The sequence below is a fragment of the Podarcis raffonei genome, chromosome Z (assembly GCF_027172205.1).
Source record: "Podarcis raffonei isolate rPodRaf1 chromosome Z, rPodRaf1.pri, whole genome shotgun sequence".
Classification (NCBI taxonomy): Eukaryota; Metazoa; Chordata; class Lepidosauria; order Squamata; family Lacertidae; genus Podarcis; species Podarcis raffonei.
The window spans coordinates 45,645,833-45,717,921 of NC_070621.1; the positions used below are offsets into that span (position 1 = coordinate 45,645,833).

The 72,089-nt window shown below is 43.5% G+C and overlaps 1 protein-coding gene across 1 annotated transcript; it reads left to right on the forward strand.

The window, feature by feature from the left end:
* Window positions 1-16,625: 16,625 nt before the first annotated feature.
* Window positions 16,626-28,353, forward strand: LOC128406985 (axoneme-associated protein mst101(2)-like). Its single transcript, XM_053374890.1, has 6 exons — window positions 16,626-16,853; window positions 20,739-20,840; window positions 22,017-22,091; window positions 23,586-23,685; window positions 24,393-24,591; window positions 27,907-28,353. The coding sequence occupies exons 1-6, from the start codon at window positions 16,778-16,780 to the stop codon at window positions 28,351-28,353; spliced, it is 999 nt and encodes a 332-aa protein (XP_053230865.1). The 5' UTR covers window positions 16,626-16,777.
* The last annotated feature ends 43,736 nt before the right edge of the window (window positions 28,354-72,089 follow it).

A 72,089-nucleotide genomic window follows, 5' to 3' on the forward strand; every position in this document is an offset into this window, starting at 1 on the left:
GCTAATACCTTTTTTAATCTTTTAGCCAAAATATCTGCAAAAATTTTATAATTCACATTAAGCAAAGATATGGGGCGGTAATTCTTAAGCTGTGTCTTCCCAGACTCTATTTTCGGTATAAGTGTAACATAAGCTTCCTTCCACGACTCTGGTGCTTTTTTCCCTTCCAAAATTTCATTGCAGACTTGCTTTAATGGTTGTATTATCCATTCTTTCAGGGATCTATAGTATCTTGAAGTCAAACCATCGAGCCCTGGAGATTTGCCCAATTGCATATTCTGAATGGCACCTTCTACCTCCTGCTTGGTTATTTTATAATTCAACATTAGCTTATTTTCTTGAGAGATTTTTTGTAATCCATTTATTTTCAAAAATCGATCAATATCAGTTTCTTTCTGTGACCCTTGTGTGTATAATTGTTTAAAGTACCTCTGGAAGCACTTTCTAATCTCCACTGGGTTCTGTATATTCTTTCCTTCCACTTCCAAATTTATAATAGTATTAAGTTTTTGTCTTTTTTTCAGTTGCCAAGCCAGCAATTTCCCACATTTATTAGCCGATTCGAATGTCTTTTGTCTCATCTGTTTAATTTTCCATTCTATTTCCTGGTTCATCATTTTCATATATTGTACTTGATGTAACTTTATCTCTCTCAAGATCTCCTGCGACTTTGGTTTCACTCTCAATTTCTTCTCTCCTTCCTTTATTTTCTCCAAAATCTTGTCTTTTTTCTCATTTTGAGCTCTCTTCTTTATTGCATTCTGTTGTATCAGAAACCCTCTCATAACTGCTTTGCTTGCGTCCCAGATTACTCTTTTTTCAACAGTGGTATTCATATTTATCTCAAAATAATCTCTCAAGGTTTTTTGGGCCTTCTTAGTCACTTCTTCGCTCCTAAACAAGGTGTCATTCATCCTCCATCTAAAGGAACCAATTGGTGTTAGTTTCATTTCCATCTTCACAGCATTATGGTCGGAGCAAGTTTTAGGACAAATTTCCACTTTTCTTGTCTTTGGAGCCAGCCCTCTAGTTACCCAAATTTGGTCAATTCTTGTCCATGTCATTTTGGCTTCAGAGAAGAAAGTTCCCTCTCTGCCCAAGGGGTTCTTTATTCTCCAAATATCAACTAAGTCCATATTGTCAGTCATATCAAAGAAGGTTTTTGGTAGTCTGCCATCCTTAGTAACTACCTGTCTCTGTGCCTAATGCATCCCATTTCAGAACTTGAGATGAAATGGGAAGAGTCACCGTGCTCTGCCACTACCATGCTATGCCACCCCCACTGAAGAATTCCTATACTCTCATGAGAGGACACTCTCATGATGAAATAATATTCTACTGCCAGTTTAGTCCATTTCAGTGTATGGCTCTGAATGCTTTGCTGCTAGTGGCAAGAAAGAAAATGCCACCCTGTGCGGCACTCCTATCGTGCACCCACCCAGCAGCAGTGGCAGTGGGTGCAGTGGTGGAGCAAGCCAATTGGGCGCCTGGGACGACACCTGAGGGCAGAGCCAGCTACCTGCAGGGGTGGAGCCAGTCACCCATGGGGCATCTGCCTGCTTCCTCCCTCTCAGCTGCCCTACAGAGGCGGACTGTCTGGGGCAGAGCAGAGCCTGAGGGTGCCCAAGCCACTGCGTCACTCCCAGGAGAGATGTGTGGCTCGGATGCACTGCAGGCCCTGCAGTGAGCGCTGCCGACCATTTTGCCACCACCACCCAGTGGTCCACCTCCACCGCAGCCCCTTTGCTATGCCTCTGAGTGCAGGTATGCAGAGGGTGCACAGTGGAGGAGGGCAACAATTGTAGGAGGTGGATCTGCTGCCTCTCCCAACTACCTGGAGCCTGCTGCCCTGAGGCAACTGCCACACCTCACCTCATGGCAGGCCGGCCCTGAAGTGGGGGTTGCCATCTTATCTAATGCATCAGGCAACAGAACTGGTTCAGCCAAATGGGTTGCTTATGGGAAAGGTCATAGCTTAATGTTAAGCCACAAGTTCAATCATTTCCAGGTATGGCTAGGAAAGATGCCCGCAAAGCCCATAGAGTTACTGCCAGTCAGTGAAGGCAAATCAGTACAAAGTTTTTCTTATGTTTAATGGGTGGCCACTGCAAGAACAGGATGCAGGAGCACATGGGCCTGTGACTGATCCAGCAGGGCTTTCCATCTGTTCTTATGCTTTCTGTTGATCTCTGCTGGGAGGGTGATGATGAATTGCCCCTTTATTGCCCTTTGAATAGCTTCTCTTAGGCTATTTTTAATTGCTAATTTGCTGTTTAAGAGTCAAAAAGAAAGAAAGAAATGGGACAGAATCAGAAAATAAGTCTCTACACACACACACACACACACACACACACACACACACACACACACACCAGAAATAGAAATTGACTTTGGGGCAAATGAGAGAGGTTATTTAAAGAACAATTAGCAGGCTATTATTCATCGCTAATTCTCCAGGCGGGATCAACAGGAAGTAATAAAACAGGCTGAACCTGCAAGCGATAAACTTTTAATTGGAGTTGTCAGGGACACTGGCAGAGCAGGACTGGTGCGTAAACATAACAGCGGATCTTGTGCGCCATTAAAATGCTGAGTGGAACCTCTTTTTCAAGGCTGCTTCCACCTAACTGCAAAAAAAGCAGTTCTTGGAGAATACTAATGTTTATTAGTGTATAGCCAGCCAAGGAAAAAAGGTATCCACCCATGACAAAAGCATAGGCATGTGCATGGTATGTGCCAGGTGTGCCCAGGCAAGCCCTGGTTAAAAATAAAAACAAAATTGAGGATCATGGTCAGGTGGAAAGAATACGGAGCAGCAAATGGGCTCCCTCAATTGTCACAACTTGCAGGGAAGCAGAGGTGAGGGAGAGATAAAGGTGGAAGGGATAAGAAGCGAAGCAGACAGACAGGGACAGACACAGGCCGAGGGGTGAAAGCTAGAAACCCTACAGAGACACTCCAGTCCTGCTTGCAGGTTTGCATGTTCAGACCCAGAGACCTCCCCCCTAAATAAATTCACACTTGACTCAAATTTTAGTTTTGGTTTTTGGCAGAATTTAGGCCACAACTTTATTGATTACAGAAGGTGAGTGGTTGCATAGGCTCTGGTTCGACTAGCTCCCTGCACCCTTGCAGGCAGCGCTGGCCCAGGGCACCAGCATAGGCCAGCCAAGGATGAACACCTGGGTAGGCGAAAAGCCAGGAACAGACTATGTTCACCACCCAGATGCCCCCCCTGGACTCAGGCACAGGCACAACCCCCTCTCGGGAGTTGACCAAACCAGCTGAGTCCCTGGATTCCTTTAATGGAATACCCTTCACATAGGGATGGCGAGACCGCTCTCCCATCCCTATCACCTGAACCAGTGCCTATCCGCAACTTTACAAGTTGTGACGATTTGCTACATGGCAGGCAAAACCCAAATGGAACAGCCAATCAGCCAAGTGGGGAAATTCCTGCCGTGCCCCAGTCCCAACAACAGATGATGGCATAACAAGGTCAATCACAAAATGCCCTAAAATTAGGGAGAGGTGGATGGGTGTTCCAATGCACGCACTGAAAGAGGAAGCTCTGAGTCACGTGCATGGGTATATATCGGTCCCTTGATCCATTTAAACTGCGCCCCATTGGCCAGATTGAACCCAATATTGAGGGACCTACCAATCGGGTGTTGTGGCTGACCAATCTTAACCACCCACAACACATGTGGTAGGTCTCCAGGTCTCACCGCAACACGTGCCCTCTTTTAGGGAGGACACAATTTGTCTACAGGTATGTGCAGGGCTTTTTTAAACTGGAACTCAGTTCCAGTACATCTCAGGGAGGTGTCCATGGTGAGTTCCAGCACCTCTTTTTCCAGAAAAATAGTACTGAGCATCAATTTGCAGCCAAATTACCAATTCTGCTCAGGAAAGATCCATTTCCCTGTTCATTCTTCTGTCAAAATTTCATTGTTCCGCATTGATCAGAGCCATAGATTCATTGTGCTGAAGTGGCATCTTGCGGGCATTGCTTCATGCTGACTTTCATTTATACAAACACTTTTAAACTCGCCCTCTGTTACTGTACATATACCGTATTTTTCGCTCTATAGGATGCACTTTCCCCCCTCCAACATTAAGGGGAAATGTGTGTGCGTCCTATGGAGCGAATGCAGGCTCCTTGGCATCAGCGATAGCAACACGAAGCCTCCGAAGCGCAGAGGGAATGCTCCCAGTCCCACCAGGAGATGCTGGGGACTGAACCTGATGCCTTCTGCATGCTAAGCAGTTGTTCTACCACTGAGCTATGGCCCTAGCTCACAATATTGCTGTCAGGATAAAATGGAGAAGGTGGAGGCTGAAGTGTGTATGCTCTGTGGAGGAAAGGTGGGATAGAAGTGTAAGAAGGAATAAAGTATGTAAACTAGCCTCTAAGTGAATAAACTACCGTATATTTTTAACTTACTCTCCTAATAATTTGTATATAAATTATAAAAGTGGTATATAAATTTTGTTAAATAAAAAAAGAGGAAATGTTCAGACTTTCAAACAGTATGTTATGCCTGAGCCTTCACTGCTGAAACTCCCAACAGCATTTTCATGCTCACAAACACCTGATGAAGGAACCATTGTGACATAACCCATTCAAGCAGAGTGAAGGGGCAACAGGCTGTCAGCAGTGGCAGTAGTTGGGGGCTCCCATCTATTCAAAAGCCACAGAAAGTCTTTTCCTACTGCCTGAGGAATTAATCCCTTCTTTAACGTTCATAATTGCTGGATTGATTTAACAGGACTGGAGCTAACATTTGCTTGGATTTGGCACCATTGATAGGGAACTGCCTGCTGCGTCCTCCGCTCTGAAGTCACCCTGGTCTTTGGGCCTCCAGCACCTTCTTCAGCATGTCCAACCCATCTAAGAGGCGTATGATACTGGTGTTCCACTGGGTTAGGAAGAAGCCCCTGAGAGAGAAGCCGTGCTCTACCATCTCGGCCAGACCTTCTGCCTCTGCACCGGCTTGCAACACTCCTCACATTTCACCCTACTTCACGAGGAGCAAGACACAACCTGCTCCGTTCAGGAGGTCCAGCAGGCGCAAGGTGCTGCGATTGCCGAATCTCACCGACCCCAAGTTTTTAAGATCGGTCATTGGCAGCGTTGGCCGGAAGAGAGCCCGCAGGCATGGTGGCAAGCAAAAGACCACTAGACAGTAACAGCGGCTGGAAAAAAGTTGTGGCCTGCAACATGACAACGGAGAAAAGTGTTGAATTTTGCAACTGGCAAGAAGAACTCTAGGTGGCATGATGCAAATGGATGTTGTTTGCCTTAGGGGAAACAGATTTCATTTTAAATAACAGTCTTTTCTGTGGGGCTGATTCCAGAAAAACTAAGTTGGGGTACAAAGAAGTGGCAAAGACTGCTATTAGAGGACTATGGATTTTGCAGCACACATTAAATTCAGCATAAGGTGCAAAGAAATATTTTGCGAGGGGAGTGCTACTACCACTCACTATTTCTTGGGGTCACTCCTTACTGTATATCAGGGTGCTTTCTTATTACTCTATATACATAGTGGGCCAAATTAATATAAATACTGAGAAATAAAATGTTGCATGATTAACTATTCATGTTAGCTTTTTTGTGTCTTTTGATTGTAATGCATTTATATGAAATTGATTTTCATACTATAAACCCTGTGTAATTTTCAATGAATTTCCTTAAAGCCTTTCAAAGGTAAATTAGATATTGATTTGCAACAAAACGGAAGGACTTGTCATTTCCAAGGTGTCCTGTGGCTTTAAGTAATGACTATTTCATATCTAATTTTATAAAGTGATATAATGTATTATAAGAACACTTCCGATGCATTTACAGCCACAATCTGGAATCTTTAGTTCTATTCATAGTCAGGGTCGTTTCCCACTTGGCCATTTAGGATTTTATATACATTTGTCTTCAGCAGGTGAATTTTATTTCTCTGTCTCCAAAGGAGAACATTTTAGTAGAGGTTCTTGTCCATGAAAATTGTGTCATCGGCAAAATGCACTATGAAAAGGAATGTAACTGGATTTTATGCATTTAATGAAATGAATGCCTCGTTGTCGTACAGCCAATGAATGAACTTTAACACATGCATGTCTACTTAGGTTATCTGCATTTCTTCCACCCTGCATGAAGAAAGGTGACTGTGATCTTGGTATATACCCACCCAAAATGCACATACTCGTTGCCTGGACTGTTCACATCTGATTCCATTACGTTTTCAAATGCACACACTGTAGGGTAACATGAATCAGTGTGTTGCTATGATCTTTTATTTTCAGAATGACATCAGGGTCTCAAGAAGTGCTTTCCAGGGGCAAAGAAAACCCAACATGCAATTGATCTAGATGGTGTGTGGACTACATATAAATAGCAAGTACTCTTAGTATCCTTTGATGCTAGAATATAAGGTCATGTGTACTCTGCCTTATTTTTTGCTGGTCAGGGAGAAACTTTGTGTAGGAATCAGGAATACTTATCCCTAAACTCTCTACCTCAGTCTGTCTAATTTTCAACTGGCAGATCATTGTGTGCTCCATCCCTTGCACAGCAATCAATAAAACTGGTTTAACACACCCACAAAGGTGGTATAAACATTGTTTCCCCTGAAACAGCCTTATTCTGTTCCTCTTTTTCAAGGAAAACGTGGTGGTGTTTCCAGGCTACTTGAAAAACCAATTGCCAGGTCTCCACAACTTTATCCCACTGGGACATTTCAAATGACCCTTGTATAGTCTCTATCCCTGCTCCCAAGTCAACACAACTTACCCAGAAAGGTGCCTGTTGGCAGGTACTTGTGCCTTAATGGATCTCTACCACTTCAACTTCTTAAAATGGAGCTCAAAGGAGGGATCAGTTATAGACAGCAGGACTATCATTAAGAGTCTTCTTGACACCCACTGTCAAGTTTATTCAGACTTTGTGTGCATGTTTTCCTGCCATATCACTGAGGTATGGCCCAAAGGTGTAATGTCTCCTTTGGGTGAACCTGAGAACATAAGATGAGCTTGCTGGGTCAGGCCAATGGTCCATCTAGTCCAGCATCCTGTTCTCATAATTGCCAAACAGATGTTTGTGGGAAGCAGGCAAGGAGAAGTGAAGCAGATCACTCTCCCCTCCAGTGATTTCCAGCAATTGGAAGTCAGAGTATAGCCATTTTGGCTAGTGGCCATTGGTAGCCTTATCCTCCATGAATTTATCCAATCCTCTTCTAAAGCCATCCAAGTTGGTGGCCATCATTGTCTCCTGTGGAAGCAAATCCTGTAGTTTAACTTTGTTCTTCATGAATAAGTACTTGTTTTATCAGCCCTGAAACATCCAACATTAAGCTTCACTGAATGTCAACAAGTTCTGTTGTTATGAGAAAAGGAGAAAAGGCTTTCTCTATCCACTTACTCCAGTCATGCATAATTTTATAAACTTCTATCACAAAGCTGCTGGTTTGCATACCTGCAACACACAAGTGAAAAGACCAAGATGGGATCAAGTCTGGTCTGGGAAAAACTAAGAATTTGAATGCACCTAATGCAGGGATGGGAAACCTGTGCTCCTCCAGATTTTGTTGGACCCCAGTTCCCATCAGCCTGTCCCAGCCCCCTCACAACCAGTAGATGATCAAGGATGATGGGACACGTTGTCCAACAAAATCTGGAGGGCCACTGATTGCCATCCCTGTGTGGAAGAATGTGTGAAGAAGATTCCAGAATGGCACTGGGAAAAACTGTGGTTTTTGAAAAATTGCTTTTGTGACACATGCAAAGACAAAGACAAAACAACACAGAATATAATGAGCATATGAATAACATATGGTTAAGAGCAGGGGTTCATCTATGTATTTACAGCAAAGCATTTGTTCTTCTTTACTTATGTCCAGAATTCTCCTTTTTTGTTTACAGTGTTATCTTATGCAGTCTTGCCACAGGATGCATAATTGGTGGTTGCCTGTTCCGTTCCTTTGGTGCCACATAGTCATGCCATGTTGCTTGAAAAATTCAAATTGTTCCTGGCCTTCACCTTTCACGTCAGTTTTCCCATCAATGCTATTCTGCAGATTTGCTGGTACTATTCAGGCAACAAGTTGTCTCCCAAATCTTTCTGTCTTCCAGCTATTGGCAAGCATGCTGTCGACAGTACATATTTTAAAAGTTTTAAAAGAAGCCTTTATTTGTAACGTTTTAACTTTCTTTATCAAATATGAATAATAACACCATCCTGGGATTTAAGACTAGTGTCTGGCCTGTGATAAGGCACAGCCCCATCTCCAGAGTTCTTGTATATTCTCACAAGACTACCTCATGTGAATGTAAGTACAAAGATCTCTGCAGCCTCTCCAACACAGTGGGCTATTAGTGCTTGAGATTCTGCTAAGAGTGCAGGGAATCCGGGACCATCCGTGAATGAGTTTTCGTATCAAAATGACACAGACTGCTCCACTGTGCAGAACTGAACATGTGTAAGGTGTTTGGATGATAGACTTGTTCTCACAGGTCTGTTCTCTCACTGAGTGAACATATGCAATGGGAGAGAGAATTAGAATGGCCCACCCTAGCCTACGTGTGTTCAGCAGAAGATGAGAATAGGCTGTTTGTCTGTAGGGCCTGAATCCTAGCACAAAACAAACACACACTTTCCTCTAGGACTATTAAAATTCAGCACTTTTTAAAATTTGCAAGTCCTGAGTGGAGTTGGCCCCTGCCAAAAGCAGGGTTTGCAGTCACCACCTTACGGAGAATATGACGGTGTACAAATGAAGGTGTCTGGTACATCAAGCTGTATGACCTTGAGCTGTCCTATTTTGCTGCACCTGAACCTAGGGTTCTTTTCTTCCCCAATGGGATTTTCTAAATATCAGCCCTTATCTGTACCAATAAACAGTAACAGAGATGAAGTGGAAGAACATCAGAGCAATACTAGAAAGATGTGTGCATGATACACAAAACTATTAGGAAGTGGTGGGAGACTTCTAATAATTAAATGATGGTCCTGTAATAGAGGACACTCTTTGATTCTCTGCTGGTTGGATTTTGGCAAACTTATCCACTAAGCAATTCTTACTTTTTCTTTTTCTTCTGCAAAACAGCATTTTGCCTGAGGAGATTTGGAAGAACCCACATGAGACAAAAAAGATGTTCTTAATACCACTTGTGAAAGAGATTTTAGCATATGCCCTCTCATGCCACATATGCACATTTCCCACTGGATTTTGCAATTCCCCCCTTTTTTTTAAACCCTTTGTCTCTTGTGACGGCAGTTTGCTGTGCCCCAGAACTACCCAACGGCAAAATTAGTTTATGAAAGGCACACAGATGTTGGGTTGAAACTCAGATTCAGTCACAGATTCTGTTTTATGAAATATGAAACTAATTCGGGCTGACTTGGATGTGATTGCTGTCATGTACATTTTTAAACAAAAACCAAATAGTGACTGAAGGGAGCAAAATGAAGGGGAGGAAAAGGCAAAACACCACAGGGGCCGTCTAACCTTTCTTCTCATTAATGGCGGCATTACACAGGGGGGGGGTGACTAAAGGTTAACGTGGAAATGATGGCAAACACCAACCTTCTCACAGTGATGAGGCTTCCTGACCAGACACATGAGCAGTTACTGCATTGCAGTAAACCAGTCTTAAGGTTATTGCATCCCAAGCCCCCATGATCCTGTCACTCCCTAGGTGTTGAAATAACCAGACAAGACAACAATATATTGGATTCAAAATACACCACAACTTTATTGGTTACAGATGTGAAGGGTTTGGCATAGGCATTGGATAAAGCCATTTAATTACCTCCAGCCTGTCTGCTCAGAATGCATCTAAGAGTAAACCACACTTGGGGAGGAGATATGACCTACATCAAATAGGGGGTACCCCCGAGGGATCCCCACTGGAGGAGTGCTATGGCCGTTGCCCCTGTCTGGCCATTGGACAGCAGCACCTCCTCATGGATCCCTTTAACAGGATACCCTTAACCCTGGAGGAGCAGGCAGGGGCTACAACTTCCCCTCCAACCAAGACTAAGGCTTACCCAATTCCTAGCTAGCCACACAAAGTTGTGACGATTGCTATGAGGTAGGTGTAATCAGGGGTCTGCGTTGAAAGGCAAAGTCATGCAGTCAGGAACCCACAGAATCACACCTCCAAGGAGTGGGGTGGTTGCTAATTGGGGTCCAGAAAGTTAGCAGACCCCATAAGCAAAGCAGTGCCTTCCTTACTGGCCTCCTCCCAGATGCTCCCAGAGCCGTCATACCTCCTTCGCAGAGGCCAGTAAGGAAGGTGCTGTCATGCTTTTCAGGCTTTGGGAAAGCAGTGCAAGGGTTCTGGAATGCTTCCAAAGCCCTTGTGCTTTCCAAAGCTGGCTAGCTGAGGTGCCAGGCTTTGGGAAGAAGGTGTAAGGGCTTCTATAAGTGTTGCAGTTCCTTCGCTTCTCCTTTCCAAAGCCTGGCGCCTTGCTTACTGGGACAAACCCACTGGATGCACTGAGGGAAGGAGGAATACATAAACCCAATGGTGGGTTTTCCTGACTCTCCATTTATTTATTTATTCCCCAACAGCATAAAGTTGCAGTTGCATAAGCAAAGTGAGCACAAGTTGTGAACTTACTGTAACAAAAATATGCGCATTCGTTTCAATCGTGCAGTTAATCGAATTGCCATGGCTCAGTGGCACAGCACCCTCTTTGCAGGCAGAAGGTTCAATCCTTAGCATCTCAAAGAAGGGGTGGCCATGTCCTCTGTCTGAAACCCTGGAGATCTGCTGCCAGTCTATGTAGACAACACTGAGAAGATGGACCAGTAGTCTGCCTCAACAGAAGTCAGCTTCCTCCGTTCCTAACTGATGTCACATCTTAGAATTCTGTACTGGCCATCTCAAACTTTTTTTTACATTCCAAGGTCGTTTTCTACACCAAAAAGTTCAAAATGAACCATTTGCAGAAAGCTGACCTTTTTCATAGTTGAAGAATAAGAAAAGGTTGGGCTCAAAGAAGCACCTTTTTCTTTTTTCCCTATTTCTCCTCTTCTGTTTCACTTGTTTCCTTTTTTCAAAAGGGCGGGGGGTCCTAAAGTTCCAAATCCTGTGTGGGAATATGTGATAAGATTCCGCTGAATGTCATTAGAGACAAAATGACAATATTGAAATTTTCTTTATGTCAAGGAACTGAAAATGAAGTGAGGGGTTCAAAGAGCGGAGGTGGTTTTAATGTAAATTAAAGTAGATTTGTACTGGCCACTAATCAAGTGTTTACCTGTTTTCCATTAAAACAGCGTCGAATTTAATCAGGTTGCTGACTAATGCATGCGTTTCTCCCTAAATCAGAAGCATTCTCATCATGAATATTTAAATTGGATTTTAAAGCCATGAAAATTTCATTTAAATAAAAAAGAGAGAGAGTGAGGTGGTTACACTCAAGAGTATGGAGTTAGAATCTTTAAATTCCGTTTAACAATTGTCAACAAATTTTTTAAAAGTTGACAGGGTCTCCAGGGGATGTTTTGCTCGGCAGTGGGGATTAAGTATCTGCAATTACAAAGCATCAAGTACATAATTAGCTTTTGCATTAATATTGGTTCCTTATGTACTAACAAAAAATGTCTACACTTTAATAACTGGGGAGGGGATCAAACTGCAGGGAAGTCGTGAAGGCTTTTGTTTTCAAGGCATTCTGTCAAAATCAGGCTGCCGAAATGTATAAATAGTGAGTGGCATTAGGAGAACAGGGCTGAATAATTCATACACCGTGAGGATCAAACGCGGTTCTGACATGTGGTGACTTTGCTTTTGAAGTTTGGTTCAGCATCCAGGTTAGAGCCTATATTCAGCAGCTGCCAGAAACATTATCTAGTCAAAGATTCAAAACTCAAACCACTCTGGAGGGTCATGCTTTTGCATTTTTATTGATTCAAGAGGGCCACATCAACACGTTCACTGTGGGGAAGGAAGTTATTTATTAATTTTTGGCAACCATTCTGTTTAACTCGCTGTCTGCTTTGTAGCTCATTCATCAGCAAGTTGTTTTTCAACACCTAACAAGACATGAGGTTAATTCTGTGGCTGCAATTCATGTGCACAGTCATATTTAGAACACTTGGCACTCTTCCTGCTAATGCTAATTCTGCTGCATCAAACCAAACTTTAAAAGAATGAAGGTAAACCAACCTCACTTGTTTTAATTGGTTCAACATGGAATAGCTGGTCATAAGAAGGTAGCAACATGAAAAAGTCAATTCTATTGGGTTTAGTGGCTACCTAAAGCTCTATTTCTTACCATGAACTCAGCTATACAGCTGCAAATATAATGTTTTAAGTGTGTTTTAAGTGCATTATACAAACGTGACACTAAATGACACTGATGAGCTAATGGCAAATTCCATATTTACTTTACAACTTTTTTTAAAAAGCATTTTCACAGCTTTTTTTATATATCTGTGTAGATTCAGCCCATGTCTACTCTGAAATAAGTCATATTGAATTCAATGGAGCTCTCTCCCTGCATTTATATTGTGTCTCCAAACAGGAGTTCTCTGAGTGCAGAACAAAACTGGAAATTAAAATTAAAACATAATATGCAACTGAAAATATTATTAAAAGTATACTCGAGGTTAAGACTTTCCAAGACTACAGTGGGATTGCAACTTACACTGACTTTGCTTACACTTTATGTGGATCACCAAGGAAGGAAGGAAGGAAGGAAGGAAGGAAGGGGGTGGGGGACAAGAGATCCTTGCTTATTGGACTCTGGAGGCTCTCATTAGATCTCCTGGGAGCCCCCAGAGCCCTTCTTTGCAGATCCCAGTAAGCAATGTGGAGGGCCTAAAAGCTCTATCTGCAAAGGGAGAAAATCATTAACCCTTCCACCTCCATTTTGTAGTCTGACCCTGGTTTCCTTCAGCAACTTTCTTTGGAAGAAAGAGAGGGAACCTTTGTTTTAAACACATCCTCTAAAGAACATGCCTAGCATAATGTGTTGTTTACCTAAGTTGGTAGGAAAGTTCAGATCTCCAAAGGGAAGAGACTGGAAGAGGAAAGGTAAGTTCCCAGGTGAGAATAGGATGAGCTGTCCTTTTCTGTGCATGGCCAGAAATGAAGAGCTACCTTTGACAGAAGACTGTATTTTTGTGCCATCTTCACTGCTGATTTTTCTCCTTTTATGCTGTTGCTGTTGTGAGAATCTGTATTTTGTTATTTATTTCTTATTATGATTGAATACATACATTTTGCTGTTGTTGTTGCATAGATAGTACACTGTGTAGTGACATTTGCATTGTATATTGTATGCCCTGTGTTCTTCTGGTGGAGGACAATATATATATATATATATATATATATATATATATATATATATCATCACCGTCACCATCAGTAAGAAAATTTCTGCCACTGTATCTCAGTGGGATGTGTGCCTGTCCTAAAAAGCGTCATCCAAGGAGTCCAGGATGGCTTCAATAGAGTACCATCTTCCCCATCACACACTCCCACTGAATATCTGAAGAAGGCTATTACAACCCTCAAATCTGAAATGTGTTATTTGTTTGTCACCTCACTGGGAAACTTTCAGGTTTCTTCAAATGTGCTGCACCAACCGCAGGCACCTTCCAAAACCTTTAAAAAGTCTTTCCCTGCCATCTAGTGGCCATGCTGAAGAACCTGTCATTTTCAAAGGGAGTTTATAAAACCAGCTAACTATAAGGCTATGCATGACCTATTTACTGAGTTTGGAGAACAGCACCCAAGCTCACACACAGGGCTGCAAGACAGAATTTCAAATGGGCAAGGACAGCCCCACCTCCTAGCGAAACGCTACTGTTCACGGTCCAAACCAATCAGCTACACACAGATCCAGAACACAGGTTGCTATAATTAGTTGTAAGAAGCTCAAGCAAGGTGTTTTCTCCCCACCCAACCCCACCCCAAATCAGCCATATGCACACAGAAACATTTTCCATATGTGAGGCTTCCCTTCAGCTTGATCTGGACGCTGATGCAGGATTCTGCAACACAATTGCTGGCAGGAGTTGAGACCCTGTCAGCATGTAAGAACACACCCTCTGTTCAGAGATCTGCACTGGTTTCCCATTTGCTACCAGGTCAAGTTCAAGTTGTGACTATTAGTATATAAATAAAGCCCTTAAAAACTTGAGACCAGTTTACCTGCAAAATTGCCTTACCCCAAGTACGCTCACTGGACTGCTTTGACCTGCATAACTGGCCCAGTTACCGGTAACAACACATCATAATTGTTCCACATTTGTAAGAAATCGATATTTTGGTAGGCAGCACCCACACTCTGAAACCCTCTGCCTATTGCATACCTTCCAAGATTCATCCGATGAAGATAGGGACATCCTATTCAACAACAACAACAACAACAACAACAACAACAATTTTATTATTTATACCCCGCCTATCTGACTGGGTTGCCCCAGCCACTCTGGGTGGCTTTCAAATAATAACAATAACAATAACAATAATATAATAATAGTTTCAAACATTTAAAAACTTCCCTGTGCAGGGCTGCCTTCAAATGTCTTCTAAAGTTTGTATAGTTAACTCCTTGGCTCAGTGTCACATAACTCCACACCCTCTGAAGAAAACAGGGACGTCCTATCATACCCTCCAACATTTCTCTGATGTAAATAGGGCATCATAAGGAAAAGAGGGACATTCCGGGTTCAAATCAGAAACTGTGACAGCTTCTGTAAATCTAGGAGTGTTCCTGGAAAATATTGTCACTTGGAAGGTCTGTTATTGGCATCAAGCAGGAGTCACTTCCAGCCCAGCTGCAGGTGCCAGGAACTGAACCTGGGACTTTCTGTATGCAAAGGAGATGCTCTATCACTGATCTGTATCCTGGGGACAACTTCTCTAACTTGGCTGCACTGCATTAATCAGAACCACCACTCCTCTGACTTCCCCCAGTTTTAACCAAATCACACCTCTCTGCCTTCTCCACAGTCTTCTAAAACATTGGGTTGGAACTATACTATGGACTCAGCTACATTAGACAAAATACAGCAATTTTAATGTGTTATAGACATGCAACACCAGGTGTCACCAGAGAGCAAGAAATTTTTTAATGGGGCTTTCCATAGAATTTTTTTCCTTTTGTTAGAACATCTAATTTCTGACTTATTTATAGTTTTCCCTGTGTCTGGATCCACCCAAGGTTAGCTCTCCTTTGGGCAAGTAACTGTTTGTATTGATTTCAAGGGAAGGCAAGATGAGACGGTGAAGAAATTGGGATCAGTTTGCATTTCACTGCAAACCTAACAGACCTGCACTTCGCGAAACAATATCTGCACTGAAATGCAGCTAACATTCAAAATTCAAATTCTGCGATACAGTTTTGCAGGCAAACAATGTACTCAAAAATCCATACACTAGGGGAGAGTTGTGCATATAAACAATTACATTAACAAAACCTACATACAATAAATTACAGTGGTACCTCGCAAGATGAATGCCTCGTAAGACGAAAAACTCGCAAGACGAAAGAGTTTTTCGTTTTTTGAGTTGCTTCGCAAGACGAATTTCCCTATGGGCTTGCTTCGCAAGACGAAAACTTCTTGCAAGTTTGTTTCCTTTTTTGAGCCTTTTTTGAGGTTTTTGAAGACTTTGGTATTTTTGAAGCTTTTCCAAAACTTCTTTTGCAGCCATTTGGTAAGTTAAACTTTTAAAACTTTTTTGGGGGGTTTTGGATTTTGGGTTGGAATCCGTGCTTCGCAAGACGAAAAATTCGCAAGACGAAAAACCTCGCAGAACGAATTAATTTCGTCTTGCGAGGTACCACTGTAATTCTATTAGGGGGGATTCATTACAAAAATTGTGTGTATTGAGAGAAATGTACTCCAAAATGCCAGTTTTAAATGAGGACTAATTTTATTAAAAATAGTGAAAATGCAGAAAATTCACTGGAAAAATGAGAAATTCAGAAAAACTGGAAACTAAAACCTATCCCAAGATGCTAGCGAGTTTGTCTGGGTTCAGCCCAGTAGCTAAAAGGGCAAGCTCCTCTCTTGTGCAACAGCCTACTCCTAATTCAAGCATTTGCTAATCCTGAATTTATAGCTGATCTTGCCACAACACTGTTTTATATGCACAAAGACCTGGTATTACATTGGCTTTAAACACTGTTTCTTGTTCCTTGCTGTGGTGGGCAAGATAGAGAGCTCCAGAGCTCTCAGAACTTCACTAAGCTACAATTCCCAGAATTCCTTGTGGGCCATTGTGATAGCTAAAGTCTACATGAGTCTGTAACATAGGTAAGTTATGAATCCCCATAATATAGATAATGCTTGAGAGTTTCCCCTTTTAGGGATGTCAGATTTCAAACTTACCAATATTTTCTGCTGTGGGCAGTTCCTACAATCATAGAATTGTATAGTTGGAAGGGACCTTGAGGGTCATCTGGTCCAACCCCCCTGCAATGCAGGAATCTCAACATGCAGTTCTACCATCCAATTTGAAACCATACCAGTCCCTGCTCAGCTTTGCAAATGTGCGAGCAGTTTCATTGCTACATCACTAGCAGAACTTCCCATAGGTCCAGTTCTAGAATTCTTTTCAAAGGTCCAGTTCATTGTGATGTAACGGAATGAAAATGTGTAAGATCGAAAAGGTAAACCAAAGCAGCAATTGGAAGCATTGCAGCTCCAATGACGGGGTGGAAATAGCTTCACATTTAGATGCTTTTGGTCACCTCTACATTCCTTGGCCTCTTGCCATTATCTTCAGACCAGAAAGAACCTGCGACACTTCGACAATGAACCAGATTGTGCCATCCCTTTTCACAATCCTTTCTGTGGAGTTATCATGCTGTCCTAGAAATGCATTTTCAGGTGAGCTGAAATTGGTCTTTCCCATAACTAGGCAGCAGAACCCACTTAGGTCCTCTGAGCCAAAAGGAGTGGGGCCAAGCAGCTGTCCCCATGCAGGGCTATTCCAGGCAACCTGCTTATTAAGTATTCATTCTGATTTGCTTGAGCAGAGGTCAGATGGCATTGCTTCAAAGCAAGTGTTTTCCCACTCTCCCAAGTATGGTTTCCCATTACTTTCCTTAAGCAAAATATCTGATCTTTGGGGGAAGTGGGTTTGTTGCTCAACACCTCCAAGTCAACTATAATTGTGTGATCTGAATTTACCAGTATGTGAAAGAACCCATCCAAAAATAATAAGAGTCTGGAAGTGCCTTCATCATCTTTCTTTCTTTCTTTCTTTCTTTCTTTCTTTCTTTCTTTCTTTCCCTCACAAACACACAGCCTTCTCCACCCACCCATCAGAGCAAGCTGGGATGGGAAAGTTTAAATTATTCTTCCGCAAACAATAAGATCCCACTATGTGTCCTCACACCCACTGCCCAACTGCACTGGGAACAACTGGGGAGTAGACAGATATTAGCCCTATTTGCACTGTGCATTTAAAGCAGTATCATGCCAACAACTTTAAGCAGCTGTGGCTTCCAGCAGTTTGTAAAGGAAAACTTTCCCCAGCTAATCTCCCTTAGGCAGGGTTAATGATGTTCTGTCCATCTGTGTAACATGGAATCTAGTACTCTGTGTGATCTTCTGACAATGAAATAGCATGCTTCTTTCCATTTTGCAGATTACAGCCACATCTGAACTGTACATTTAAAGCTTACTTACTTATTCAAACCTTTATTAGGCATTATACAAATAAAACGATAAAAGAGAAAGAAACATATAAAAGCCTTGAGATATAAACAGAAAGGCAGCAGTTGGCTACATACATATATATATATATACATATAAAATCAGTGGTTTTCCTTGTTAACCTGCTCCTTGGAGGACTGCTACCAAAAACTCGGCTACCCCCGCCGTTACCCTTTGGTCAACGTCGGATAGGCAGAATCCCACACATTCACCTTGTTGGGGCTCCAGACCACCCAGAAGAGGGGACAGCACGCGTTGACGGAGCGTACTGTACAATGGGCACTGAAAGAGAATGTGCTCTACCGTGTCCGGGACATTCATAGAACATCTGCAGAATCTCTTATTTCTAGGGATGTTTTGATATCTTCCCCTGACAAATGCTGAGGGAAAAACATTCAAACGGGCCAGCATAAAAGCCCTACGTTGGGCTGGAATTATTAATTTGGTGACGTAATTGGCTCTGCTATCTAAGATATTTAAATCATAGAATATGGGCGAACAAATTTTGTTTACAGCTGCCATAATATTTTGCCTCTCGACATCCTTTAGTCTAGTTAGGATATTATGGAAAATGTATTGCTCATTAGAATTGTACAGGGGCTCCAGCTCGATGCCTAAAGATTCAATCTTTTTTTCGAGGTACTGATACCATCTTGATTTGTAGGAGTCTTTGAGCAAATCAGCGAGCAGACTTGATGGAGGGCAGCGAAAATGGCAGCGTAACCAGTACTTTATTGAGGTGGACCAGGCCCAATATTCCATTGTGTGTATGCCTATTTCTGCACACATTGTTTCATATTTGATCACAGCTGGGAGTCCAAGAATACGTCTCAGAAAGCTGGAGTGAATCTTTTTTAAATCACTATTATATGCTTGGACCCATAGCGGGATTCCATAGAGTATCTGGGATTGCACTTTTGTTTGGAATATCTGATTGGCCGCAGGAATAAATTGATTGCCTTTCTGATAATAAAAACGGGCAACAGCTGATGAGGTGCACTTTGCCTGTTTTATGGCATTTGTGCAATGATTTGCCCACCCTAAATTGCTCTGGAATAAGATTCCCAGATACCTATAGATTTTCACTTGTTGAATTTCCTGCCCTCTTATTTTCCATTTCTCTAATTTCCAACCATTCGAGAAGACCAAAATTTTTGTCTTCTCGTAATTTATAGAGAGCTTGTTACATTCGCAGTAAAGGATCAGAGAAGATATAAGGCGTTTCAGACCCAAGCTCGTTAATGATAGTAGAACAGCATCGTCTGCGTATAATAATAGAGAAACTGGTTTCTGATTAAGTTTAGGGGCATGTGATTCTATTTTTTGAAGGTGATCTGGCAAATCTGATAAAAATAAATTAAATAGGAAGGGGGCAAGAATACACCCTTGTTTTACCCCTTTCGAGTTTGGGATGTCTGATGAAAGGTGACCTTTGGTGTTAAGTTTGACTTGACAGATATTGGAAGAGTATAAATTTTTTATTAGGATCAATAAGCGCTGATCAATTTTTAATTCTGCGAGTTTCCTCCACAGCTTTGGGCGGTCAATTGAGTCAAATGCACCACGAAAATCTACAAAAGCAGCATATATCTTAGATTGCCTTTGAGATCTGTATTTTTCAACCAAATGCATAAGTATAAGGCAATGGTCTAATGTAGAGCAACCTTTGGAGAAACCTATTTGTTCTTTCCCTGGTAAATTTAGATTTTTCATCCAGGTAAGGAGTTTAGATAAAAGCAGTATCACAACACTTTAAATGGCCATGGCTTCACCCAAAGTATCCTGGGAACAGTAGTTTAAGGGTGCTGAGGTTGTTAGAGACCACTATCCCCCTCACAGAGCTACAATTCCCAGAGTTCGCTGGGAACAGGTATTGACTGTTAAACCACTCTGAAGATTGTAGCTCTGCAGGGGTAGGGCTCTCCTGGCAACTCTCAGCATCTTTAACAGCTTCCAGGATTCTTTGGGGTAAAGCCATGGGTATTTGAAGTTGGATGCTTTAAAAGTACAGTCATACCTCATGTTACGTTTGCTTCAGGTTGAGCGTTTTCAGGTTGCATCCCGCGGCAATCCAGAAGTACCGAAAAGGGTTACTTTCGGGTTTTGCCGCTTGCGCATGCACAGACGCGCAAAATTATGTCACGCGCATGCGCAGAAGCAACAAATAACGACCTGCGCACGTGCAGACGTGGGTTGTGTTCTGCTCATGTTACGAATGGACTTCCGGAATGGATCCCGTTTGCAACCAGAGGTACCACTGTATATTGCAGATGCAGCCTTGATGTGTTACTGTCTTCATCTGCTGTTCCCAATGCCTATAAGCTGGGCAGCAAGGAGACAGCAGCAGGCACACAAATCTATTATGTCTCTTCTCGGTCATTTCTTTCCTCAGAAGGTTGATAGCACCCTCCTACCAAGAGATTTTCCCTTGCAAGTGTTTCCCTCCTCACATTGGCCTTATAAGGTAAATGCAGAGCTGGGAACTTGTTCTTCTGTCCTAGCTTGCTTCTAAAAAATTAGATTATGCTCCACATCCTAGACCAGAACCTCTAACCTTTGGCCGATTGTGGCTCTCCAAGTCTCTCTTCCTGGCCTTCAGGACTCTTCCCTGCCATGCCCCCTCTCCTGAGGCTACGCCCCACACCAGCCCCGCTACACATGCTCCTCAGTAAGAGCTGTTCAACAGTGGAACTGTCTCCCTTGAGAGCTGGTGGGCTCTCCTCCCTTGAAGGTTTTTAAGCAGAGGTTGGGGGGGGCATCTGTCCTGAATGCTTGAGATTCCTGCATTGCAGGAAGTTTGCCTACATGACCCTTGGGGTCCCTTCCAACTCTACCATTCTAAGGATTTTTGCCTGGCCAAAAATTGAATCATGACTATGCTTACCTGAGTGGACGATGGAGAGGGTGGTTTTTTATGGGGGAGGGGGGATGCCATGTGGCCCCTTAAAGGTTACCAAAGAGGCATTGTGGCCACCATGCAGGAAAAGGTTCCTGACCCCTGTTCTACAGCTTGCTTTCCAGTGAAGTCATCCACTCCCCCTCTAAATGTTTTAGCACCTTTCAAGGCATACGAAGAGCTCGGGAAGAGTCCTCCAGCTCCAGAGGCCAATGCTGGAACAGCTCAGCCAACTTCGGAATCACTTCTGGAGTTTATGGGTGAGATGATTTGTGTTTGTGTGTGTGTGTGTGTGTGTGTGTGTGTGTCCACAATAGACTGGCTAAATAAACTTCCATGTACTACTATGCATTCCAAAAATGTTTAAAACTTCCGGGGGTGGGGTTAAGACAATTATGTGGTTAATGGCTTTGATTAGGAGTAGCAGAGGGGAAGGGGACGACAGAGGACAAGATGGTTGGATAGTGTTCTCAAAGCTACCAGCATGAGTTTGACCAAACTGCGGGAGGCAGTGGAAGACAGGAGTGCCTGGCATGCTCTGGTCCATGGGGTCACGAAGAGTCGGACATGACTAAATGACTAAACAACAACAAAGGAGTAGCAGAACTCTCTGTCACTAATCACACATTCCTCGGGGCAGGGGCAGTCACTGGGATAGCACATGGGTAGGACCACTGGAGGGCAGCATCTGTACTGGTTGCCAATCTGCTACCTGGCCACATTCAAGGTGTTGCTATAGGTATATAAAGCCCTTAACTGCTTGGGACCAGTTTACTTGCAGGATCTCCTTACTCCCACTAGGGAGATTTGTCTGGCGCCTTCCTTGTATATCTTTAGGTGCCAGGCCAAAACATTCCTCTTCAACCAGGCCTTTGGGTGATTATTATTCTATAGCCTTTTAAATGTGTTTGTGAGAGAGGGGTTCTTGTTTCGTTGTTTCTGTTTTAACTATTTATCTGTTCTTTTATCTCGTATTTTAACCTTGTGAACTGTCCCGAGATCTTCTGATGAAGGGCGGCATATAAATCTAATAAACAAATAAATAAAATCTACTTCTCATTGTATACCACTTGGATTTTTAAAAATGAAACCGAGATACAGAGTTTTATAAAATGAATGCTTGGGGCTCACCTGATAATGTCTTGTCAAATGATCAGTAATGCCCTATGCCTTTCTACTGCCCACAATATCATGCGAAATGCACACTGAAAAGTCTTCTGGCATGAAAGGATTGTAAAAATATTAGCCATACCTTAGCAACTGGCCACTTTTAACTGTTGTTGAACTAACAACTTCTCAAAATGCATGTTAATGCACTTTGATGTTGCTTAATTAATATTAACGCACTTCTCAGATTTGGATCTTCCTGTGTCCAATAGTTTTCTTGTCTTCTTGATCATGTCTTGCACTGTTTCAACCTGTTCTTTTTGTGGAAGTCAGAAGCATCCCACACAAGACTGGACTCTCTCGACCGCATGTTCTCTTGAAAAGATCCATCAACTGGAACAATGGTAAATGTGTTTATTTAACTATCTCTTTAAGAATGATTTGCTACTGTATGTCTCCTGGAACATTGCAAGGTGTGGGAAGGGTTTGATGGGGGACCCTGTATTGGAAAAGTTTCAATGTCTAATGTTTTACAATTTTTTATGTGTTGTAAGCCACCCAGAGTGGCTGGGGAAACCCAGACAGATGGGTGGGGCATAAATAAAAGTATTATTATTATTATTATTATTATTATTATTATTAGGAGATAATGTTTTAAGGGCATGCAATTTCCCAATGCATATATGTCTATGCTGAGATCTAATTGTCATGCAACATTATTGGAAGTTGCATTTGTTGTATTCCTAAGAACAATTGGATAGCAAGAACGGGGGGTGATTCAAAGGTTTAGAGAAGGTGTGTGGTACAGCCCTCCCTGGTGTGAAAATTTCATGTTTGAATGTTTCACACACTCACACCCCCACTACCATCTTGCTAGGTTTTGGTAAATATATTACAGAAAGAAATAGCCTGGCAAGACAAAGAACACATCAGTTTATTGCTTATGGCAAGCAAAGCTTTACATCTGGCCAAGATGGAGTGCAGAAATTACACTGGCGCATGGCAACTTATACGGGGACTAACTAAATTGGAGAAGCAAGAAGGAAGGACACAGTGAGAAGATGTGATCTGCTTTGCCAACAATTAGTTACTTAAAGAGAAGGAATCAGTGAGGGAAGTATAGGTTGCCTTTGAGTCTTCCGCCACCAGCTGGTTCAGGTAGCTCATTGCAAGAACTGCTAATTCACTCACTAACACATCTAAACTCTGTAAACCAGCCTTTTCCAAAGTGGGCAATACTGCCACTGGGGTGCACTGGAATGACCCAGGGGGCAGTAGTAGCCTTGGAGGGGTGTTGAATAAAAATAAGAGGGTAGTGGAAGCATAAAGAAGAGAAGAAATTTTTGAAAAACCGTTTGTACAAGTTTTATCTGTTGTGTAATGATTCTGACTGCTAAGTCAGGCGCCGTTGCAGGGACGGCAACAATTCCTCCCCTGGAAATTGCAGTTGTCCTGGAGGTAGAGGATTTTCGCGGGCTTGGGTGAACCCTATTTGGCTTCAGGCAGGGCCAGCAAGTGGATCACAGCTTCCCTCCCTATTTGGCCAATGGCAGGCAGAATGTAGTGCTGGGGGGGCCCTGTGGTGAATTGGACTGAGCTGGAAGGTTTCACCTTGGTCCACCCCGTGGGTTTTTAATCCTGGAGCCTGGTCCACCTCCTTGCAAAATTCGAAGAAGTGGGTGCCTGGGTTTTGGTTCCCATGTTGCTTCAGACAGTGTGAAGTAAGTAGAATCACCTTAAAATGAGAAATGATATTACTTTTTCCTCCATACCATGGTTCTGCTGGCTGAGGTTGATGGAAATTGTAGTCCCAAACATCTAGAGGGCACCAAATTGGAGAGAGCTGGTGTAAGAGAGGTTGTGGGTACGTGGCTCATGGTGCTTTCTTTAATTTACAGTGATTCCAAACCGGCCCGCCTTCGCAAAGATTGTTGTCGAAGGTTCTATAGGCTTTGGTTTTGCCTTTGTGATCGCAATTGCTTTGTGGTGTCTCCTCTCGTAAGTATGTCTATTTTTTAATAATAAATTTTAATTAGTTTTTTTACGTGAAATTTGAAGTTATTCAATTCACTTTTGATATAATAATTTCTTACATTTTGACTTCCCATTCTGACGTCCATGATGCTCCTGTTGCAGTCATTTATCTGCATAACTACCATTTATTTTCATAATATTCATTTAGTTATTCTCCTCCCCTTGCCTATAATTCAAATCCTGCTTGCAATTTTATTTTACTATAATTTTTCCTTAAATAGTTCAAAAAAAATACCCATGCTTTGACAAAATTCTCATCTTTTTGGTCTCTTAACCTTTTCTTCTTCTCCTCCTCCTTCTTCTTCTTCTTCTTCTTCTTCTTCTTCTTCTTCTTCTTTTTTGCTTGATGTTTGAGCATCACCCTTGCATGCGGCAACTCAAAGGTTCAGTCCCAGAATCTCTAGGTAGGACTGGGAATTATCCCTGTCTGAAACTCTAGAGAGCTGCTGCCAATCAGTGTAGACAGTACTGAGCTAGATGGACCAGTCTGACTCGGTATAAGGCAGATCCCTATATTATTGCTGGATAAATGTTCATTAGCCATAGTAGTAAATAGGTGTTGGCCAACAGTGCTTTCGCATCTCTTTCTCTGAGGAGTGATGGCACACTTGCTGTTGGGAGGCGGGGTTTCAGATGCCTTTTTCCTTTGATGAACTTGCTTCCTCTTCCAGTGAATTGGTAGGTCGACTGAAGGGGGTTAACGCTCGTGGCAAGCGCCTTCTGGCGCAAAATTTCTTTTTGAGGCAAGTCCAGGAGGAAAAAGAGGCAGCCAGGAAAAAACTAATGGAAGAAAAGGAAGGCTCAACTAAGACAGGTAAGACTGTTGTCAATGATGCACCTGTAGACCTGAGGTGGAAAGACTTCAGTATTGTCAGATCTGCTTTGATTTTTACTAGAAACCTACCAACCGGTGCCAGGTGCAAAAGAGATAAGGGACTCCCCAGACAGGAATTTTATTGTGGGTATATTGTGCAACAATAATAGTGCATTGGGGTTCCTTTGAATACCTTTCTGTTCATGATGCTATCAGGGTGGTCCTATGCAATTCCACATTCCATACTGTTAGTGCTTTAAAACATGCACACAAAAAGCATTTCCACCTACAGAAGTTTTGGGGTGATCACACTGCTTCATTTCCAGTCAGTGTTTATCCCATAATTTCCTGCTGAAATCCTAATCTCCCGCTTGAACTAATTTACAAAACTATTAACACACTTTTACAAGCATTGACTGCCACAACATAGCAAGACGATACAGAGAATGAGAGGGAAACTAATAACCCCCCTTTCAAGGCTTCCTTGATCCAACTAATCTGAGGAAACCAAAGTCCAATATGAGATTCCTTTTAATCATTTATGGACATTTAAAAACTTTGGGAGAAGTCTTCTCCCTTGCTTTAAACATAATTGTTTATGCTTTACACTCAGCAGTGTCACCTTTTAATAAGTATCTTAGCCAAATAAATCCAAGTCAGAACTCAACCTCAGATAGACAATGCCTGCAGATGAAAATTCTACATTCTGACAAAAAAAAATGACTCACTTCTTCTAGTCATAATTCCTCCTAGTATTTCCCAAATAATTCTTATACGCTTTTAAGGAAATAAACTCAAATGAAAACCGGCTACTTTACACTCAACTTTAACTCTCAGTATGAAAATCACAGTGGAGCACTCTTCTACTGTCTCCTGAGACAGATGGATGTCAACAACAACATTGAACTCTGCAGGTTACTGCTGCAGCTTGGAATATGAGTGCATGTTTGCCCAGCTGACCTACTGTAGCAAGAAAATTATTATTATTATTATTATTATTATTATTATTATTATTATTATTATTATTTCACCAAAACTACAGCAATGGAAATCATGGAAATATAGTGTTATGAGTTTGTGGGTGCTAGACCACTATCAAGCATCAGAATTTAATCTGTTGTTGTTGTTGTTGTGTGTAAAACAAATAAAAATAAATAAAACAAATAAAAATATAAAAGAAGAAGAACTAGGAAATAGCCAGGAAGATTAAGAGGGGAGCAAAGGATTGATTACCTAGTCCCTTCCAAGGTGAGCTAAGCCTGGCAGTACAGCTTACATAACTTCATGCATTAATTAGATTTAAGCATGTTGGTTATATGAGGCTGATTGTCTCACAAAACGACTCAGGAAAGTGTAGCTCTGTAGAAGAAGTAAGATTCTCTTAACAACTCTCAGTCCCCTTAACAAATTACAATCCCCAGGATTCTTTGGGGGGAAGCTATGAATGTTGAAACTAGAATGGCACTGTTTTGTATATACCGTATTTTTCGCCCTATAGGGCGCACCGGCCCATAGGGAGCACCTAGTTTTTTGGGGGGGGAGGAATAAACACAAAAAAAATTATTTCCCCCCCAGACGCGGGGCTGGGGCGGGGGAAGCCCGAGCTTCCCCCGACCCCAGCCCCCAGAACAGGCTGCTATCCGCAAGCCTTGGGAGCCCGAGTTTCCCCCGACCCCAGCCCCCAGAACAGGCTGCTATCCGCAAGCCTTGGGAGCCCGAGTTTCCCCCGACCCCAGCCCCCAGAACAGGCTGCTATCCGCAAGCCTTGGGAGCCCGGCTTCCCCCGACCCCAGCCCCCAGAACAGGCTGCTATCCGCAAGCCTTGGGAGCCCGGCTTCCCCCGACCCCAGCCCCCAGAACAGGCTGCTATCCGCAAGCCTTGGGAGCCCGGCTTCCCCCGACCCCAGCCCCCAGAACAGGCTGCTATCCGCAAGCCTTGGGAGCCCGGCTTCCCCCGACCCCAGCCCCCAGAACAGGCTGCTATCCGCAAGCCTTGGGAGCCCGGCTTCCCCTGACCCCAGCCCCCAGAACAGGCTGCTATCCGCAAGCCTTGGGAGCCCGGCTTCCCCTGACCCCAGCCCCCAGAACAGGCTGCTATCCGCAAGCCTTGGGAGCCCGGCTTCCCCTGACCCCAGCCCCCAGAACAGGCTGCTATCCCGCCGGTCTCCCCAGGCTTGGGGATATCTGCCCAAAGCCCGGGGCGTGCTCTGCTGCGCTCCCTGGCTTTCGGGCTGCAGGCTGCTGTCCACAAGCCTTGGGAGACCGGCGGGAAGTCGCGCCGGGCTTCCAAGGCTTGCGGACAGCTTCCTGAAGCCTGGAGAGCGAGAGGGGTCAGTGCGCACCAACCCCTCTTGCTCTCCAAGCTTCAGTGAAAGCCTGCATTCGCCCCATAGGACGCACACACATTTCCTTCATTTTTGGAGGGGGGAAAGTGCGTCCTATAGGGTGAAAAATACGGTATATTGCAGATGGGGCATATGTCAGACATCCTGCTGAGTGCTGGAGTTGGCACAATCAAATAGTTGATGAAGCCCAAGAAGCCTGCCCCCTCCTCACGAAAAATCCCCCAACTTATTCTTGGAATTAAGTGGAAATAACACAATTTGGCCAAAGCTATCATAACTGGGCTTAGATGTGAAACTGGCAGCTAGTCTGGTTTTATCTTTCTAAGATAGTTCTATTATATTGTAGCTGAGGAGTATGAATTGACTATACAGTGGTACCTCGGGTTAAGAACTTAATTCGTTCTGGAGGTCCGTTCTTAACCTGAAACTGTTCTTAACCTGAAGCACCACTTTAGCTAATGGGGCTTCCCGCTGCTGCCGCACCGCTGGAGCACAATTTCTGTTCTCATCCTGAAGCACAGTTCTTAACCCGAGGTACTATTTCTGGGTTAGCGGAGTCTGTAACTTGAAGCGTCTGTAACCTGAAGCGTCTGTGACCTGACGTACCACTGTACGAGCTAAGAAGTATGAATTGTTGGGAAAAGATATAGAAGACAATTGTGTATTGGGGAGCCTCTAATGTTTTGCTGTGTTTTACTGTGTTCTGTTATGTTTTGCTGGAAGCCACACAGATGCTGGGGCAACCCAGTCACATGGGTAGGGTACAAGTTATGGGGTTTTTGTGTGTGTGTCTTCTTCTTCTTCTTCTTCTTATTATTATTATTATTATTATTATTTATAGAAACAAGGAAAAAGAAAATAATGAAAGAGGAGGAGGAGGAGGAGGAGGAAGGAGGATATTCTGTCCCAGAAGGAAAAGCAAAGAAAAAGAAGAAAGGGAAAAGGCATGCAATAAAGAAGAAACTAGGTAAAATTAAGAAGGTTGCAAAATCAGAAGCTGTGCAAAAGCACATTGGTAAAATTAAGAAGGTTGCAAAATCGAAAGCTGTTCAGAAGCATATTGGTAAGATCAAGAAGGCCGCAAAATCGAAGGCTGTTCAGAAGCATGTTAGTAAGATTAAGAAGGCCGCAAACTCCAAGGCTGTTAAGAAGCACATTGGTAAGATTAAGAAGGCCGCAAAATCGAAGGCTGTTCAGAAGCATGTTCGTAAGATTAAGAAGGCAGCGAACTCCAAGACTGTTCAGAAGCACATTGGGAAGATTAAGAAGGCCGCAAAGTCCAAGAATGTTCAGAAACACATTGGGAAGGTCAAGAAGGCAGTGGCATCAAAGGTAAAGAATAAGAAAGAGGAAAAAAGTAAGAATGAGAAGAGCTCTAAAAAGAAGAAGGAAGGTGAAACGAAAAGTAAAAAAAGCTCACACAAAAAAGTGAAACATAGGAAAAGTGAAGAGGATTCTGAAGACTCTGACTAGCAAGCACAAAGACTGGAACCAGGTGGTCAGTGGGGATTGGTCAAGAGCAGGCGGAGTACAGCATCATCCCAAAAGGAAAGTGAAGAGGGCAGGGGCACAGGTGGCCTCACATCAGGGGTAGCCAAAGTAGTGCCCTTCAGATGCTGCTGGACTACAGCTCCCATTATCCCTGGCACCATTGGCCAAGACAGCTGGAGATGATGGGAGCTAGAGTCCAACAACATCTGGAGGGACACCACATTGGCTACCCTGCCTGTATTATTAGTCTGGTCTTGATGACAATGGAGGGACTTCCTCTCTGAGCACTTCTTCTTCTCATGGCAGAGAACCTTGTACTGTCACCTACAGATGAAATACAAAAGATTGAAATTCACATCTGAAAAAAGTGTCCAAGGAGTATGCTTTCCCTGCAGTAATGAGTGGGAGCCTCTTTTCCCAAAAATGGAAAAGCAGTCTTTCAGGAGACTTAACCATTGTTTAAAGCAATGGTTCCCAACCTTTCTTTGCCCATGCCCCACATAAGCATCTCTAAAATCCTGATGCCCATCTCCACCCCCTGTGACATATAATTCTTATTACAGTGGTACCTCTGGTTAAGTGCTTAATTCATTCCGGAGGTCCTGAAACTGTTCTTAACCTGAAGCACCACTTTAGCTAATGGGGCCTCCTCCTGCTGCTGCGCTGCCAGAGCACGATTTCTGTTCTCATCCTGAAGCAAAGTTCTTAACCTGAAGCACTATTTCTGGGTTAGCGGAGTCTGTAACCTGAAGCGTATGTAACGTGAGGTACTGCTGTATTCAAAAAGTGAATTCCTATTCGCATGGAGGAAGCCCAAAAGGCCATTCACTGTTAATAACTCATTCTCAAATTGCCCCCCTTTTAAAAATCAAATTGCCCCCCTATGGGGCGCATGCCCCACCTTGGGAACCATGGGTTTAAAGGCTTGGCACTGTCCCTTCCAACTTTATTAGTTCTTTATTCTAAATATATAGGGTGGCATCCCATGCTAGACCTACTCAGAGTAAACCCATTGAAATTAATGGACATGGCTAACAAGTCCATTATTTTATTTACTCTGAGTAAAACTTTGTTGGATGCAGTCCAGAATATCAGTCAGTAACATACCATAAAATGTGTGTCAAATGCAGGTATTCCACAGTTACCCAGTGACAACAGCTGGTGGGCATCATTTTGGCAAAATGGCCTCAAGGGCAAATTCTGACCTCCTAGTTGAGCAATGACTGGCCCATGAGCTGGAGTGCCTAAGAAAAAAGTGGGATGCGGGAGGCGCTGTGGGTTAAACCACAGAGCCTAGAGCTTGCCTACTGGAAGGCTGGCAGTTCGAATCCCCACGACGGGGTGAGCTCCCATTGCTCAGTCCCTACTCCTGCCAACCTAGCAGTTCGAAAGCCCGTCAAAGTGCAAGTAGATAAATAGGTACCGCTCCAGCGGGAAGGTAAACGGCGTTTCCGTGTGCTGCCCTGGTTTGCTAGAAGTGGCTTAGTCATGCTGGCCACATGACCCGGAAGCTGTACGCCGGCTCCCTCGGCCAATAAAGTGAGATGAGCACCGCAACCCCAGAGTTGTCCGTGACTGGACCTAATGGTCAGTGTTCCCTTTACCCTTTATCTTTACCTAAGAAAAAAGTGCTGTAGCATCCACCTGGCAGAAGCTGCTGCTGCTGCTACTGCTGCTGCTGGTGGTGGTGGTGACTAATGTTATTTTTACTAGTAGTCTGCATTTCCATGCTACTAGCCTGCTAGGAAGCTCATAAGTAATTGTGCAAGCTAGTAACTGGTGTGGGCTATTTTACAAAGCCGGTCTCCCAGACGCAGTACACAGCAGAGAAAAGTGGTTGCCTTTGTGCCTTCAAGATGGGCTTATTGGAAGCATCCCAATGGTCACTATAGGAAGCAACAGGAATGGAGGAGCAATGGAGGCTGGTCCATTAGAATGAATGGGGCCCTTCCCTACTAATCTTAGTCTGCGTCTCAGCATATTGCTGCCTCCCTGCTAGCAACAAGACCAGGAGTTGGCCCTAGCTGTCTGCTTCCCTCCTTCTTAGTCTCAAGATTCCACTTGAAGTAGAACTCAGCGGGAAGGGAAATGGTGACAAAGAATTAAGCCACATTCACACCATACATTTAAAGAACTCTGATACCACTTTAAACCAAAAAATCCTAGGAAATGTAATTTGTTAAGGCTGATTAAAGTTGCTAGGAGATCCCTATTTCCCCCAAAGAGCTGCAGTTCTCAAGAGTGGATTAAATAATCAGTCCCTCTTCCCCAGGGACTCTGGGAATTGTAGCTCTACAAGAGGAATGTTGGGTCTCCTTACAACTACTGAGATCATCCTCTGAAGGAATTTGCAGCTGCTGATGACAAGGTGTGAATTCCCCCTCACCCGCTCCCCACATTAGTAGCAATTTTTTTTCTTTAAAAACTATCTCAAACCTGTCCTAAATTTTATTTCCTAAGTCATACCTGGGCTTTGCCATTAGGGGGAACCAACAACACATCCCAAACCTCATATCAAGGTTTTTCAGTCTTAAAAACAAATAAATTCCGTGGTCTGAACATTCTCTCTTACACCCAGCTCTCCCCACCCCCCACCCCACCCCAATCATCATTATTTGTAGTAGTAGTATTAAACAGAAACCTGCAGTGCCGAAGCCTTGTTTGGAATATTTTGGAAAACATTTGTTAAAACACTGTCGAAACGGTTTAGATTTCTTTGAAACTATATTGGACAGAATCACTTAATGTGTTCAACTGGGGGGAGAAGTCGCTTGCGTTATATATATATATATATAGTGTGTGTGTGTGTGTGTGTGTGTGTGTGTGTGTGTGTGTGTGAAATACAACATCTTCCATTGCAATTGTCTCTCCATAGCTGCTTTGGGGCTCCCCCTGAAGCCCAGAGATAGCTGCCTCCCCCCCCAAAAAAAACAAACATATTGTGATCTAGCAGTTGGGTAGCCAGGTGTCCTAATTTACAAGTAACAGACCTCTGTTTTAATGAGAGTCCTAAGAACATAAGAAGATTAGGTCAATGGTTCATCTATCTAGCCCAGCATCCTTTTCTCACAGTGGACAACTGGAAAGGCCTATGAGAAACCCACACACAGGACCTGAGTGCAACAGCAGTCTCCCCACTTGTGATTCCCAGTGACTGGTGTTTAGAGGCATGCTGGCTCCTGACAGTGGAGGGAGGATATAGCCATAATAGCTAATTGTCATAGATATCCTGCATTAATTTGACTAATCCCAGGTTCAATCCCTGCCATCTCCAGGTTGAGTTGAGGAAGATTCCTGACTTTCTAAACCCAAGACAGCTGCTACCAGTCAGTGTTCACAAGAGGCACCCAACAAGTTAACCCTCCAGAGGTTGTTAAACCACAACTCCCATTGGCCCTAGCTAGAATAGCCAAAAGTCAGGGGTGATAGGATTTGTAGTTCAATGTCAACTGTGAGATGCCATGTTGGCTAGCTCTGTAAACTATACGAAGTGCGATGGACCAGTGGGAACAGTGCAGTTGGAACTTAATGGTCTTGTGCAGGCAAGGGACAGGCTCATGGCATAGTGGTCCAACTTGGAATAAGGAAGCTTCTAGTGAATGTGATAGCTGCAGCTTTAGAGGTGTGGGTTTAGCCAGAGATGCAGGAAAATGCCTTATACCACTGGAGTCTAGCTCATACTGGCTATGTGGCCCTCCAGGTATTCAGACAGTGGATGTTCCCCAAACTACCTGGTGTTGCCATTGGGAACTGAACCTTGAACCTTCTTGCATGCAGAGCAGATGCTCTGCCACCCAACCAAAGCCCTGCCCCAGATCTACACAGCTGCTAAAGCCCAATGAAATGTGCAGCTCGTTGACACCAAGGGGCTTTAGCATCCTTAACACCATGTTGGAATCTGTGGCCCTTACGTAGAATGTATCACACTGGCACCAGTTTCAGTTGAAAAAGGCATGATGTCACAAATGTCCCCATAAATCCATGGAAAAATATTTCAGGCAGCTGTGTTTTGCAGAGAAGATTTTTTTTTAACAAAGCTATGCTTCCCTGATTCAGTGGTGTTCGGTGGAAGAAGCTACTGGGAAATGTAATTGATAATTTTTAAGTAAATGTAGCCTGAGCACAGAATGCAGATGGTAAACCTGCCATGCTGCTGACCTCAAGTTATGATTAAAATAGGAAACAAACAGGAGGCACCGAACTTTGTAATAATTATTTTCGCAACCACTGTTGTTTCCTCGATAATGCAGGTCGGTGGGTCAGCCCGGAGATTCTTCCTAATATATTAGTAAATAAATTTGAACAGATTTTAATTTGCTAATGGAAAGGGCTGCGACAGTTGCTCGTATGCAGCGAGCTACTTTGTCTAACTCATCAGCATGCATCACAGCCACTCGGAGCCATTCACAGAAAATGTTACATTTCCATAAACTGTAGTGCAATTTGTCAGGAGGGAGGGAGGAAAAAAACATCCTCTGCAAACTCTGCGAGATTAAAGATAAACGCATATCATGCAGCCATCATTCTTCAAGAGAGTCTTTAAGATAACTGAATGCCAAACACCTGCTTCAGAAGTCTTGCCAAGTAATCTGGTTCCTGCATCAATATCCAAGGTGCAAAAAAGACAAGGAAAAGAAAGGTAAGCTATTCCAGTTGGAACAGTGGACATGTTAAGATATGAAACTGCAATGGGTCTTCTGCTGGTTTCAAATAATTTACCACCCATCTAGTGTGGTATTGCTAGGTCATATAGATTTGTAAAGTAAGAAGGCACCATCTTGTCCAACCCTCTGGAATGCAGGAATCAGTGCTAAATAATCCCTGACAGATGGCCACCAAACATCTGTCCAAAAACCTCCTATGAAGGAGAGTCCAGCAGTTTACAAGGTAGATAAAAACCAGCCCTGTGGCATAAATCTGCATAAAGTTTGCATAGGTTAATTTATATGCATAGATGCAAATGCAGACCTCTGAGCAAATTAAGGTGGAAGGTGGCTGTGGACACAAAAAAACATAAGAGCCTGTGAGATCAGTCCAGTAGCCCATCTAGTCCAGCAGCCTGTTCTCACAGTAGCTAACCAGATGCCTATGGGAAACCCACAAGCTGGAACTGACTATGGGCACTCATTGAAGTTTGCACCAGGTGGCGTAGAACATCACTGGTTTACTGGTTTATTCCCACACTACCAATAATTAATGCACAACCACTTGCGAACTCAGCAGAAATTCCTATGTACCCCAGTAGATTCAGTCTGCTAGTGGAACATCTATGACAGCCATGCTTAGCTATTTCTCAGTTTAGTGAATGTCAACATCCACATCTGAGTCTTGCAAAACTGTTTGGGTGTTTCAAGACTCATAGATTCAGCAGTGAAGGGATTAAGAGAAGCAGGGTTGTATTGCGATTAGAGTGTTAGGCTAGAGCTTCGGAGGCCCAGGTCCAAATTTCCCTGGGTGAACTTGGATCCATTGCTTTTCAGGTGTTTCCAGACATCTGAGGCAGGATTCAATCACATACTGGTAAATTCAGGTGACACAATTATACTTGAGAGGTCTCATGCAACATATTCGCTCCCACCCACCCCGAAATGGACTTTTGTAAGGTGAGCAATAGGTTAGTGTGCTGGAAAGAGCGGAAAGTGTGAGGCAACACTTGCTTTAACAAGTTTATTAAACCTTCCTGCAAACAAATCAGAATGAATGATCAACAAAGATGTCATCTAGAAGCACCTCCTAGATCACAAGGCATAGGAGGTGGAACATCTATGCCAACCTGACTTCCTTGAAGGATGAGCAAAAGTAAAATGGGATACAGAATACAAAGGTCACTGGGGGGCATTTCCAGAAAAGTGGTATATCTCTATTTGGATCAGGGTCCAGTATGGTTTCAAATTGGGTGGGGGAACCACATGTTGAGATTCCTGTACTAGATCACCCATGGGGTCCCTTTCAACTCTATGATTCGATGAATCTTAGAATCCACCACTGCAACTTAAGAGCATAGGAGGCTGCCTTATGTCAAGTCAGAAAATTGTTCCATCTAGCTCAGTGTTGCCTACACTGACAGGCAGCAGCTATCCAGGGTTTCAGGCAGGGGTCTTCCTCAGCCCTATCTGGAGCTGCTGGGGATTGAACCTGGGACCTTCTGCATGCAAAACAGATGTTATACCACTACACTCCCAGTGAACACAGGTGTTCCCATGGCAAAACAACAGTAGAAAGGGGGAAACTCTGTTGCATATAATAAGTCTAAATCATTAACTTTGGACCACTGGTGGTTATGGAAATGTAATGCCTGGCTTTCCTGGTTCCAGCTGTGACTTTTCAGATGCAGGAGAGGATGGGAAAGGCAGCTAAAAGGGTCCTTGTTCACACCTCATTTTCTCTCTTTTGTGATGAGAGAGAGAGAAGCCATCCTTCAATGGAAACATATTAAGGAGCATCCAAAGATTACTCCCTAATGACCATAATCCTCTAAGGATTGGGTTGGAAAGAAAAGGAAGAACTCCTAGCATATCAGCAACAACATTTGCATTAACAGCTCCCAAAGATTCAGGTTTGGGAGCTGAGCAACAGCAAAAAGTAGATAGATGCAAAGTTGGTCAGAAGCCAACATGGGTATGGGAAGACAAAAAAGTGGGTGGGATCCTTCTCTCTCTCTTTCTCTCTCTCTCTCTCTCTCTCTCTCTCTCTCCCCTCCCCATCCAGCAGACTTTTTTGTTTCCAGAGGCTTAAACTTATTTCCTGCAGAGGGATCTTTGAAAATTAGGCAGAAGTCTGCATAATATTAGATGAAGAGGTCTCATGTCCCCTGATCTAGCAGAATTAAGGGTTGTGTGGATGAGTCTGAGCATGGGAATGCCACACTCGAATAAACCTCATGCAGCTACTTAAGACTTTCAAAAAGCTTTTGACAAAGTCCCTCACCATAGACATGAGAGCTTGACAGGCATGAGAGACAGGTCATCAGCTGGTATCTGGTTAGAGACTAGGAAGCAGAGAGTGGGAATAAATGGACAGTTTACCCAACAGGCAGTGTAATCTGGAATCTCCCAAGAATGATAACTATCAATGGCTAATAGTCACATTGGCCATGCTCTGTCTCCACAGTCAGAAGCAGTGATGCTTCTGAATCCCAGTTACTGGAAATTACAGGAGTGGAGAGGGCTCTGGTGCTCTGGTCCTACTACAGGTTTCCCAAAAGAAGCATCTGGTTGGCTACTAAGATAAGAAGATGTGAGACTAGATGGGCCATTGGCCTGATCCAGCAGGCTCTTCTTGTGTTCTTACCACCTATAATGGGACCAATGTTTTTAACACGAAATGACAGTTGGGGTGAGGAGTGAGGTGGCCAACTCTGCTGATGACAGAAATTTGTTCAAGAGTTGAACCAAAAAGGGATTGTAAGGAGCTCCGAAATAATCCCTTCAGTCTAGGTGAATGAGTAGTAGAATGGCAGATGCAACACAATGTAAGCAAATGTGAAAGGATGCATATTGGGGCAAAAAAAAACACACCCTAATTTTCACATAAACATTTATACGGTCTGAATTTCTGGTGACAGGAAAGAGATCTTGGGGTCATGATGAAAATGTTGACCCAAAATGTGGCAGCTGTGAAAAAAGGAAATTCCATGCTGTAGATCATTAGGAAAGAGACTGAAAATAAAACTGCCAATATCGTAATGCCATTATACAAAACCTATGATGAGACCACATTGGGTTACTGTGTACAATTATGGCTACCACATCTCAAAAAATGGCATCTATGGGCCAATAAATCATGGCATATGCCCCCTACACTCAGTAGATGGTACCACACTTCTAAAAGATACAGAAGCTATTGCACTGCACTGGAAAGAACACTACCAACATCTCCTTAACTGCAACTCCCCCGTAGCCGCTGAGGTCCTCTTACAAATTCTGCAAAAACAAGTTAGAGATGAGCTTGCAGTATCTCCAAATCTGAGAGAGTTGTGTACAGCTATTAACCAAATGAAAAACAACAAAGCCAGTAGACCTGATGGGATACCTGCCGAAATCTTCAAAGTGGGCGTAATTGAACTTACACAACAACTTCACAAGCTCATTGGAAAAATCTGGGAAAGAGAAGAGATCCAAGCAGACTTTAGGGATGCCAAAATTATCAATCTCTTTTAAAAAAAGGTGACAGAACTGATTGTGGAAACTATTGAGGCATCTCTCTATTAGCTGCAGCTGGCAAAATTCTTCCAAGGATCTTAGCAAACCGTCTCTTAACAATATCCGAGGTGATCCTTCCTGAATCCCAAAATGGTTTTCGGCCTTCTAGGGGGACAGTAGACATCATTTTCACCGCTCGACAGCTTCAAGAAAAATGCAAAGAGCAAAACCAACCCCTGTATATGGTGTTTATTGACCTAAGGCTTTCGACACTGTAAATCGTAATGCCCTGTGGACTGTCCTTCTGAAAATTGGCTGCCCAGATAAATTTGTAAACATCATTTGGCTCTTCCATGATAATATGACAGCAACAATCACAGATAACAATGGCTCTCAAAGTGAACCATTCACAGTGGGATCAGGTGTTAAACAGGGTTGTGTTATTGCCCCAACTCTATTCATTATTTTCATTGCCATGATCCTACACTTTGTCAAAGTAGAAATCATATATTGAACAGAAGGAAAGCTCTTTAATCTGAGCAGGCTGAAAGCAAAGAGTAAGATTACCGTAACTTCCATCATAGAGCTTCAGTATGCTGATGACAACGTAGTTTGCACACACTCAGAGGATGACCTCCAAACCATCCTAAATATCTTTGTAGAAGCTTACAAATAGCTTGGCCTATCACTCAATATCCAAAAAACCAAAGTGCTGCACCAACAAGTACAAAATAACCCCTCTGCAGTGCCACAAATCCAATGATGGCGTTTCACTTCTTCTACCTGGGATCACTTCAATGTCAATCACTTCTCCTAAACTAGGAAGTTATATTTCCACAGGGGCCAACACTGATGCTGAAATCCAGCATCGCCTGAGCTCTGCGAGTGCGGCTTTCTCCCAATTGAAGCACAGAGTGTTTGAGGACCGGGACATTCGCAGGGAAACCAAAATGCTTGTTTACAAAGCTATTGTACTACCAACCTTACTATATGCTTGTGACACATGGACCACTTATAAACACCATCTCCAACTCCTCGAAAGGTTCCATCAACAGTGTCTCCGAAAAATTTTACACATCACTTGGGAAGACAGGCGGACTAATATCAGTGTGCCGGAAGAAGCAAAGATCACCAGTGTTGAAGCAATGATTCTTCAACATCAACTTCGTTGGACTGGTCATGTTGTGCGGATGCCTGATGATCGTCTTCCAAAGTAACTACTCTATTCCGAACTTAAAAATGGAAAGCGTAATGCTAGTGCTGGTGGTCAACAAAAGAGGTTTAAAGACTGTCTCAAGGCAAATCTTTAAAAATGTATAATCACTGACAACTGGGAAACCCTGGCCTGTGAGCGCTCCAGCTGGAGAACAGCCTTGACCAAAGGTGTCATAGGCTTTGAAGACAGTCAAACTTAGGACGCAAGGGAGAAATGTGCTAAGAGGAAGGCACACTTGGCAAATCCACACCGGGATCAACTCCTGCCCGGGAATCAATGTCCCCACTGTGGAAGGACATGTGGATCCAGAATTGGCCTCCACAGTCACTTATGGACTCATTGTTAAAACCGTTTTTATGGAAGGCAATCTTACTCGGCTATGAGTGATTGCCAAAGAAGAAGATTGTGTACAATTATGGCCACCACATCTTTAAAAAATGGCATTGAGTTGCTTGAAAAGGCAACCAAGATTATTCTTTGGCTGGAAGAACTCCATTTTGAAGAAAACTTACAGCCTTTGGTGATTTTAGTTTCTTAAAAAGATGAGTAAGGGAGGGCACGATAGAGGTGTAAAAAAAAATGCATTTTGTTCGAAAAGTGGAAAGATAAGTTTTCCTCCCTCTCATAATACTAAAACCCAGTGGGATCATTGGGTCTTCTTCAATATTCAAACTGAATACTGGAAGATTTAGAACTGAGAAAATGAAGTACAGGCAACATCTCATTTACATGCGTTCAAGGCATGCAAGACCGTGCATGCACACGTTGCTGCAAACCCAGAAGTGGCATGAAAAGGGGCAAAAAGAGCATGAAAATGGCAAAAACAGTGTCTAGCAATCCCACAAGCCTCTGCAAGTGCAATCCCAGGAGCTCTTTCAACAACCGTGGAGAGTTGGAGTTTGAGCAAGGAAGCTCTTAGAAGGAATGATTGTGGTGCCTGCAGGCTTTTTCAATGGTGTTCCCAATACTGTATACACAATATCACTTAAACAGTGGTGCCTCAGTGTAACCCCCATGTAAATGGGGAGTTGCCTGTACATCTTAACACAGCACTTAGTTAAACTATGGAATGTCCTATCACAATATGTAATAATTTGTAATATGTAATATTTGGGGGCTTTCGTGGCATCATAGAGTTGGAAGGGATCCCTAAAGGAAGATAAGGCTATTAGTAGCTATTAGGCATAATGGTTGTGTACTATCTCCATTTATCAGAGGCTGCATGACCCTAAAGACCAGTTGCAGAGGAGCATGAGTGGAAAGCGCCCTGCTTGCATCTGGCTAGCCACTGTGAGGCTAGAATGCTAGATTAGGTGAGTCTTTGGTCTGATCCAGCTGAGTTCTTCTTATGTTCTTTTTATATCGAATGTGGTGTGTGCTATCTAGTCTTTATCTGCCCTGCTGCCACTGCACACATTATCTTTGAAAGAGACATTAATGGGGCTAATGCGTAACCCGACAAAACCTTTGTGCATCATTTCATAGACAAAGTCGTCCCAAAGTTCTTGCTACACAGACTGTTCCATTCAGTCACTGAGCTGCATTAAAGCATCAAATGGGTTATTCAGAAGATACACTCCAAAAGGGGGTCAAAGAGAAATGGGGCGGGGGAGGAGGGAGGGAGCGAGAGAGAAATGAGCTATAGAAAATGAATGTTTTGCTCAAGCCAGCTATAGGTACCCATTTCTCTCACTTCATCTTTTCACCCAAACCTTTATCATCAAAAGCAAGCATTATTCAACTATTATGGAAAGATTGGCTCTCCCTGGATAATGTTTCTCCCCCCCCCCCGCCCCATCTCCCCAGGCTCTTTTTGCCAACATCAAGAACACTAAACTGCTATATCTCTTCATTGCACCTTGAAGGAGATGAAGCGCAGTGTTTGGATTGCAAGTAGCAGGGCGCTTTGTGTGAAAGCAAAACACCCATTTAGCCACTCACCCATTTTAATCTTAAGCGCTGCACCTATCACTGGCACCCTGAACTAACTCAAGTTACTTTTTTGCTGGGTCATTTCCTCCCGCTTGGGCCAATTAAATGGGAGTTTGCTTATTTATTTTCTAATGGGAACAACATTTTGTTTTTAAGAACATAAGAGCCCTGCTGGATCAGGCCAGTGGTCCATCTAGTCCAGCATCTTGTTCTCACAGTGGTCAACAGTGGGAAGGCTGCAAGCTGGACCTGATCACTCTCCCCACTTGTGATTTCCAGAAACTGGAATTAGTAAGCATTACTGAGTGTGGAAACAGAGCAGAGCCATCATAGATAGTAGCCACAGGTATTCTTCCCCTCCATGAATTTGTTCAATCTTCTTTTAAAGCCATACAAGCTGGTGGCCACCATCTTCTCCTGTGGGACTAAGTTCCATGGTTTAATAATGAGCTGCATAAAGAAGGACTTTCTCTCATATGTCCCAAATCTCCTAGCATTCCACTTCTTTGGATGTCCATGAGTTCTAGTGCTCTGAAAGAGGGAGGAAAACTTTTCTCTGTCCACTTCCCTCGTGTCACCTCTTAACTGCTAATCGAGAGCTTAGGCCCTCCTCCAAACAACCTGTTTACTGAACATTCATCCTGATTTACTTGCACAAAGCTTACATTGGGTTAAGACTTTGGAAGTTTACAGGCTATTAACTATTTTGGGGGGTAGGATTCAATCCCATACCGGCAAATTCAAGCCGCACAATTATAATTGATATAATATATAATTGATAGGTGGATATGCGCAATGAACATTCTTTCCCCAGGGATCGGACTTTTGCAACAAATGACACAGGAAGGCCCTGGAAAGTGTGGGATGATGCTTGCTTTGATGCAGCTGCATCTAACCTCTCCACAAACATATCATGATGAATGTTCATTAAATAGCCAACACAATATCCCTGTGAACAAATCTGGATGGATGTTCAAAAAAACAGGTCATCTGGAAACAGCCTGGTCTTTGCTGGGCATTTGTTTGCAGGGATGTTTTACAAGAATGAGCATTCATCCTGATTTGATTTTGGGGTGTTTCATTTGTCCCACAGTTTTCAATGCATTTCCGTGTCACCTTCCTAATTGCAAGAAGCCTTTCTCTTATTCAAAGTGCACTGGGGTGGCAGAGCACTTTAGTTAACTTTAATTGCCTAAATCAAAATTCAAACTTGAATCCTCCTACAAATGCACAAACTTCTACAAGTTGGAGAGGATCAGGGATGTAACATTATGCTGAAGTGCAGACAGTCTTCTGCTTCACCCCGATTGTCACACGCTCATAACCATGCCCCCTTCTAAGACTACAGAAAACATGTTATTTTGACTAATGGCTTCAGTACCAAGACAGCTTTTTTTCCCCTCACCACCCTCTCTCACATTGCTTCACATCCAGCTTGATAAATGGTGTTAGCCAATGTCAGAAGGGTGACTGCAGCTCCACCCCACCAGATGGGCCTGGGTCTACTGCCATAGGTGTATGGTGGAGAGGTATCATAGAATTGTAGAGTGGGTAGGGTACCCTTAGGATCATCTAGTCCAACTCTCTGCAGTGCAGAAATATGCAGCTGCCCCATACAAGGATCAAACCTGCAACCTTGGTGTTATCAGCACCACACTCTGACCAACTGAGCTATCCAGGGTCTAGGCTACATATATTTCATTTCACCAGCTTATATGTATTCTGCCACGTCCTTTATGCCCTCAGCTGGTGGATTTCATGTAGAGGGCTCTGTGCCCTAAAACACAATTAAGAAATATTTTCAGGCTGCAGTCCTATATACTCTCCCCTAAGAGAAGATCCAGTGGGACTTGCATCTCATCAGGCATGCACAGGATTTCACTGTAAATTGGATATGTCCTAGACATAAGCAACAAGCCAAAATTAAAACTTCATGGGTAAATCCCATGATTTGGGCAGTACTGCAACCATGATCTCTCCTTATAGTTGTGTCTGCTGTATTTTTAATTTTATTTATTTATGTATTTATGTATTTATTTATTTATTTATTTATTTACTTACTTACTTACTTACTTATTTTAAAAATATCTTTAAGTAGTTCTTTAATTCTTTAATTACTAAGATGATGGAGAGAAAAACTAAGGGCACAGAGATCTCTCTTTGTCTCTCCCTTTTTTTGAAACAGTGGTTAGCTCGTCACCCTGAATTAATTTCAAATGTTGCTAAATCTTTCACTTTACACTAATGCACATATTTTGTTGTGTGGTTACATTAAGGCACTTCAAGAGAAAGACATCATTCAATGCTAAGAGGTGAAGGTGCAAATCTAAGTGCCATTTAATGTTAGGAAAAGTTCTTGTTTTCCCATTCCCTCTTCTTCTCCCACTAATTAAGCCAGTTGAAGTGCTTGTGAAAGGAAGGCAACAGGCTGAGAAAGCTTGAAGGCCAGAGCCTTCTAATAGGTACAGTACAGGCAACAGCAGGCAGTTTCCTCAAGGGAACAATCGCAAGATGCAAAAACACTAGAAGACCCAATCTCTAGTGAGGTGCACCTGCCTCCACCATTATTCACTTTCAGGAGCAATTGGAAAACATTTCTGTTCACCCTGACATTTAGTCTGAAGAATACTGTTCCTGGCCACCCCAAAACCATTGGATGGAAGAATGTTTCTAACTGCTAGTCGGCTTTTAGGGTGTTTTTCCTTGTAATTGTTTGTAGAATATTTTAACTGTTTTAGAATGTTTTTGCTTTGTTGGTTTTTAAACTGTGAATCTGTTTGCCACCCTGGCCTCCTTGGGGAGCAAGGGCAGGATATATAGTCAATAAAATAAATAAATCTAATAAATGTTTTGTCAAATGGCTTGTCCATTTGTCTGTTTGTTCATTTTGTGTTTGGATGCCTCTAGCAATACTGTCACCCAAACCAGCACAAGAGTCCTTAGGGTGAGGGCAGTGGACTTCATTTGAGAATTGGACACCATGTTGAATCAATATGGTAGACTGCAAAAAGGCTTTGGTGTGACTTCACCCTTTTTTTGGCTTGGGTTCAGCTGTGTCTAAATATACTGTTGCTAAACTCAGCATGAGAATTTCCAAGTCATGGGGATGAAGACTTTGTTGCTGTTTAGATGCAAGGCACCATTTTGAATCAAGATGGTGGGCCAAAATGTGACTTTGGTGTGACTTCATCTGATCTTCTGGCATGACTGGTCAAAACTCTATCCATTTAAAAATCACAGTATTTTTTTGGTTACTAAATATTCCTTGGCAGTGCTGGGCACTCCCAGCTAATAATAATTAATAATTAATAGATAGTTCCATGTAGGGGTAGGTGAAGTAGGAGTAGGAGTAACAGTAGTAGCATTAGTAGCAATAGTTCTAGTGGTAGCATTTCCTTCTCCAGTCTATTATATTAAATTGCATTTTTCTCTCCTGAAGCTTTGGGCAATTAAAGAATGCCCAACTCTCTGTTATATAGAGGTTAATTTACTCTGGCCCCATCTGCTCTGAACATTTAATACAGTATCATACCACTTTAAACAATCATAGCTTTCCCCAGAGAATCTTGAGACCTGTAGGTGGTTTAGGCCCACAGGGGTAAGCAACCTAAGGCCCGGGGGCTGGATGTGGCCCAATCGCCTTCTCAGTCCGGCCCGTGGACAGTCCGGGAATCAGCGTGTTTTTACATGAGTAGAATGTTTCCTTTTATTTAAAATGCATCTCTGGGTTATTTGTGGGGCCTGCCGGTGTTTTTACATGAGTAGAATGTGTGCTTTTATTTAAAATGCATCGCTAGGTTATTTGTGGGGCATAGGAATTCGTTCTTTTTCCCCAAAATATATAGTCCGGCCCATCACATGATCTGAGGGTTGGTGGACCGGCCCATGGCTGAAAAAGATTGCTAACCCCTGGTTTAGGGTGCTGAGACTTTTTAGGAGACCCCCTCTTTTCTTCATAGAACTACAGTTCCTAGAGCAGTTTAACAAATCAATGGCTCTGTAACATAGAAGTTCCCTCCCTCTCAGTACTGCTCTACAACCTGCAATAGGAGTAGAAATGAACTACACTGCCTGGTTGCGGTGTAATGTGGTAATGAAAACAACAGATAATACTGCAGTGTTGTACACTCTCACCTACAATATACAATAGCGGTCTGCCACAACAGGACAGCATTGCAGGGCTGTTGTAAATCACTCCAAGCATGACCTGCAATACTCAGTGTAAACTATACGGCAAGGTGGTCTTAAGACACTGTCTCTCAGGATCAACTCCTATCAATCTGCAAGATGGGGACAATGAACTGCACCTTGCTATGGGATTTGTATTAGCAGGATCATTTCCAATTAAATATTTCATGCTAAAAAGAACTTTGACTGGCAGGTGCTGTCTGGGATCTCAGGCAAAATTATTTCCAATCCCTGCCATCCAGTGAGTAGAGTTGCTGAAGCCTGAATCAAGAGGGAACTAATTGATGTAGTGATGCCCACCAACTTGGGTAGCTTTTAAAGGGGATTAGGCAAATTCATTGAGGATATTAGTCATGATGGCTGTTTATTACCTCCAGTAAGAGAGGCAGTATGCATCTGAAAAACAGTTGCTGGGGATCTTTGGTGCTATTGCTGTAATGTTAACCATCAGGGGCCCTTTACCTTTTTATTTAGGTATTATTTATTTATCCCTTTTTTATTATTTATTTAATTTTTAAACCAGCCTTCATCTGAGTATCACAGGTTAGTTTGCAGTATAAAAACACAAAAAGTATATAACACAATGGCAGATAAAAACAACACAAACACAGTTTGAAAGGCCATAGATTCTTTAACTAGCTTGAAGGCCTGGGAGAAGAGGAATGTTTTTGCCTTGAGCCTAAAGATCTGGTTAAGAGGTTGAGGAGAATCATATGCCCTCCAAGATTTCTCCAGTGAAAATAGGGACATCCTAAGGAAAAGTAGGGGACGCGGGTGGCGCTGTGGGTAAAAGCCTTAGCGCCTAGGGCTTGCCGATCGAAAGGTCGGCGGTTCGAATCCCCGCGGCAGGGTGCGCTCCCGTTGTTCGGTCCCAGCGCCTGCCAACCTAGCAGTTCGAAAGCACTCCCGGGTGCAAGTAGATAAATAGGGACTGCTTACTAGCGGGAAGGTAAACGGTGTTTCCGTGTGTGGCTCTGGCTCGCCAGAGCAGCGATGTCACGCTGGCCACGTGACCCGGAAGTGTCTCCGGACAGCGCTGGCCCCCGGCCTCTTGAGTGAGATGGGCGCACAACCCTAGAGTCTGTCAAGACTGGCCCGTACGGGCAGGGGTACCTTTACCTTTTAAGGAAAAGTAGGACATTCCAGGATCAAATCAGAAAATGGGACAGCTTCTGTAAATTTTGGACTGTTTCTGGAAAATAGGGACACTTGGAGAGTCTGGAATTAACTAGAACACATTACCCCTGTCTCTTTCCTGACAGAGGTCATAATACAGGGTGACCGAAGCAGTTCTGTGCCAAAACCAGGCCTAAATCCCAATTGAAATGGATCTAGAAAATGAATTTCGTTTGAGAATGCCTGGATGCGGTCCAAAACCACCCACTCAAGAACCATGCCCAAGAAGGGGAGATTGATAACTGGCCAGTAATTACTTAGATTTTTCAAATTAGGGAGGGTTTCTTGAAGAGTGCTCTTAGTACTGCCCCCTCCATAGTTATGCAGGGACCACCCCCTCTTCCCTTGCTCAGCCAGATGTCCCCTTCACATGTGACAGGCAGACAGACAGATGGACATGAACACACACACACACACACACACACACACACACACACTTTCCCCTATCTATAGAGCAGAGTCTGCAAAGCTCAGCTCTGCATATTTATTATAAACTAAGGTTACCAGACACCCCCATTTCCCGGGGACAGTCCCCAGATTTACAAATCAGTCCCATACAAAATCCATGGAAGTTGAAAAGTGTCCCTGGATTCATGGGAAAAAATCTGGTAACCTTATTGTAAACCTCACTTTGCAAACATATCTCCTGTCCACGCCACGCGGTCTTGCACTGTTACAGATGCATGTCGGAAACAATGCATGATTTACTTGTAAACTTCTGACCTTTTCTTGTTTGCTGTGAAATAATGCGCTTTCTCTCTCTCTCTTTTTCAAATACATCAGCTGGAATATATTCCGCTGCCCCCCCCCCAGCTCCCGTGTCCTATTACCACAAAAGGTAAAGAGTCGCTAATATGGTCTTTTAGGCCTAAAAGACTTTAATACCATTTCCTTATCTTCGATCGACTTTATTATAGACGTATAATTATATAAAAATGTAACGATCACAATGTTGGACACATTTAACCTTCTTTGATCTCCCAGCATTCCCTGCTCCATGGGGCTGAAGGGGAGGGCTGTAGCTGACGAACTGATAACTGAATGAGTGATTATCTGCCTTGTTAATGGACAATGATATAGAAAACTCTTCCATATGTACGGAATATTAATGAGGAGCTGCACAAGCCAAGATAAGACTATAAGATGTTGCTAGCAATCACTTATAAGAACACTACTGGGAGGGGGAGAGGAAATACAAAATGGAAAAACCTCCATGCAAATATATGAGCCCTGCCTATAAGGGATACCAGGGTTTCTAAAAATATGCATAAATTAGGAATGGTCACATCTCTCTCCATGTGTCCAAAACAGAGTTACACTTCTTAAGAAACTTCCGAGGAACATTTGGAAAACAGCTCACAGAAGCATATATACTTTTATCGGACCCTCCAAGTGTCCCTATTTTCCATGGACAGTCCTGGATTTTCAGAAGCCACCCGTTTCTGATCCCAGAATGTCCTGCTTTTCCTTAGGATGTCCCCATTTTCATTGGAGAAATGTTGGAGGGTATGGAGTTACGCGACCCCCCCGAGTCAAGAAGATAAGAAACTATACAACCTTTAGAAGACATTTGAAGGCAGCCCTGTATAGGAAAGTTTTAAAATGTTTAATGTTTTAATATATTTTTATATATGTTGGAAGCTGTCCAGAGTGGCTGGGGCAACGCTGTCATATCAGCGGGTTACAAATGGAATTATTATTATTTCTATTACTACTACTATTATTGAATTGGACACCTCTATTTTTATCAGAGAAATATTAGAGAGTATGTTTTATTGATTGCATATCTCACCTCTTCCTCCAAGGAACTCAAGACAGTGTATTTGGCTCTCCACCTTCTTGTTTAATCCCCACGACAACCCTGTGAGGTAGGTTAGGCTGAGAGCCAAGGACTGACCCAAGTTCACCTAGTGAGCTTCATGGATGAGTAAGGATTTGAACCCTGGTCTCACAAGTCCTGGCCCATCACTCTAACCATGACACTACACTGGTAAGCTAAAAGGGGCCATGCCAACATCTATGTTGGGGAAGAGGCATAGCTCAGTGGCAGAACCCCGCTTGCAGAGGTTGCCAGGTTTGATCCTTGGCAGCTCCTGATAAGGGCTGGTAGACACTCTCTGTCAAACACTGGAGAGTCTCTGCTACTCAGGGTTAGGCAGTACTGAACCTGAGTGACCAACTGAGTCTGGCTCAGTATGAGGCAGGTTCTTATGTTCCTAAATTGTCTGTGCTGAGATGGCAGTCACTTTAAAAAAAAACCCAAAATGTTATGTACAAAATGGAGCTTTCAAAAATAAAATTGAATATTACTTGGAGTACAGGAAGGCCTTGGTGAGTGGAGAAAGCCTAGAGAAATATGTAGCTGCCTTAGACCTCCTTTAGCATAGCAAGCCTGGCTGAAAATATATGGGTGGGTGGAATGAGTGACAGCAAAAAGACAGAAGGCCACAGATAAGTGACTCCTGAGTAAGATGACCATTTGCCAAAAAAAGGGGTGGGAAGGGAAATCCATACCCCAAAAAGAGGACACAGATTTGCATAAAATGTGTGTATGCTACTTTATATCTATAAATACAAATTCTGAACTCGCTTAGAAACAGAATGTGACCAGGTGAACTGTGTATTGATCTGTTGAAGATTATTGACTGGGAAGTTTGCACAAAGATTTCCATCTTCTTTGAGACACCCACAGTTTTGCCACATCAACCAGCAGCTTTGGTGTGCTGGCCACAGGGAGCCCACAGAAGTAGTGCAGACCCTATTGCACCCACGTCTTCTTCAGGTGCTCCAGATCCTCACAGAGCTGCTTGTCCAGCCCCTTGGCAAAGACATGGACAGATTATGTGGACATTCTCCACGAGGCATTATTATTGTGCATGATGGGTGGTTATGCACTTTGACCACCTATTTTGCAGAAGGGGAAAAGAAACGATTTAGCTATATACATACAAACGGAAACAGAAACACACACACACAGGTTCCAGGTTTGCAAAAGGTAGGTTAAAAAAACAACAAACCAGCTCAGCTTCTGTTTGAGATCAACTTCACATTTCCCAGTGAATAAATCAAGAAGCTGCTAATTGACCTGAAGGCATACTTGACTTTAGCCTACTTGCAAAGCACCAGCTAATGGGCCAACAGGATTTTCTCACACATGCACTCACTCATCCCAGTCACACCTAATTACTGGTGATGATGGGCCTTAAGCTCTCAGAGGTAGCATAAGCAAAAGCCAGCAAAAACAGAAGGGATGTCAGGTGTGTCAGGTAAGGTCAACCACAAAGGCTGACCTTCACCATCCTACATGTGCCCATTGGAGGGGAGGCAGCAGTTGCCTCCCGCTACTGTACTTTTTAAATTTTAAGCTGAATTATGTCCTGCTTATTTACTTTATTTTACACACCCTGCTTTTTAATAGCTTTTACAGAAGAAAGCATAAGATCAACAGAAAGCATAAGAACAGCAAATGTGCAGTTAAACTAAAGGAGACAGCTATAAACAACAGCACTATGACAACTTCTTTTTCTTCTTTGGCAATCATTCATAGCTGAGTAAGATTGTCTTCCATAAATGTGGTCTTAACAATGAGTCCGTAAGTGACTGTGGAGGCCAATTCTAGGCTAGTGCTGGCACCAGAGAGACTTTGGTCACATCCACACAATGCATTTAAAGCACATGACTTCCCTCAAAGAATCCTGGGAACCACAGCTAACTCCTTAGGTAAAGGTAAAGGGACCCCTGACCATTAGGTCCAGTCACGGACGACTCTGGGGTTGCGGCGCTCATCTCGCTTTACTGACCGAGGGAGCCGGCATACAGCTTCCAGGTCATGTGGCCAGCATGACTAAGCCACTTCTGGAGAACCAGAGCAGCGCACGGAACGCCGTTTACCTTCCCGCCAGAGTGGTACCTATTTACTTGCACTTTGACATGCTTTCAAACTGCTAGGTTGGCAGGAGCAGGGACCGAGCAATGGGAGCTCACCCAGTCACGGGGATTCAAACCACCAACCTTCTGATCGGCAAGCCCAAAGTTCAGTGGTTTAGACCACAGCACCACCCGCACAGCTAACCCCTTACAAAGCTACACTTCCAAGCACCCCAGACAAGCTACAGTTCCCAGGATGATTTGGGAGAAGGCATATGTTTGAAATGTACATAGTATGGACGTGACCTGTAAAGCAGATCTTAAACGGTTATGCATTATAAATCTGGGAGATTAACCCCCCCCCCCCGAAATAATAGGTACATGTAATCATCAAAACACCTTCAGTGGAAGAAGTTCCTAAGACAAGCTTCAGTGCTGGGTCATGCCAAAGGCTTATTTAGCCCAGCATCCTGTTACAAGATTGACTAACCACATGCCCCAATAGGAAACCTGCAAGCATGCCCCGAGTGTAACAGCAAACTCCCTGCTTATGGTTTTCAGTAACTAGTATTACTGCCTCTGACTGTGGAGGTAGAATACAGTGGTACCTCTGGGCTACATACACTTCAGGTTACAGACTCCCCTAACCCAGAAATAGTACCTCGGGTTAAGAACTTTGCTTCAGGATGAGAACAGAAATCGCATGATGGCGGCACGGCGGCAGAGGGAGGCCCATAAGCTAAAGTGGTGCTTCAGGTTAAGAACAGTTTCAGGTTAAGAACAGACCTCTGGAACGAATTAAGTACTTAACCTGAGGTACCACTGTATAGCCATTGTGGCTAGCAGCCATTTGATAGCCTTCTCTTCTATGAATTTGCCTAATCCTTTTTTTTTGCAGCCATCCAGATTGGTAGCCATCACTGACTCCTGTGGGAGCAAATTCCATTGTTTAAGTATACACTGTGCAAATAAGTTATTTGTCTTTTGCTGAAGAGTGAAGAAGGCAATTTTAATTATGCCGCATTGGAAAGCCAACTGGTCAAGTGCAGCTCTGGTGGACAAAGTGGGGAAACTGCAAGAGGGGCAATACTCTGGTGGAAAGCTCCACCGGCGATGCAGAGGAAACCCAGGTGTGTTCAGACCATGCCAAAGGTGACCTCACTTTTCCAAAACGCTGCAAAAGTGGGGGGAGGAGAGATATGCATAGTGGTGTCCTCCAAACTGTGTCAATGGTGGAATGGGAAAAGGCGGGGGGGGAGTCAGCCTCTCCGGCTCTGACTGAGTGAGTGGTGGGGGAAAGGAAGTGGCAGTCCGTCTGCCAATGATGCAAAATGAACGAATGCCCTTCCTGTTTATTTGAGCGGGAATCATAGCTCATCTGTTTTGCATGCTGAAGGTCCCAGGTTCAATCTTTGGGTATAAATCAACTTCCCATGTCCCTGTATGCTGAAATCTTCAAGACAGAAAGAGACAGGAGGTTGAGGGTCAGTGCAAAATAGTTGGTTTTTATGGGTCTCCTAACAATGACCCTAGGGATGTGGGTGGCACTGTGGGTTAAACCACAGAGCCTAGGACTTGCCGATCAGAAGGTCGGTGGTTCGAATCCCGGCGACGGGGTGAGCTCCCGTTGCTCGGTCCGTGCTGCTGCCAACCTAGCAGTTTGAAAGCACATCAAAGTGCAAGTAGATAAACAGGTACCGCTCCGGCGGGAAGGTAAACAGCGTTTCCATGTGCTGCTCTGGTTCGCCAGAAGTGGCTTAGTCATGCTGGCCACATGACCCGGAAGCTGTACGCCGGCTCCCTCAGCCAATAAAGCGAGATGAGCGCCGCAACCCCAGAGTCGGTCACAACTGGACCGAATGGTCAAGGGTCCCTTTACCCTTTACCTTTAACAATGACCCTGGATATACCCCACAGAGTAAAATCTGGGGGGAAATGTTGGTGTGTTGGTGTTTTTTAGAAAGCTTTACAAATTGCTTAAAGAGGGCCTTAGTGGTGCACACAATAAAGACGTAGGTAACAGCTAAAATCCAGAAAATATTTTTAACTGCATATAAATTATAATTAATAAATTGTTAAAATGATTATGAAAAACAATTATCATTAGATGTGAAACTTCCTATCCAGCAAAAACAGGATGATGCACTACATTACTCTGATCCGTGGGGGTGGGGGGACTTTTTGTGGTCTTATTTATGTGTTTCACAGAATTTACATACCACTTGATTGTAATAAAAACACCAAGCAGTTTACAGAAACAATTGTGATTATCAATAAAAATGCATATTCAAAAAGGTTTCAAAAGATAATTAAAATCGACAGTAAGATGAAAAGGGATTGCGTGGCGAGTTCCCGTCCCCACCAGGATAAATAAACACACGAGACACCATAATTAAGGTTAAATGGGCGAATTAGGCCACAACTTTATTGAATTCAGGAATGAGAGGCATTGGCTTAGGCATTGGTCCTATCGACTATCCGGCTCCAGCCCATTTGCTGGAGACATGGGGAAGGGTTAACACTAATCGGGGGAGTCTCCCGCCAAGGCACGTCGACTAAGAGCTCCCCCGGGTCACCGCTCTGGGGCGTGCCTTCAGCCCACACCTCCATAGGCTTCGGACAGGGCCACGCCCCCCGGAGTCCTTTACCGGACCACCCTTCGTTCATTGGGGGGAGGTGATGGAATTCCTCCCACACACACATCCTCTAGACCCCTTCTTACCAATGCCTACCGCCACATGAGCAACCGCTCACCGCCAATACTCTCATGCCTGAATCTAATCCCTTATCCCCTTTGCAATATCCATCAGCCAAACATCGTTACCAGCATCCGAAAGATGCACGCCATCATACCGGTAGAGAGCCTCAAAGTTGAAATGAATGCCCGGGTGTTCAATGACCCTCCCACCCAGGGCTGCCACTCTACGCACCACCGCCCGATCCAAGGCTTTCCTAGCCCTATTCATAGCTATCGGGCACCTGCAATCTCTCCAAACCCGCCTCTCCATCAATGAGGCCCAAATAATTGTGATGTTCGGGTAAGCGGCCTTCAGCTCCTCGAAGTCACTAAAAATGTGCCACTGCAAATCAACAGCCTTCCTGTAAGCTAGGTCGTTTCCCCCCAATTGTATCAGTAAAGCGTCTGGGGGGCCCTCTGCTGCTGCTCTGGTCTTAATTGCGGGCAGCATCTCGGCCCAGCGCATTCCCCTCCGGGAGACCCAGGAAATGGTGATGTCAGGTGGTAAGCCCAGGCGCGGCCCGAGACCGGAATTGATGGCGCGGTCCCTGGCCTAATGCACAATACTGTGCCCGATAATCCAGACGCGCACCCCCATATCACCTGTAGGAAATTGAAAGAACAGGCCATGGTCAGTTACCGTCACAAATTCTTTCTCAAATAGCGTTTGTACTCGTCAGATTTCCAGCGACCTAAGTCCCTAATCCTTTCAGTCGTAAGACCCAGGTGCATTGCCGTGGTGGCTGCTCCTATCCTGAAAGAGTGTGATGCAAAATCTGCTGCGGGGATGCCGCATGCTGCCAGTGCTAAGCGCATGACCCGAGTGAACTGGTGACGCGTCAAAGGTAAGCCATCTGCGTGGATCAATAGCGGCCCTGCCGAGTTGACCCTCAGGGATAAGAAGCGCCTTGTGTCCTTAACTGGACATGGGCCAGGACTATTGGTAGCCATAAGCTGAACAAGAGCCCCCCTCCCGTACTGGTCTGTTTTAGAGCTACGTATGCGTATTACAAGGTCCTCCCGTGACAGGGTAACATCGCTTAAAAGCAAGCCCCGGGAGAAACCATGCCGACCCTCCTCATATACTACCTCACCCACTCGCATAGCTCCAAAAAAGGCAATGGAGTATGCCGCTGAAAATAAGCGTGCCTCATACTTTGACCAGCAGACCGTTCGCAATTTTTTATGGATTTGGCAAAGGATGTCGAATGATATGGGCCTTCTCATATCGCAGCTTGGGGGCTGTAGCCTGCGCCAACCCTCCAACGTTCTTCGTATAACAAAATCGGCGCAAGGATCTGTGGCAAATACCGCCTTGCAGAAGAATTATATTGCTGCGGCTTGAAGGTTGAGGGTTCTAGGGGCGCGGCCCAAGCGTCTCAAGTAAACGAGGTAAGATAGCACCTCTGGCTTGACGGGAGGGGCACTGCTTCCGACGGCACGGGTTTTGTTGCGGAATTTTAAAAAATCCGACCAAGCCTTCTTATACGATCTCAAAGTAGAAGGTGCCAATGAGGCCATTACTCCCTGAATCACTTCTGGCTCCCAAGACTCTGGTCCCCACGCCTCTGGTCCCCAAGATTCCACAGATGTTCCGGGAACGGCTGAGGCAGCAGCTCTGCATCCGGTGCTAACGAGCGGAAGCGGTCCATCTGAAAGCGAGATAGGGCGTCCACAATGTCATTATTTACACCAGGCACAAATTTTGCAGAGAAGTGGATGTTGAGCTCTAAACACCGGAGAATGAAGGAACGCAGGAGGACGCCTACCCTTGGTGACCGTGCGACCTGCCTGGAGAGTACTGCCACTACGGCCTGGTTGTCGGTGTGGAAGCATACCTTACGGTTACTAAAGGTTTCAGGCCACAAGTGCACCGCCACTACAATTGGAAAAAATTCCAGGAAGGTTAAATCTCTGGTAATGGGGCCCCCTTGCCAGGCGGCGGGCCAGCGCTGAGCGCACCATTGGCCCCTAAAGTAAACGCCAAACCCTAGAGAGCCGGAAGCATCCGAATGGACCTGAAAGTCGACCTGCAGTGACAAGTTATCCTGCCACAAGGAAATACCGTTGTAGTTCTGCAAGAACTTCAACCAGACTTCCAGGTCGGACTTCACTTCCTTGGATAGCCGAACCCTATGATGAGGGGAACGCAGGCCTGCTGACAACTTTGCGAGGCGGCCGCAGAATGGGCGGCCAGGGGAAACCACGCGGCAAGCAAAATTTAAGTGTCCTAACAGTGACTGGATTTGCCTGAGTGTAACCTTTCTTAGGGGGAGCAGCTGCCGAATAAGGTCACCAAGCATGATAAGTTTTTCCCTGGGAAGTTTTGAAGTCTGAGTGACAGTGTCCAGCTCAATACCTAAGTAAACCATAGTCGTAGCAGGACCCTCTGTTTTGTCAGCGGCTAGAGGAACACCCAGTTCCCCCGCTAATGATGTGAAGGCTTCAAGGAGCTCTGAGCACTTAAGACTGCTATCAGCCACGAGGATAAAGTCGTCCAGGTAGTGCGACACGCCCTCGGCGCCGGTTCTAAAGCGAAGCGCCCAGTCCCGGAAGGTGCTGAATGCCTCAAAGGCTGCGCAGGCCACCGAGCAGCCCATGGGCATTGCCTTGTCTACAAAATACGCCCCTTCAAATTTGAAGCCAAGCCACCGGAAATCGTCCGGATGAACCAGCAGTAGTCTAAAGGCCGACTCAATGTCACATTTTGCCAGCAGCGCCCCCCTGCCGAACTTGCGTATGAGCTTTACCGCTTGGTCAAACGTGGCATATCTCACGGTGCAGAGTTCCTGCGGTATTGCATCATTGACAGACCCCCCCCCTTTGGTAGGAAAGGTTGTGAATCATGCGAAACTCACCGGGCGCTTTTTTGGGGACTATGCCTAACGGGGATATATGAAGGCCTACAATTGGAGGGACTAGAAAGGGGCCAGCTACCCTTCCTGCTTTAATTTCCTTACTAATTTTCTTTTGGGCAACCTCGGGCATCTCCCTCACAGATTTTTGATTTGGAGGATCACCTGAATTGGGGGGGAAAGCTACTGGGATCCTAAAACCGGTACTAAAGCCTTCCCATAAATACGCTGCTGCAGTCCTGTTGGGGTAATGGTCTAAAAGGTTTTTTAACGAGGTCAACTTGATGGGGGACCAGGCCAGGCCCAGACTGAGATTACTGCCTGTTTCCCTGGGGTCCAAATGGCGCTCCGTGGCCACCTCTAGGTCCCTGGTTGTAGGCACCTCTCCCACCCCAGAAGGGCTGCCTCCCTTTAATGCAGGCAGTGGCTGGGTGGTTACCAAGACATTTTTCACACTCGTGGCTGTACTTACAGACAGCCCGTGCACAAACCCCCTTGTTGTACTCCCAACACAGTCGCCTCTGCTTCGCAGCGGTCTTCCAAAATTTTGACGACTCCTGGGGCTTCTCAACGAAGGGACCCACGTGCTCTGACCAATAGTTTAGGTCCCTCAGATCCCAGCACGTGGACGACAACAGTGACGCATTTCTGCGGAAATCTTCATCATAATTTAGGGCAGCAATATCTCCTGCTAAATCCCGTGCCCTCCTGACATGAGCCAGGTACGCAATCAAGTGCATCGCCCGCTTTGGATAAGCCGCGCTGACGACACCCATGAACACCTGGAACCCATCCAGCCAGTTGTCAAAAGTACGTTCGGCTCTAGGTGTCCTGTACCTGCGTTTACCATACTTGCGCCTCTTCTCCCCTTTACCCGTAAGCTTTGCTGGAGGTAGCAGTCTGAATATATCTATAAAGTCCCCATTGAGGATCTTATTCCTCTTTCTCTGAGATAAATGAGAGCCTACAATGAAATCCGTAGACAGATTAGTGGATGTTTTAACATCCTGAACTAATGCGCCATCCTTCCATTCAAGGGTCCCGTTAAAGGATTTTCTGTAGGAATTGGCCCTTCTCTCATGCACCCATAAAGGAAGACCCACACAGTCCTCCCCGTGTCCCCAGTACTCCTCCCTAGGAGCATCGCTATCCGAATCGGAAGAAGAAGAGGTACCTGATCCTCTGAATCCGAATGCCTACTCTTCTTACTCTTCTTTGAGGTGTGTTTCCTCTTCTCCTTCCTCTTCCCAGACTGGCCCTCGGGCATGGCTTGATCCGGAACGGTGATCGCCTGCGCTGCTTGCGGCCCCAGGGCTTCCTCGTCGGAAGAAGAACTTGAGGCACCCTCGACTGGTGCCGCCTGCAGTGGCGGGTTCTGAAAGAGACTCGGAACACCTGGATCCTTTTGCAGATTAGTCGCCCCAGGACAATGAACGCAAGCCTTACCCTTTCTGCCTCCCCTCGGGGCCCCTTTTGCCTTGCCCGGGGCAGCCGACTGTGCCCGGGTATTCCTTTTGGGCCGAGGTGTTGACTCCTTAGCTGCTTTCAGCGCTGCCACCGTGGCCGCAGAAGTGCCGGGAAGTTGCACCTCATTGAGTTGTGTATCCAGAATGAAATCCTGTGTGAACGCTCTTGGTGCCTCCGGTACAGATACCGCCGCCACCGGTGCTGCTGCTGACAGTGCCCCTGGCGCCGGCACTGGTGCCGCTGGTGCCGCTGCCACTTGTGCTGCCGGTGTTGCTGCCCCTTGTCCTGAAGACCTATGCCTATAGAAATCCTGAAACGCCGTGAAAAAGTCTGCCAGGGCTTGAGGGTTACTTGGGATTACAAAGGGTTGAGGCTCCTCCTGATTCCCCCGAGGCCCCCCAGATGCGGTGGAGTTTACTTGGTTTCCTTGACCAGACATGATGTGATCTAGACTCTTGCTTACCTTGATCAATGAAACACCAACCACGTAGCACAGCTAATGTGCGTAGTTCAGTATCGTCTGCACTGGCAAAACTTTAATGGAAAGATAATTAGTACACCCTACCAATCCAGTTCAATATTGTGCACACCAGTAAAACTCCAACTGGCGTCAAAATTTACTGGTCTAAATGGAGAGAGGATGCAAATACCAGCAAAGCAGACAGGAAAAGTAGCTGAACTTAATTTAAACAAGTTATTTATGAATTATTTATTTATTTCTTTATGCTTCAAAATTGTTTATTTATTTATTTATTCATGCTTCAATATTATTTAATTATTTACCAATTTCAATTCAAATTAGCACTGTTTTAAAAGTAGGAATCAGAAGCCGGCAGTAAGCAGAGCACCCCAGTTAAAATAGCTATGCGTTTAAAATTATTGTTGTTATTGATATACGTCAAGTTTTATTTTCGTTTTATTTTATTTTATTTTGAATATTATTTTTTATATAATGCGTTCAACTGTTTTTAAAAAGAAGTAGGTGGGCGCTGTAGGCAGGGGGCAGTAACTGCCCTTGCTCCTGATCAACCAAATAAATTTAAAGTAACCATCAAATAAAATGAGTTGGCCAAATGAACCAATTTCCAATTAATTTAAACGGAATTAAACAAATAAATTGACTTGCAATAATATATATGGCTTCTAAATAACACAAGCACTGTAATTAAATCAGTTAATGCAGCTTTAATGTTTTCTAAAAGAAGGGTGGGGCGCTTTAGGCAGGAGGCAGCAAGTAAATTTAAAGTAACCACTAAATAAAAGAGTTGGCCAAATGAATCAACTTCCAACTAATTTAAACGGAATTAAGCAATTAGATTGGCATGCAATAATATATACTGTTTCTAAACAACCCACTAAGGCAATGAGGTAAATTAACTAACCAAAAGACTTAAATCAACCAAATGAATCTAATCACCAATTAAATTAAATTGATATACAATCAGAATCCAGCAGCAATTGATTTGCCCTTTCTCTTAGTCAACCAAATGAATTTAAAGTTCCAACCAAATGAATTAAATTGCCAAAACGAATCCACACTCGATAAGTTTAAATACAATTGGAATCAAGCAATGAGTTGACTACTGCAAGCACTTTTATTAAATCAATCAAATTAATTATATTTCAGAATTGTATATATATCCTTGGAGCGCTGAAGCCCTTGATTAAAGCGCTTTAATATAATAACACGAAGACTTGACTCCACTCAGAGTCAAACCTCTTATGAGCTCTTAAAACGCTTAACTTAAATAACTTAGAATCCACCAATTGAGTTATATTGTTCTCTTCCAATCCACCTATTGAGCTATATTGTCACTTATAAAGCCTAAAAGTTATGAAAATCAACCTCCTGTGCTTAGCCTTAGAGAAAGAAACAGCAGAAGCACACTGAGCACTGAGTATCCAATTCCCACAACAGAGTGCCTCACCTAAAATGGCCACCGGGCCAAACCACGTGGTTAGCTCAAAATGGCGGCCGCAACTGCCTGGTCACCAAGCAACACAGCTATCAACTTCCTGTCCCTGGCTGCCAGCGTCCTGCCCCTGTGTCTGAAACAATAACCCTCAACCCGGGCGCGCTGAATAAAAGCCCCCCGCAGAACCCTTTGGGAGCTGGCAAATCAAATCACACTACATCATACACACCAGTCGAAGGCCGACAAGCACACACCTCACTCCCCTTTTCAATGCCTCAAGTTGAAGACCTGTACTGATATAAAGGAATATTCCCACAAAAATTGCCCCTATTAAGATGGCTATCAGGAAGAGATCGTTACTAAGCAACCCCGCCGCCCATTCTCAGTAGTTTCCGCGGCAAGTAACACACAGCCGGTGTGCTGCTAAAGGATCCCCTAGACTCTCCCAGATTTTTCTACTCACGTGTGTTCCCTGGCGCAGAGGCAGCCGGCGCACAATACCTCCTAGACAAGGTTAAACCACAGAACCTAGGACTTGCCAATCAGAAGGTCGGTGGTTCAAATCCCGGCGACAGTGTGAGCTCCCGTTGCTCGGTCCGTGCTGCTGCCAACCTAGCAGTTTGAAAGCACATCAAAGTGCAAGTAGATAAACAGGTACCACTCCGGCGGGAAGGTAAACGGCGTTTCCGTGCGCTGCTCTGGTTCGCCAGAAGCGGCTTAGTCCTGCTGGCCACATGACCCGGAAGCTGTGTGCCGGCTCCCTCAGCCAATAAAGCGAGATGAGCGCCGCAACCCCAGAGTCGGTCACGACTGGACCGAATGGTCAGGGGTCCCTTTACCCTTTACCTTTAACAATGACCCTGGATATACCCCACAGAGTAAAATCTGGGGGGAAATGTTGGTGTGTTGGTGTTTTTTAGAAAGCTTTACAAATTGCTTAAAGAGGGCCTTAGTGGTGCACACAATAAAGACGTAGGTAACAGCTAAAATCCAGAAAATATTTTTAACTGCATATAAATTATAATTAATAAATTGTTAAAATGATTATGAAAAACAATTATCATTAGATGTGAAACTTCCTATCCAGCAAAAACAGGATGATGCACTACATTACTCTGATCCATGGAGTGGGGGGACTTTTTGTGGTCTTATTTATGTGTTTCACAGAATTTACATACCACTTGATTGTAATAAAAACACCAAGCAGTTTACAGAAACAATTGTGATTATCAATAAAAATGCATATTCAAAAACGTTTCAAAAGATAATTAAAATCGACAGTAAGATGAAAAGGGATTAGGAAACACATGTTTACTTCTACATGTCTGGATAGGCTTGCCTAAAAATAAAAATAATAAAATGTTTCATGCCATTGCCAAAAAGAGAAGAGTGCAGACCCCTCCCAGATGCCAAGCAGCTGGGAGTTCCAAAGTGTAGCAAAATATTAATTTCTTCTAAGTATGGAGTGAATATTAAGTGGCACCGGTAATAGTGCCAGCTCTGCAAGCCACATAGATGCCAGTATGATATGGCCTGAGTCCTTGAAGCAAGGGATGAGTCAGATATCCTTCAGATTCCTTCTTTGGATTTAATGACAGTTCTACCTTCCTTTAAAACCCTGGTGTGAAAGAAAGATTGTCAGGAGGAGGGACGGTTCCTCACTTAAGTACTTATTACATGCCTGAAGATCTGATGGAGTGGCCGCCTTCAAATTCTAAACCTTCTCCCCTACCCCCTTTTGAAATGTAAAAAGTTAAGAAACATAATTAAACTGCAACTACATTAACATTTATATAAAATATAAACCCGCTGCTTATCCCGAATCGCCAAACAAATTACAGCTGGAACATTATAAAAAAGGAAGAAGATGAAGCAAAAGAAGGGGTTTGGTGAAGGGAGGAAACGCACAGCTACTTATCAAGGGTACCATTTGAAATTACTGCTGGTACTACAACTCTAAATGCATAAGACGCCTTAAATACAAGCCCCGAACATTTACATACTGATTTCATGAGCAAAGCAAAAGGTATTTGCCGGTAACAGTACAGGACTCAGCATTTTTATTGTCTGAGTAATCCTGGCTTGCTCTGATATGAAAATTCAATTATTTTAGAACTGGTCCTCTCATTAAATTTTGACAAGAAGCACAGGCTCAGTACTAGTTCTGGCTCTAAGAGACCTAGGGTGCTTGTCAGCTCTCCGGAGAATTTGAAAATGCAGTATTTTTACAGGACAAGATTATCTGCATTTTTTTTTTTTTGCATTAAAAATAATAATCAAATACATTGTAATAGGCAGCATTGGTAACTTGGCCTTCGTTTACACAGATATTCAACTTCATTTGTTGCAAAAATGTTTGTGTGTGTGTGTTTAAGCAGCTCGAAGCACCCTTGTTTATTATGAATTTTTCTCATTCTCTCCACCCTATTCTTTTTTATAAAAAAAAAAAAATCAGGGAGGAAACACATATAGGTGTCTATTGGAAGGCCAGCATGCTTCATCCATCTTTTGTTAAAATTGCTCCCTATTAACAATTTACCGGTACATTAGTATTTGCGGTACCTGTTCAAAACATGTGTTTTGTTTTAGATGTATCTTCATATACTTTAAAATTATATTTATTTTCTCAAATCCACCAGCAAGTGTTTAAAGTGCCAGTGTGGGCAGAAAATCCCAGTCTATGTTAAAGAAGCTTTGCCCCAGAAGATTTCTCCTCCCATATTATGTTATTTGGTGTATCACAGAGTTACAATTACTGCTCGCCTGATAAGTCTGTATGCATTGCTCTTTATATATAAAATATTTTCTGCAATGGGAACTTCAATTCCATGCCAAGAAAAGGTAAATTCTGCAACCTTCGCAGATTTGTTTTCAAAATAAAAAAAAATTAAATATCAGCATTTGGAATTGTAATGCATTCAACAACCCTATATTTTTTATTATTGCATATTTATTTATACTTTGCCTTTTTACTTATGGGACTCAAGCTGGCTTACATATAGAAATGAGAACATAGAAAAAAGCAATAATTAAAAAGCCATTAAATATCAATATTAAATCTCAATATTAAATACTGATTAAATAAATAGAAGTGAAACTATATATCTATACAAAATCTATACAGATGGTTACAATGAAAACAGCATGGCATCAGCCCTTTCATTAAAAGAAGCCAGTTCCCAAAGGCCTTTTGGAACAAGAAAGTCTTCACTTAGTGTTGCCATATTTCAAAAACAAAAAACGAGGACTCCCCAAAAGTTGTTGAGCTTTTTTCTAGGAAACCACTGAAACTGTTGAGCTTTTTAAAGACAAATCCCAAAATTGTTGAGGTGACGTAAATTGTTGACATACGGCAGCCCTGGTCTAGCTTCTCTAGGGAGGGAGTTCCAAAGTCTGGGAGCAGCCACTGAGAAGGTCATCTCCCATGGGGTGGCATGGCTGAGGGAAGGACCTCTCTGGAAGATCTCAGAACCCAGACAGGTTTGAATGAGGGAATACAGTCTTTCAGTTAGCTAGGACCTACGCTGTGTAGGGCTTTATAGGTCACAACCAACACTTTGAATTGTGCCTGGAAGCAGACTGATAGTCAGTGGAGCTGTTCTAGCAAAGGAGTCATATTCTCCCTATAACCAGCCTTGGTCCACAGCTCTTTGAGTCGTCTGAAGCACTTTCCAAAGTCAAACCTATGTAGAGTGCATTACAGTAATCAAAACGGGATTCAATTAAAACACATGTCACTGTGGCCAAATCAGACTTTAACTGTCCAAATGCACTCTTGGCCACCATAGAAACCTGAGCAGTCCATGCTCAGAGCTGAGTTCAGGAGCATTTTCTGCAATGGGAAATGTGAAATTGTGTCTTCAGAGTGCTAGTGCATCCAGCACAGTCTATTCCCTGTTCTGCCTTCCGATTGACCAAGAAGACCTCTGTTTTTTTCTGAATTAAGTTTAAATTTATTCACCATCTTCCAGTTCATTGCTGATGGCAGACACCAGGTTAGAACCCAGACACCTTCCTTGCGTTTAGGTGGAAAGGAGAAATAGGGCTGGGTATCATCAACATACAGCTGACACCAAACCCTGAATCTCCAGACAACTGCTCCCAGCTTTTTCATGTAAATATTAAAGAACACTGAGGGAACACACAGGCCAACAGCGAAGAGTTTTAGCAGAACCATCAGGGACACACGCCCCCTGTCTAGGCACTGGTGGAGGAAGAGGAGTGCAGGGGGAGCGTACCGCCCCTGGCAGCATGATCCCGGCAGGGTGTCATTGTGGCTGTTTCCCCACCTGCGCTGGGCGCCCCGCCCCCAGGACCCGCGCCAGCCCTGCCCCCGCCTGCTCTCCGCCCCCTGGTGCTGGAGCACGAAGCTCCGCCACTTTGTCTAGGTGCTGGCATAAGTTTTGTTGTTTAGTCGTTTAGTCGTTTAGTCGTGTCCGACTCTTCATGACCCCATGGACCAGAGCACGCCAGGCACCTCTGTCCTCCACTACCTCCCGCAGTTTGGTCAAACTCATGCTGGTAACCTCGAAAACACTATCCAACCATCTCGTCCTCTGTCGCCCCCTTCTCCTTGTGCCCTCTATCTTTCCCAGCATCAGTGTCTTCTCCAGGGAGTCTTCTCTTCTCATGAGGTGGCCAAAGTACTGGAGCCTCAGCTTCACGATCTGTCCTTCCAGTGAGCACTCAGGGCTGATTTCCTTAAGAATGGATGCGTTTGATCTTCTTGCAGTCCATGGGACTCTCAAGAGTCTCCTCCAGCACCATAATTCAAAAGCATCAATTCTTCGGCGATCAAGTTTGGCATAAGTTACCCACCCATAAACCAGGGCTAGGAACATTTTCAAGCCTGAGGATGGAATTCCTTCTTGGGGAGGCTTCTGGGAGGTAGTGGTGGGTGTGGCCAGAAGCAGAGGCCCAAGGGGGCACAAAAATCACCTACATGACTACGGAGTGTATGACACACTGTGTGTGTAGTGACATACACGCTGCTGCCGTCACAGCAAGATCAAATACAGGAAAAACTTCTCGACCTTGCACTGCAGCGCAAAGGCGTGGGAATTTTTTCACTCTTCCTCCTCTCTTAACCGTCTGGACACTTCAAGTACTTGGGTCACATAAAATGTAGTAATTTCTCATGTAGCTATTGCAGTAAAGTGATTGGGGGGGCACCAATACAGCTCCTTGCCAAAGGCGCAAGGGCCTGTAGGTACACCTCTGACCTTGCACTGCAGCGCAAAGGCGTGGGAATTTTTTCACTCTTCCTCCTCTCTTAACCGTCTGGACACTTCAAGTACTTGGGTCACATAAAATGTAGTAATTTCTAATGTGGGCGGGGCCAGAGGAAAGGATATGACTCTGACCTCTGGACAAGAGGCTGTTTTCCAGCCACACAAAAGTCTGAGGATTACCCTCACGCTGACACATATTTATCCATCCAGGCAGGCAAGAAGTGTTACCACAACCAGGGACGCATTAAAGACCAGCAAGGTAAGAGTTTATGAGCGCTGGGTCAGAGAGAGGTGTGGTTGGGGTAGACAGACCAGAACACTACACGCAGCTCTCAGGCCTGAGGTTTTCCATGCAGTTAGATAGATCTTATACAAATGGTGCATTAAAAGCACTTTGCATGCACGGCCTTGTAATCCTTCTAACCCACCCTATAAAGAAGGCCTGCTTTATTATTCCCATATTGCAAATGGGGGCTGATAGAGGATGCCCTGCTTAAAACTAGCAAACAAGTTTTGACATTCCTGGTCTCGAGTTCAGGCTGAAATCCTTTGTACACTGAAGCCTTCTTGACCTGAGCGTAGTGCACTCTTTTTTTTTCTTTCAATATACTTTTTATTAATTTACAACAAAAATCATACATTTTTAGCCAAATTTTCACAAATTATACTTTTGAGACTTCCTTCGATTTTTCTGGTAATCATCCATATATACTCCTAACTATAACGCATTTCCTTTTTTGCATTGCCTTTTAACTTTCACCTTTACCAATATATATTTTCCCAAACAATACATCTTAACCTTTACAGTGCTTCTTGAAACCCCACTAGCGTTGTTTGTGGATCACATAGATTTTTCAGATAATCTACAAACTTCCCCCAATGTTCGATGAACTTTTGATTTTTAAAATATCTTATTTTTCCAGTCAGTTTATCTAGCTCCGCATAGTCTATTAGTTTCGTTCTCCACTCTTGGATTGTCGGTGTTTCTTCCTGTTTCCACTTCTGGGCTAGTAAAATTCTTGCTGCCACAACTGCATACTGGAATAGCTTACAGTCTTTCCTTCTTATCTCTTTTCCTGTGATTCCTAAAAGAAAAGCTTCTGGTTTCTTGATAAAAGTATATTTTAACATTTTTTTTAATTCATTATATATCCCTTCCCAGAAGTTCTTAACTTTCTTACATTCCCACCACATGTGATAAAATGTTCCTTCCCTTTCTTTGCATTTCCAACACTTATTGTCCGTTTTGTACATTTTGGCTAACTTAACGGGTGTAATATACCATCTATAGAACATTTTCATCACATTTTCCTTTAATCCCATGCATGCAGTGAATTTTAAATTTTCCTTCCATAGTTTCTCCCAATCATCAAATTGGATATTATATCCAAAATCTCTAGCCCAGTGTATCATTACTGATTTAACTTCTTCATCCTTCGTACACCATTCCAACAATATCTTGTACATTTTTGACAAAATCTTATTATCACTATTAATTATATCCATTTGAAACCTAGAGTCTTTTTCTGTATACCCCTTTTCCTTTGCATCTTTCTTAAACATTTCATTTACCTGGAAGTAGTGTAACCAATCATATACATAGTCCTTAACTTGTTCATATGGTTTTAGTTTCCATTTTCCTCCTTCCTTCATTACCAATTCTCCGTATGTAGCCCAATTGCCTCTCATATTCACTTTCTTTACACTCATAACCTCCAACGGAGATAACCAATGTGGAACCCTTGGTTCTAAAAGACTTTTGTACCTGTCCCATACTTCTATTAACGAGTTTCTGAAGATGTGGTTTCCAAATCCTTTGTGAACCTTTTTCTTATCACACCATAAATAAGCGTGCCACCCAAACCTGTTATCGAAACCTTCAAGATCTAATAATTCCTTGTTTTCAAGCTTAATCCAATCCTTTAACCAGCAAATACATGCTGCCTCATAATATAGTTTCAAATCTGGCAGGGCGAAGCCTCCTCTCTCTTTCGCATCTGTAAGTAATTTATATTTTATTCTTGGCTTCTTGCCCTGCCAGATATACCTTGATATCACTTTTTGCCAATCTTTGAAGGTTCCGCTCCCCTTAATTATGGGGATTGTCTGAAACAAAAATAACATCCTTGGGAGCACGTTCATCTTAATTGTAGAAATCCTGCCCCAAAAGGACAGCTTCATTCTATTCCACACCTCCAGGTCTTTTTTTATACCTTTCCATATTTGAACATAGTTATTCTGGTACAGGTCAATGTTTTTGGTTGTTAACCATATTCCCAAGTATTTTACTTTCTTCACTACTTCTATCTCCGTTTGTTGTTGCAATATTTCTATCTTATCCTGCTCCATATTTTTAGCCATTATTTTAGTTTTTTTCTTATTCAATCTGAACCCGGCCACCATCCCAAATTGTTCAATCTCCTCCAGTACCTCTCCAACGCTTTCTAATGGTTCTTCCATCGTTATAACCAGATCGTCGGCAAAAGCTTTCACTTTGTATTCATTCTGACCTACTGTTACCCCTTTTATTCGACTATTTTGTCTTATTGCATTTAAAAAGACCTCCAGAACCGTTATGAATAACAGTGGTGAGAGCGGACATCCCTGTCTTGTTCCTTTAGATATTTTTATATCTTCGGAAACCACATTATTAACTATCAATTTAGCTCGCTGCTCTGTATATATTGCCTTGATACCATTAAAGAACTCTTCTCCTACCTCCATATATTCAAGATTTTTCAACATAAATTCCCATATTATATTATCAAAGGCCTTTTCAGCGTCCACAAACATTAGTATCGCTTGCTTCTCGTTCCTGGCATTCAGATATTCCAAAGTGTTAATTATATTTCTTACATTGTCTTTCAGTTGTCTGCCTGGCAGGAACCCTGCTACAAAGAGCGTAGTGCACTCTTAAGTAAATAAATGCTGCAGGATCCCAGCTGCTGGCCCAACAGTTAGAGAGGGTGATTGCTCTCAAGACATCCTTGCAGGCTGCCCAGCGTCATCCGGTGAGAAACATGATGCTAGGCTAGAGAGGCCTTTGGTCTGATCCAGGAGAGCTCTACTGACGTGCTTCTGATGTTCTTAGGTAAAGGTAAAGGGACCCCATACCATTAGGTCCAGTTGCGGACGACTCTGGGGTTGCGGCGCTCATCTCACTTTATTGGCCGAGGGAGCCGGCGTACAGCTTCTGGGTCATGTGGCCAGCAGGACTAAGCCGCTTCTGGCAAACCAGAGCAGCGCACGGAAATGTCATTTTCCTTCCTGCCAGAGCAGTTCCTATTTATCTACTTGCACTTTGACATGCTTTTGAACTGCTAGGTTGGCAGGAGCAGGGACCGAGCAACAGGAGCTCAGCCCGTCACGGGGATTCGAACTGCTGACCTTCTGATCAGCAAGTCCTAGGCTCTGTGGTTTAATCTACAGCGCCACCCGCGTCCCTGATGTTCTTAGGTACCATATACTAACTCTACAATATCTTTTAAATGCACCTTATCCATAATGGCTGGCTTGAGTTTCACATCCCTTATCAGCACTATACATTTAAAGCAGTACCATACAACTTTTTAAATTGCATTTATTAGTTTTTACCAGTGCTTTTTTCTTTAAAAAATGTTTAGGGGCACTCTCATTTTCCTACTCATATTGAAATACTGCCCCTCAATGAGGCCAAACTTAGATTCACAAAATGTTTAGTGGTATGCGTACCCCTGCGTACCTCACCCCCCTGAAAAAAAGCACTGGTTTTTACAAACAAACAATATAGAGCAATAACACGATTCATATAAGTTAACAACAGGTGGTGCCATTGCCATTATAAGATCATAGTAGTTTTCTATTAGAGCAGTTGTACAGATTACCTGTTGCCATCCTTCTAATAGCATTTTAGAGTTGTGTTTCCTCCAAAGAATCCTGGAAGCTGTAATCTGTTAAGTATTAAGCATGTTGAGAGTTGTTAGGAGACCCCTGTTCCCCTCACAGTCACAATTCCCAGAGTTCCCTGGGAAGGGGGATTGAGTGTTAAAACACTTTGGGAACCTTAGCTCTGGGAGGGGAATGGGGTCTCTTAACAACTCTCGGCAGCCTAAACAGTTCCCAAAATTCCCCAAGGAGAAGCCATGACTGCTTAAGCTGTTTATTTATTTTTTATTTCATTTATTTATTAAATTTGTATACCGCCCTTCATCTGAACATCACAGGGCAGTTCACAACATACAAATACAAAATGAAAACACACAATAAAACAAAACAAAATGCAAAAGAATGTATGTGATGCAAATGGCACCACATGAAACAAGAAAAACAAAACCATAGTCAGCACCAGAGGTGAGGGAAAAGTGTGAGCACACACGGAATCCAAGCCAAGGATCTTCCTCCTCACCTGTCCTCCCTCCATTGCTGGACCTGGAGACCATAAGAGGAACCCTACTGGATCAAGTCAATGGCCCATCTAGTCCAGTATCCTCTTCTCACAGTGACCAACAAACTGCCCGTGGGAAGCTTGCAAGCAAGACCTAGAATCATGGAATTGTAGAGTTGGAATGGACCCTGCCAGCCATGTACTCCAACCCCCTGAGATACAGGAATCCCAATACAGACCTGATCACAATGATGCTCTCCCCACTCGTGATTGCCAGAAACTGGTATTCAGAAGCATACAGTAGAAGTAAAGGTAAAGGTAAAGGGACCCCTGACCATTAGGTCCAGTCGTGACCGACTCTGGGGTTGCGGCGCTCATCTCGCTTTATTGGCTGAGGGAGCCGGCGTACAACTTCCGAGTCATGTGGCCGGCATGACTAAGCCGCTTCTGGCGAACCAGAGCAGCGCACAGAAACGCCGTTTACCTTCCCGCTGGAGCGGTACCTATTTATCTACTTGCACTTTGACATGCTTTCGAACTCCTAGGTTGGCAGGAGCAGGGATTGAGCAACGGGAGCTCAACCCGTCGCGGGGATTCAAACCGCCGACCTTCTGATCGGCGAGTCCTAGGCTCTGTGGTTTACCCCACAGCGCCACCTGCGTAGAAGTACATCTTACCTATTCAAATAGCAGGTAGCCTTGTCCTCCATGAATTTTTCTACTCTTTTAAAGCCATCCAGGTTGGTGGCTGTCACTGCCTCCTGCAGAAGTGAAAAGGATATTTTTGACATGCCCATTCCCACATATATCACTTTGCTTCTTCTGTGCCCTGCTCCCAATTTTTTACTAGAGGTAGACAGCATAGCTAAACCATAAGCTAACTCTTTCCCTCCCCGTGCCCCCTGAATATCACTAATAAAAATATTGCACTGATATGGTTTTCATTTTTTTAATGGTTTTTTTTGGGGGGGGTCAACATGACTGCCATTCATTTTTGTCTTCCATCCATTATATCCATTGGCAGCATTACATTAATAATACCACCACTGCTGATATCATTGCTACCATTAAGAACTTAAAAAAATGGGAAAGGGCCATAGCTCAGTGGTAAAGAATGGTAAAGAATCTGCTTTGCATACAGAAGGTCCCAGGTTTAATCTTCAGCATCTCTAGGTAGGGGTGGGGATGTCCCTACCTGAAACCTTAGAGAGCTTCTGCCAATCAAGTGTGGACAATACCAGAGGTGGATTTGTTGTTGTTGTTGTTTAGTTGTTTAGTCGTGTCCAACTCTTCGTGACCCCATGGACCAGAGCACACCAGGCACTCCTGTCTTCCACTGCCTCCCACAGTTTGGTCAAACTCATGCTGGTAGCTTCAAGAATACTGTCCAACCATCTCGTCCTCTGTCATCCCCTTCTCCTTGTGCCCTCAGTCTTTCCCAACATCAGGGTCTTTTCCAGGGAGTCTTCTCTTCTCATGAGGTGGCCAAAGTACTGGAGCCTCAGCTTCACGATCTGTCTTTCCAGTGAGCACTCAGGGCTGATTTCCTTAAGAATGGATAGGTTTGATCTTCTTGCAGTCCATGGGACTCTCAAGAGTCTCCTCCAGCACCATAATTCAAAAGCATCCATTCTTCAGCAATCAGCCTTCTTTATGGTCCATCTCTCACTTCCATACATCACTACTGGGAAAACCATAACTTTAACTTTACGGACCTTTGTCGGCAAGGTTATTTCTCTGCTTTTTAAGATGCTGTCTAGGTTTTTCATCGCTTTTCTCCCAAGAAGCAGGCGTCTTTTAATTTTGTGACTAGTGTCACCATCTGCAATGATCATGGAGCCCAAGATTTAGGGCAGCACAACTGCTTCTGACACACTGGGTGCCGTGCCTAGGGGGCGCTGCAGGCATCACAACTATGACATAGTTCAATGGAAGGTGAGAGGCGGGCGCGCCAAATTTTGGCCTTGCACAGGGCACCACTGAAATCTGAAAGATCAAAGTCTTCCCTTGACAATACTGAGTTGGATGGGACAATGATCTACATAAGTTAGCTTCCTTTTTTCCTATTTTGTAATTTGCCCAGTAATACGCCTAGTTTTGTGGAACTGATTTTTTTTCATTCAGGGGAATTTCCCCCTGCCCCCCATTTTTAGAGTAGATTTTAATTTTATCTCTATGTGATTATCCAATAAGTGCATGAGAAACCTTAAGTCCCATCCAAAAGAAATATGTGAAGGGGCAGTGCTCTGAAAACGTCGAATTTCTGTTTTTTTATGAAGTTCAAAACCAAATTTGGAGAATTTGCAGTATTTCACCATTATTGAAAACCATCCAGATTGAAGGTAGCATGGAGAGAAGTATATTCCTTCAGAACAAACTGAAGAATGAAAACCTGGTGTTCAAAGGTGAACATTTTCAAGGGGACATTGATTAAGCAAAAGGAGTTTTATCCTCCGTTATCAGTTCAGAGGAGAACTGTCACTAATATCAACTTCTTAGAAAGAATTGGTTTGTCTTTTTTTTCTTCCCCTCTTCCAAATTTAATTAACTTTTGTGAAGGTCGTGTGTTTCTCTATCTCTAAGATACCTAGGGTGTCACTCATTCTGAAAATATTGCTTTTGCATTATCTTGCAAAAGAGAAACTCTTTCCTCACCACTACCAAACACACACACATTTTTAAAAGTGCAGGGGTAGTAACTGAGCAAACTGGATGACAAGTCTCCATGCTAGGTAAGCATTTCCCATGCTATATTATTTGCAATAGAAGGGAAATTTTCATAATGGAATTCAGTTGAGTGCTAAATTGTAGCTGGTTTGTATCAAGAAATTATAACAATGGGAATGGAATTCATATCGTGGCTCTGGTAAGAGCAGGAAATTAAGACTTTGCAATTAAGGTGGTAACCTAAAACTTTAAAATAACTTAAATGGCCACTGAATACACGTAATGTCCCATAGTTATCTGGAAATGTGGGATTGGCAGCCTTTTAAATGAATACAAGGGAAATATGCACAAGGTGTGTGTTATATCCTCGAAACAGAGATCTGTCATTTTCTTCATTGTTCGCAAATGCCCTGGTATTGAATATCTCTTTCCCACAAATTCACAGGCTCCGAGGAGAGAGAGAGAAACAGTGTAACGTTATCGTTAAATTGAGGTTTGCATACACTGTCCGCGATAGTCCCCTGACAAGTGCGGGTTTGTGAATTCGCCAAGAGCAACCTCTCACAAAGCAATTTGGTGAACATGGGTCTGTAGCATAATATCACCTCTCCCGCCCCTTCAGAAGGGTAGCACCACAATTTCCTTGTAGGCCTAATCTGCTAAATTATAGCAGGCAACTGGAGAGCCCCAGTGGGTGACACAATGGGAGGTTAGGCCTTTGTGGCTTTTCCAAATACAGAAGGATGTTCAGCTATGCATGAAAATGTCCTTACAACGTTTGCAGAGACAAATTTGGTATTCTTGACATGCAACCAAATTTGTATTTGAACCGTGGCTTCTTGGTATGTTTTTTTTAACCTGCCAGGAAGGTTTCTAAACCCAGTTCCATCTTCTGGGATGCCTCAACTCAGCCCTAATAAACCTTGCAAAAAGTGAGACCCTGTCAGCATATAACACCCTCCGCTCAGCACTGGTTGCCAATTTGCTACTGGGCCAAAATCAAGGTGTTACTCTTAGTATACAACACACTTAAGAGCTGGAGACCAATTTACTCACGCAGTTGCCCAACCTCATTTATGCCCATCCAACCACTTCAAACTGTAGAACCGGCACTGTTATAGCTCCCACATAATACATGTTCTATTTGTGTGTGTGTGTATTAGTGTCAGAGCACCCACACTATGGAACTCCCTGCCTATTGACACCAGGCAACAGCCTTCTCTCTACTCTTTTCAGCTCCTGCTTAAAATTAGGCAAGCCCACCTAGACATGCAGAAGTAGAAATACGTTTTAATTGCGCTTTTTTTTTTAGCTTACTGTCAGTTTTAAACATCGTTTGAATGTTTTAAATACTTGTTTTCAACTGTTCTTACTGATCATTTTAATGTTTTATTTTATTCTCAGCCACTTAGAGGTTTTATTACCATCAAGTGATGCATACCTTCCAACATTTCTCGGATGAAAATAGGAACGTCCAGTGCTTCTTTTCTTTATAAAATGTATAGGGGTACTCTCATTTTGATTCAAGAAAATCACCATTTTATAGTTCAAATCGGGGAAAATAAATACAGTAAATGGACAAAAGTACAAAGATTCACAAAATGTTTAGGGGTATGCGTACCCCAGCGTTGGGGACATCCTAAGGAAAAGCAGGGATTCCAGGGTCAAATCAGAAACCAGGATAGCTTCTGTAAATCTGGGACAGTCCCTAGAAAATAGGAAAACTTGAAGGGTCTAATGATTCATAAATTTTCTTAAATAAAATAAATCAGTATGAAATAGTCAATGCATACAAAGATGTGCATTCAGTTCACTGCTACATGCAAGGATCTGTGGAATTGAGAATATTCAATTGGAAATGATTATTAGCAAAGGAACCATTGGGGGCTTGCAACAAAATGTTGCAGTGTGGAGTGCTCCTGTTCAGGGTTTCAACCAGCCAGCCATGCTCTTTTCTATGATA

Bases quoted from the DNA above. Each gene is read 5' to 3' on its own strand.
- LOC128406985 (XM_053374890.1), top strand. From the start codon at position 16,778: ATGAACCAGATTGTGCCATCCCTTTTCACAATCCTTTCTGTGGAGTTA. The intron at 20,841-22,016 runs GTGAGATGATTT...TTTTTGTGGAAG, and splicing joins ATCACTTCTGGAGTTTATGG to TCAGAAGCATCCCACACAAG. The intron at 24,592-27,906 runs GTCAGATCTGCT...GGTAAAATTAAG, and splicing joins GGTGGAAAGACTTCAGTATT to AAGGTTGCAAAATCGAAAGC.